Consider the following 71,351-nt stretch of genomic DNA (forward strand, 5'->3'; position numbering starts at 1 on the left):
ATGAATAGCTGTGCTTAGGATATCAAATTCTTAAGTTTTGAGTTCTCAAAAGATATCTCAGAATTCTTTTAATTAGAGTTAAATATAATTCCTTTAGATTAGCTTGAAATCTAGCACACAAGCAAACACTAAAAATGATATATGGTCTGCAAGTAGATAAGTAAAGTACTGATCTAATTATTCCTCTAAATTTCTTTTGATCAACTTATTTTTCCTTAGAGTCCTTATTTAACTACATTGAGGAACTCATTAATTTAATTACTGGTTTAGCACTATCCATTTTATATTTCTTGAGGATATCCTTAATATACTTTGACTGACTAAGAAATATTCCATCTTTATTTTGCTTTATATTAAAACTAAGAAAGAACCCAAGTCTCTGTCAAATTCATTTTAAATTCACTACTCATTATTTTTGAAAAATCTTCACAAAAATTTTTATTTGTGGATCAAAATAAGATTTCATCAACTTATATTTAAACAATGAGTATATCATCTCCTACCCTTTTTAAGAAAAGAGTGATGTCCACACTTCCTTTAAAAAATGATCTTTCTAATAGGAACTTTCTTAATCTCTTATACCAAGTCCTAAGTGCCTATTTTAGTCCATATAATGTCTTTTTTAATTTAAACACATGATTAAGGAATTTTAAATTTTCAAAACCTAGAGGTTGCTTAACATAAATATCCTCTTGAATCACCCCATTAAGAAAGGCACTCTTAATATCCATTTGAAACAATTTAAAACCTTTAAAATAGACAAAATCTAGTAATACCCTTATCACTTTAAGTCTTCTAATAGAATCAAAAGTTTCTTCAAAATAAATTCCTTTTATTTAAGTATACCCCATGGCTATCAATCTTGCCTTATTATTAACCAAAACCCCTGAATCATTCATTTTGTTTTTGAATATCCACTTAGTTCCAATAATACTTTAATCCTTAGGTCTTTCAATCAATTCACAAATATCATTTCTAACAAATTGATTCAATTCTTCTTGCATGGCCAAAATTAAAAATTCATCAAAAAGTGCTCTATTTATATTAGTGGGTTCAATCATCGATATAAAAGCTGAGTGGTTCACTTCTTTGCTAAGATCATGCCTAATTGAAACTCCCTCACTTTGTTCACCTAAAATCAATTCTTTAGGAAGACTCTTAGAAAATTTTCATTCTCTGGGCAAAGTATTTTATTTTCCAACATTCTCTTCTAAATTTATCTTTTCAATTCCTTGAGAAATATCTTCAATATGTTCTTCCTCCAATATTATCTCTTCTAAAATATCATATTCATGTAAAATTGTATATGTGGTCCTCAACTATCAAAGTTTTCTTATTAAAAACCCTATAGGATTTTCCAACACTAGAATATCTTAAAACAATTCCTTCAACATATTTAGGATTAAATTTTTCTAAAGGAGTTTTATCTTTATTATGAATGAACGCCTTATATCCAAAAATATGCAAATATGAAAGATTAGGGGTTCTACTCTTAAGAAGTTCATAGGGTGTCTTGTTCAAATTGGGTCTAATATTCACCCTATTTAGAATACAATAAGTCATACTAACTACTTTAGCCAAAAAATATTTTGGAAGTTAATATTTAGCCAACATGACTCTAGTAGCTTCTATCAAAGTTTTGTTCTTTCTTTCAATAATCCCATTCTACTGAGGGCTCCTAGGGGCTGAAAAGTTATGATCAATTCCTTTTTCTCTATAAAAAAATTCAAATTTTTATTTTCAAACTCTCCTCTATGGTCACTTTGAATTGATAAAATTTAACACCTTAGTTTCCTCTGAATCCAAGTTGAAAAATTTTTAAATTCATCAAATGATTCACTCTTATGAGATAAGAATTTGACCCAAGTGAATCTTAAAAAATCATCAATGATTACATATCCAAAAACATTACCTCCTAGACTTATAGTACTAACCAATTCAAAAAGATCAATATAAGTGATTTCTAGAGGTTTGCTAATTCTAAGATCTCTAATTAAATGAAAGGAGGACTTCACTTATTTTCCTAATTGACATGCATCCACACAGGCGATCCTTAGTGAAGTAACCAATTCTTTTTAAGTAATCTTCCTAAGATTTTCCATGTTTGCGTGATAAATTCTTATATGTCATAACCATGATTCATTAGTGATTTTTTTAGACAAAAAGAATTATAAGATTTAACAAAATTTAAATTAAGCATGCATACATTATTTACCCTATTTCCATGCAACAAATTAATTCCATTTTGGCTTATTATTTAGCTTGTAGGAAAAAATTTAACACTATAACCCTTATAACAAAGTTAACTAATACTCAATAAGTTATGCTTTAAGCTTTCAACCAATAACACATTCTAAATAAAGAAATTATTCTTGTTGACAAACATAATTGTACCTACGACTTTCTTTATGGTATTGTCTCCAAGTATCACTTTACCTCCAATTCTGGCTTCCAGCGATATGAATTGTGTTGTGTCTCCAGATAGATACTTCAAACATTCGCTGTTGAGGTACCAAATACTCTCATGAGACTTATATGAGAGCATTCTATAAAATTACCAAATGTTAGACTTCAGAACCCAAATAAATTTGGGTTTACCACTTGGAAATGATAATCTATATGCATATTTCATATGTTATGTTTTATGCATCTTAGGTCTCCACACTATATGTATTTTACTATAAATTTTACAAGTGTGAGAGACATGACCAATCATTCCACATGAAAAAATTTTTACTCCAAGAAAAAAATTTACGAATCTATGTGAGTTATACTGACATTTCTTAGGTTTTGAAATTTTATGCTTCTGATTTGGATTAGAAAATTGTTCAAGTATTGGGGGTGTCTTATTTTCCTCAAGAGCTTTTAGTTTATCTTTAAGATATGATTTTGCACTATCTAAAATAACATTTTCAACCCTTAAGTCATATTCTCTTTAATTTATTTCATTTATAAGCAACTTACTTTCATTTTCAATATCAGTATAAGATGCTTTTAATAAATCATGTTTCTTATTCAAATCATCAAATTCATCCAAAAATGTCATATGATTGTTATTAATAGATGTGTGATCATTCCTAAAGATTTCATACTCTTTTTATAAATTTAAATATCTTATGTTCAGTTTGGAAAACAATTTTTTTTGTTTTCTATATGTAGTATGGATTTTCATAGAAACTTCAAATAACTCATCATAGGATAAATCACATACCTCCTCCTGATTCGATTGATCAAGCTTGTCTTCCATCAAGTTTGTGACTTTCTCTTCTACTTCTATTTCATAGGAATCTGAAGCTGAGTCCTCCCAGAATGCTCTATACTGTCTTTTCTTGCCCTTCCTAACATTGGTTTTCTCCTCTCCTTATTAGAATTAGCTTTGAGATTTAGGCAATCAGATTTAATATGTTCAAACTTCTTATATTCATAATAAATTACATTATTAGAAACCCTTGCATTTTTGTGGAACTTACCCTTATTCCACTGTTTATGTCTCTGTTGCTTTCTTCTTTGGAAACTTTTAAATTATCTCATCATTAGTGTAATATCATCTTCACTCTTAGGTTGTGACTGATTACTTTCCAAGTAATTCACTTTCAATGTAATATTTTTCTCCTTCCACTTATCACCTGCATTAATCTATCTTTTAGTCACTCCTTGCTCGTAAGCAATTAGTGATCCAAGCATATTATCAATAGAATAAATAGTTAGGTCTTTTGACTCAATTATGGTAGTTATTTTAACATCATAAGAAATAAATAAACAACATAGAATTTTATTAATTTTTTTAAAATTCATCTGTTCCCTAACTAAAGCCTGTATTGAGGGAACTATCTATGTAAATGAGAATACATATCAGTGATTGATTCATTTAGTTTCATACAAAATCAAAAAAAAAAAAATCATTAAAATTTCAAAGTTACAAACCCAACAACTTTTCCTATCACACCCTACTCCCCCTTTTGTCATCACAAAAAGAGGGTACAGATAACAAAAGACAACACCACAACAGAGAGAAAAAAAATCAAACTACATAAAATAGGAAACAAATAACAGAAAACACAGACTAAAGAAACGAGGGACCCTGATCATCTGATGGAGGTGGTGGAGGTGGCTGCTGAAAGTAGCTGGCAAGTGATGTGAACTGAGCATTGAACCAGGCGATGTCCTGGTCATGCTGCAGCTGCTGGTGAGTAATGAAGTTATCAAATCGGGCTAAATTCTCAGTGCGGTGCTGCTCGTAGTGGGCAATATCCTCAGTGTGTTGCTGCTCCTATGCAGCAACGTAGGCGTCAAAGCGGGTCTCCCAATGATAAAACCTCTCTATCAACTGATCAACCGATGAGTGCTGGTGTAGAGGAACAGGATCAGGAACGGGAGAGAGAGCGGGAGCCTCCTCCTCTCCAGCCCCCCGAGGTTCCTCATCCCCAGGGTGGAGACGAGTACTGTGAAGGGTACTGAAGGAACTGTTTGAGTAGAAGGGAGTTGGGAGGTTAGGTGGAATAGGATATCGAAGTTGGTATTTGGTTTCAAGGACATAGGCTATGATGTGTCATAAGGCTAGATTGGATTTCCTCTTATGACCTGGATCACAGATTGTGGTTAAGTGATCAGTGTATCGAAAGATTAAGTCCGCAGTATTGAATTCTCTATGAGCCATGATGTAGAAAGTAGTGAGTGAAAGTAGAGGGGTGATGTGGATTCGGTCCCCGGCTTTTGGAATTATGGAGGTGTAAAGGACATGTTGGATTGTCCTAGCATCTTTGACTAAAGATCTAGTCTCTCCAACATGGAAAGGTGCATTGGTCTGGCGAAGGAAGTGATTCGTCGTGGACCAGTCAAGGTCAGGATCTGAAGTGATTAATTGCAGCTTATCCCCGGTGGTGGATAGCTGTAAAAGATCAACACAATCCTGATATGTGATTTCGACAGGGCGTCGATTCACATAGGAGGTCAAGGCTGTGAAGGTAGAGTTAATGCGAAGGTTTGCAAAAAATTCTCAAAGAAACTCTGTATTGAAGGGGAAAGCAAGAGACAGGATGAAACAAAGGGAGATCTGAGCAAAAAGATCCATTACCGGGTATGAGATGTGGGCAGGATTGATGATTCTGGAGACGGTTATTCCACACTCTTTGTAGCGATGATAGGCAGCTTCATCTTTTGCCTCCCTGAAATGAGGGTCAATTCTAGCCCTCGAAGAACTCCCAGAAGCCTGTCGAACACGTTTTCCACCAGCCATAGAGAAGAGTCAGCAAGAAAACACAAGAGGAGAAAGGATGAAGTGGAAAATTATGGCTGGATCGGCCAGAATTTAAAGAAACGGCCATATCGGCCAGGCCGATCGCAGAATCATCCAGGACGATATGGCTCAATAATTGTGTACAGGCCGATTGGTCAAAAAGGAGGTCCGATCGTCCAGGCCGATCAGATATCGGCCAAGACAATTAGACACAGGTGATCATTCCGAGGAGTCAGGCCGGACGACCGTTAAAAAAGCAGATCGTCCGGGCCGATTAGGTGTATCGTCCAGGATGATGCACAATAATTGATCGTACCGGCCAAAGTTAAAACGTTTTAAATCTGTTCCACGTGTATCGTCTAGGATGATCAGTGGATCGGCTAGGACGATTGTCCAATAATGGATCGTTCGGGGCCGATTTTAAAGATTCGAACGTGCTGACACGTGGATCGTCCAGGACAATCTAGTGTATCGGCTAGGACGATGCACATAAAATGCATCGGCCAGACAAAATATTCTATCGGCCAGGACTATCATCATGATTGCAACAGAGTTCGATCAGATCATCCAGGACGATATGGTATTGTCCAGGATGATGACTTACAGCAAGCACAGAAAAGACCAGCAGATGGAATTTGAAGAGATTTTGTCCTATCGTCCAGAATGATAAAAGTATCGGCCAGGACGATGTGACTAGAAAATAAAACCAAAGAAAAGATGATGATGATCAAGGCCCTCAAAAAAAATAAAACAAAAGAAAAACAGACAAAAACACAGTAAAAGAAAGCAAAAACACAACGAGGAAAAAAAACAAATATTTTTTAATTTTAATTTTTCTATTTTTTTATTTTATTTTATGGAGGTATCATATGAGAAGTTTTAAATTTTAGAGTTCCACAAGATCAAGGAGTTTAGCCAATCCCAATCAGACAAAGGTAAAATATCCGATTATGTTAACCCTAGATCAGACGTTCCATTTTGGCTTATTATTTAGCTTGTAGGAAACAATTTAACACTATAATCCTTATAACAAAGTTAATTAATACTCAATAAGTTATGCTTTAAGCTTTCAACCAATAACACATTCTAAATAAGGAAATTATTCTTGTTGACAATCATAATTGTACCTACGACTTTCCTTATGGTATTGTCTCCAAGTATCACTTTATCTCCAATTCTAGCTTCCAGCGATATGAATTGTGTTGTGTCTCCAGATAGATACTTCAAACATTCGTTGTTGAGGTACCAAATTCTCTCATGAGTACTTATATGAGAGCATTTCTACAAAATTACCAAATGTTAGACTTTAGAACCCAAACAAATTTGGGTTTTCCCCTTGGAAATGATAATCTAGATGCATATTTCATATGTTATGTTTTATGCATCTTAGGCCTCCACACTATATGTATTTTACTATAAATTGTACAAGTGTGAGAGACATGACCAATCATTCCACATGAAAAAAATTTTACTCCAAGAAAAAGATTTACGAATCTATGTGAGTTATACTGACATTTTTTAGGTTTTGAAATTTTATGCTTCTAATTAGGATTATAAAATTGTTCAAGTATTGGGGGTGTCTTATTTTCCTCAAGAGCTTTTAGTTTATCTTTAAGATATTATTTTGTACTATCTAAAATAACATTTTCAACCCTTAAGTCATATTCTCTTTAATTTATTTCATCTATAAACAACTTACTTTCATTTTCAATATCAGTATAAGATGTTTTTAATAAATCATGTTTCTTATTCAAATCATCAAATTCATCCAAAAATGTCATGTGATTGTTATTAATAGATGTGTGATCATTCCTAAAGATTTCATACTCTTTTTATAAATTTAAATATCTTATGTTCAATTTGGAAAGCAATTTTTTTAGTTTTCTATATGTAGTATGGATTTTCATAGAAACTTCAAATAACTCATCATAGGATAAATCACATACCTCCTCCTAATTCGATTGATCAAGCTTGTCTTCCATCAAGTTTGTGACTTTCTCTTTTACTTCTATTTCATAGGAATCTGAAGCTAAGTCCTCCATAATGCTATATACTGTCTTTTCTTGCCCTTCCTAACATTGGTTTTCTCCTCTCCTTGTTATAATTAGCTTTGAGATTTAGGTAATCAGATTTAATATGTCCAAACTTCTTATATTCATAATAAATTACATTATTAGAAACCCTTGCATTTTTGTGGAACTTACCCTTATTCCACTTTTTATGTCTCTGTTGCTTTCTTCTTTGGAAACTTTTAAATTATCTCATCATTAGTGTAATATCATCTTCACTCTTAGGTTGTGACTGATCACTTTCCAAGTAATTCACTTTCAATGTAATATTTTTTTCCTTCACTTATCACCTGCATCAATCTATCTTTTAGTCACTCCTTGCTTGTAAGCAATTAGTGATCCAAGCATATTATCAATAGAATAAATAGTTAGGTCTTTTGACTCAATTATAATAGTTATTTTTACATAAGCAATAAATAAACAACATAGAATTTTATTAATTTTTTTAAAATTCATCTGTTCCCTAACTAAAGCCTGTATTGAGGGAACTATCTATGTAAATGAGAATACATATCAGTGATTGATTCATTTAGTTTCATACAAAAAAGTCCATAGTCGTATAGAAGAATGTTCAATATAAACTGTTTAACCTCATTAGTTCCTTCATATGTTATGCAAAGTTTATCCCATTTTTTTTTTCAATTTTACATGTTGAAACATGCATATAGTCCTCAAATTTTAGGGCACAGAAAAATATGTTTAAGCATTCAACATTTAATTGAGCTAGTTCTTTTTCCTCTACTGTCCAATTAATAAATGGTGTTTTATTCCTAATTTCATCAATAAGTCTAGTGGGTCTAGTGTAACCTTCTTGTACTAAAATTCACATGTGATAGTCAAGTGATTGAAGAAAAGTGAATATACGAGTTTTCTAAAAGTTGAAAGGAATATTATCAAATAGTAGTGGTCTAGTGATCAAATATCTTTTAGGAGTATTATGATTTTTAAAAGTAGCAATGATCATTTTCAAAATATTATCTAAACCTTAATTTTTGAAAATAGGTTCTAATACCACTTAAAAGTCTAAGTAGGTTGTTAGACCTAACAGAACTATCCCAAGGATAACTAAGAGGGGGTGAATTGGTAAATTAAAAAATTATCTTAGAAATTTAGAAAACTGATTTAATATATTTGGTACAATAATATATTCTCACAAAAGATTTTTCAATGATAGAAAAATAAAAGTGCATAAAATAAAAATATTATAAAAAGTAAATAACAAATGTACACCAAATTTTATAATGGTTCGATCCAACTAGATCAAAGTCCACTCCCTAAAGACTCCTTCAGATATTGCGCTAAATTAAAGTGACTCTTATTTTACTCTCATGGTAAGGTGGAGAAGCCCTTACAACAACCTGTCTTTAACTAACCAGGTGTGGTAGAGTACCGATGTCCTTTCTCACCCTCCTTGTGATGGCTGAGTACCGACATCCTTTCTCATCCTCCTGATGATGGCAGAGTACCAATATCCTTTCTCACCCTCCTGGTGTTGACAGAGTATCAACAACCTTTCTCACCCTCCAGTGATGACAGAGAATCGATGTCTTTTTTTACCCTCCTAGTGATGACAGAGTACCAACATCCTTTCACACCCTCTTGGTAATGATATAATACTGGTGTCCTTTCTCACCCTCCTAATGATGGCAGAGTACTGGATCTACTCCAAAGATCTTCTCTCACGAGTCTTCAAAGAAGTAGGGTAGAGATTTGAAGAACACATAAAGAGATCATCACCTCTGAGCAACCTTGTGAACCCTTTACAAATTTCACTTACAACATCTCTCAAACTTCACTCCCACAAGAAAATTCATAGCAAGAAGATAGACTATTAATTTTTCAGGACACTTATATATGAAAGACAAGAAAAATCATCAATAAAATTAAAATTTCCAAGTTAAATGTACTTAGATAGTATAGTATGATCGTACTTTATATGTACGAACATTTCAAAAATCTATGTACGATCCTGTATGAACCTGCTTTCATACTCTATCATTCGTATGTACAAACTGACATCGTATAGTATGAACAGTTCAAAATTGAACAAGTTTGTTTGGTACGATTTTGTATAAACTCAATTCATACATTATGAATTATCTATATGAAACAAATATTATACATAATAAACTATTTAAACAAATTATATTTTATTTTGTACGAATGTGGATGATCCCATTTTGTGTACTATGGGATTCATTTTTGTGAACAAAAAATAATATAGTACGATCACTTCAAAAACTGAAGAGCTCATTTGGGAAAATTGGTATGCACCCATTTTGTACTCTAGGAGATGTTTGTACAAACCCCATTTCGTATAGTACGTTTAGTTCAAAAAATGGTGAGTTCATTTGGGATAAATTAGTACATACCATTTTGTACTATGTCAGTCATAAGTACGAAAACATTATCATACAATACGAATAGTACAAAATTTTCTTGGACATTATTTGCTTAACTTCGTTCAGGAGTAACTACCATGACAAATCATCCAGTACGATTTAAAAAATCATACAGTACGATTAGTTTTAAAAATTAAAGTTTTGACTCACGCCCTCAGTGTGTGCACGGTTACCCAATTACAATCATACTCACTTAGACTCAAGAAAAATAAAATAATTACAGACTCCATAAAATGAAATCATTAATCTAATATGTCTTGAAGTCTTCAGCAATCTTGAGTATGATTTTCCTAAAATAATAGTACATGCATACAACAAATATATATATATATATCCAATGTATGTTAGGAGAAATATTAATCACAACATTAATATTTTCGTATCATCAAAAACTAACATGATATAAAAAACATAGTCTCAAAATCTAAGTTGCAACATCCACTAAATTATTAACATTCAATGTAGGATTTAAGGAAGGATTAATAAAATTAGAAATAATATACTTAGCAACATTGACATTCCCATTAAACTTAGTAATGGTAGTACAATTATTATGAGCAATCTCTAGGCTAGAGGCCAAGAGATGACAATCACTCCTCAAATGACCAATGCATTTACAGTGCACACAAAATTGAGGAGATACTTCCATCTCAATAGGTTGATCATAACCAAACTTTTTTGGACCAATCCACACTATATTAGGAAAGTTTTTAGTGATGTCAAGTTCTATAGCACACACGCTACAGGAGGACACGAACCAGTGGAAGTAGCGTTATCGACTATCAATGGGTTGCTAAACAAGGATCCTACACCATGGGGAATATGTGGGGAAAAGAGACGTGGCCTTAAGTTTGGGAAAGAGATCCAAATCGGGATAACAAGTGATTCCACACCAATATTGATAAAAGGAGATAATTTTGTAAGCTTCATGTAACAATTACTAACAAAATAAGATTTGTGATAGAAGACCCTACTACAATCAAGATCATTCACCAATTTAATCAGCACATGGGATGAATCCAATAGTGTAACCGAAAAATCACCATACAACTAAAGGTTGAAAAAAATTCTCCTAATGGAGTTAAGGCTAACACTATATTATACACATCATGAAAGATTTTAGGCCATCCTAATTCAAACATTAATTTAAATATCTTTTTTAGCTAAATAATAATTAATGGCTTCCATTACCTTAAGTTTTTATTAATGGGGATTCATCCAACTCAAATTCAACACATTTATTATGCTAATCAAAATACTAAATCAAAAAGTCCTATATCATAATTGTGACAGTTTTGTACTAACCTTTTCAAATTAGATTCTTTTCAAATCATAAATTTACACCCCCAAAAAGAATTATATATGTAAGTTTAGATTTAAAATTAAAAAAAAATCATTCATATCAAGCATCAAAATTAAACACCAAAACTATTAAAAATAATAAAAATGACACTTTATCCCATAACGTAATCAAAATCAAATTTTGAGTTTCAAAACTCCAATCTAAAGTCAACATTATCAACGATATCTATAAATCATTGATTTCTTTCATCATCAAAGATTAGGCTTTGTTTGGGGAACTTTTATTACATCCAGTGAACGTACGCTCCTCTACGTTCGGTTTTAGACCAAAACAGCACAATACCGAGTACCGAGTGCCGAGTTGTACCGAGTTTTTTCAAAAAACTCGGTATTGCGCTGTTTTGGTCTAAAACCGAATGTAGAGGAGTGTACGTTCACCGGATAAAATAAAAGTTCTTGTTTGGGACAGCTTTTTTGCTACTTTCTTAAATAACTTTTTAGCGCAAATAATTTTTGAACTAGAAATTTTAGTACTATAAAATTGCTTTAGAAATCAGTAAGAAAACTGTCCCAAATAAAGCCTTAATCTCTTCTTTAAACTCTCTATTTTTTCAACAACAATAACATTAAACCTTTATCCCACTACAAGGGATCCGCTACATGAATCCTTTTTCTTCATTGTATACAGTTAAGAGTTAAATTCTCACTTAAATCTAATAAGAAAATATCATTTCTAATATTTTCTAAACAAATCTTTTTAATCCAATGAAGATTTAAAAATATTAACATGTAAAATGGAGCATGTTAAACTCCATAGCTAGCTTAGAACTTAAGAATTGTGTATTTTTCATTGATTATATCAATCTTGAATACAGATGTGGACAATTATGTAGAGGAATATGGCATAAACTGGTCACTTGGCATCAAATAACATGCTTGGTAAACAATTATAATACAGAACTCATGTGCTATCAATAGAGCACATTTTAAAAAAAATTAAATTGAACAGTGCACATGCAAGGAACTCATTTCTAAAGGTATGTCGAAAACTACTGAACATTAAAAAAAAAATTAAAAAATTTAAAAAATCAAGAATGATTTGCTTGTCAACCTAAAATGTTACATGAATATTTAAAAATCTTAGAAGAGAAACAAATCAGGTCGAGCCAACACCCAAGATATTTAATAAATAGAATTAGAGTTCCAACATTCATAATTACAGGGTCATGATATAAGATTTTTTTTTTAAGCATTTAGGGCAATTATGGTAAACTCTCATAGGCAACACATACACAAGACTCGAACTCAAGATATCTTAATTGGTAGCTAAAATTTTCAGCCAATATATCAAGATGAGTTGATATGATATAAGATATTACTATAGTACCTCGAATCACTCACAATCCTGGAATTATATATGAATATGGTACACAAAATCATTAAATTGGTTGGAAGGATTAGAGTATAAAAAGTGATAGATTGGCATTCACATTGTACAAATTTAAATATTTTTTTTCTAAATTTATCATAAAGAACATTTTAATATTCTGTTTCATCAGAAAAATTTGGCAAGCATATTTAATCACATTGCATATCTGAATAATTTAGTTAATTGTAGAAATAGACATGCAAACAAAATCAAGATACTCTTTCACATCGAAACGCTTGGATTAAAAAGTTGAATTTGTGAAATAACTTAATTAAACAGAATTCCTAATTTATAAAATAAAAGTTACAATTTTAGGCCTAAAACCCACAATCAAAAGCTTCAATTGCATCAACTAAGCTATCCCAAATGAGAATCAATAACTATTCCTAGCAAATTGAACAATAGTTCAATAATCAATGAAATAAAAATTTATTACTTTGGAAGAAGCTGCAGGAACTGCAAACCTTCATCAACAATGACCTTCCATGAAAATAAGTTTAACATATTTATATTAAACCACAGGAACTGTCAAAAAAGAGAATTTATTGAATTCTTCATTGCACTATCCCTTTATATCCTAAAGGCTTGTTTTAGCTATCTACATAGGTTTGTCCCAAAAATTTTGCTCTTCTGACAGAAGAAAATCTCAGAGCGTAGAAAATAAAGTAAAACAATTGTGTATATACTTAAAAGTAAAGGCAGGTAGTCTTTTGACTAAACCGACCTTACAACTATTAATACTATCCTATTAAACAACTATCATAAAGCAAACACAGACACAACTCTCCTTGGCCTATTGGTTGAGAGCTTTGGCTTCCAACTAAGTGATTCAGGATTCGAGTCTATGTGTATGCCTTGAGTGTGTGTGTTTGCCTTAAATGGCCTAAATGTCCAAAAAAAAAAAAAAAAAAAAAAAAGCAAACACAGTTGTCACCAAGTTCCTTTCATTTATCAATTTCATGCCTATTTTCTTCAAACTTCATATAAGACCCTGCAAAAGGTGACACAGTTTACTTAAATCCTTTCTTGAACCTTTCCCTCCACAAATGAATCATTAAAGATTAAGGGATTTATATACATATCATTAAATTATTACCTATTTAGATATCAAATACCTAAATTTTTATATTTATTTTAATGACAGCTCAATCACGCCAAAACTTATGGCTAATATTTTCAATTTAGAAGAGTAAATAGTAGCCAAGCCAAAAAATTCTTATAGTGATTCTCCAATTTAATTTTTTAAAAACTTCCCTCAACTCTTTTTATCCGGACTTGGGACTGACACTGACAGTTTTAATTTTTTTTTTTTGTTATATTTATTATAGGAAAAATATGAAATATTAAAATAAGATAAAAAATACTTATAATTTATAGCATATATTCTTCATATTCTAAAAGAATTGAATAATAACAACATTATCAATTAAATAAAATATTTATTCTCAATATAGTCAACTAAAGTATTATTCATCCACTGATGTTCAATTATATTTTATAGTAAAATTTTTATGATAGTTATTGCAGAAAATGTCCTTTAAACTAATGTTGTTTCAAAGGATAACACTAATGCTAGTTTTAATAATCGAAATAAGATGATATAAAATAATATTCCATCTCTATATTATTTTTTCATCAAGGCCTCCAAAATCTTTTAATAATAAAAATTATGCATCAAATTGCATATCAATGATATGAGTTTTCAACTGATTATTCGGAATTGTCATATCAACATGACTAAAATCACATGATAAAGATGTATCATTCAAATTAATCCGACTTTATTAAATACATACAATGAATTATTTTGATTGAAACAAACAATAGACAGAAGTAACTCAGTATTTGTCTATGTAATATGATTTTTCAACTCTTGAAATTATATATCAATAATTTTGAATATTTCAAATCGAAAATACCAAGTATATTTGGAATGTCTATATCGAGAATGTCTTTTTTTTTTCCCTCACAAAAAGAAGTTTTTTTGATTGATAAAGTTTTCCCATTTACTATCTCTAATATCTTGTATTCTAATTTTGTATTTTTGAACCAAACATTTAAAATTTATATTATCTTATTCTCTTCTCTATAAATCTTGTAATGACTCAATAGTAATACCAAGTATATCTTTCATCAAAAATAAGAAAAAAAAAATTCAAAAGATTAAATTGATTATAATAATGTGAATGTCTCACCTTTTTGTTCATAACTTAAACCTTCTTCCAAAATAATTTCGAAATTATAACCTGATCGCCTTAGAATTATTTCTTGATGCAATCATTTGTCCTGTTACAAGTTCTCTATTTCATAATTCTATTAAAGACTTTTCTCGTTGTTTATCTCAAAGATGGCCACGTCGTTTGCATGAAACACCAATGATACTCATCACATTAAAAATTATTGTTAAAAAGAAGGCAATTTGAATTATATTTTTTGTAATAGATACTAAGACTAATTATATTTGGTGTAAGAAACAATGAATATAATGTGTCAATTTATTCTCATTCAGGAATAGCACCTTTAACTCATTAAACTCTCATGTCATATTGCTTGCTTCATAACATTGGTCATACATTTTTGCTGTACTTAGACAATAAGTTGAAAGTAGTTCAATAAATCTTTTGAGACATTTAGCTATTAAGTCCAAGTATTATTCTTATTCCAAATGTAATAGTTAAATATATTCATGAATGAGAATAAATCAACTTATTACATTAGTTATTTCTCACACCAAGTCCAGCCTTAATCAGTTACAAAAAAAATTATGTTCAAATTAATGAGAGAAGTGACACCAATGTGATAAGTTATGTAAATGTTATGATTACAGCCTTAGTATCAGTTACACCAATGATACTCATCACATAACTTGAAGAAGATATCTTTTTATTCACAATAATTTCAAATGCAATTAAAATTGTTGGCATTTCATGTAAATGTCAAGACCAGTTTCTAGATAAATAATGAGAGAAGACTTTAATAGAATTACAAAATGAAAAATATGTAACAATTGTAAGATTTTGGAAATTGTAAGATTTTAGAAAATGATGAACTTGTAACAGGATTAAATCAATAAATAATTTTAAGGCAATCAAGTGATATATGATGGAGTTCAAACTACGAATCAATTTTAAGATTGATTATAATATTTTTTTAAATAATTGATATTTTAAAATTTTATTTTAGAAGTTGATACAAATTCTGAACAAAAAAGAGAGACATTTGCATTATTAGAATCAATGTAATCTTTCAAATTTTCTTTTTGCTTACTTTTAATAAAAAATATATTTTGTATAAAGTTGTCACAAGCTTCATTGAAAAGATAAAAAGACATTGTAAATGATAGATCTTCTATTTGGATATATAAAATAAGACTATAAGATATAATAGATGGTAGATGGTAAATGAAAAAACTTTTTTGAGCGACATAAAAATAGACATTCCCCATATAAATGTTAATGGGTTGCTCTAGAACGGCTTCATTGTAAAGCTCAGGATATGACAAATATACATTATTTTTTAGTTGACACATTCTATGCAGTCATTGATATACAATTTCAAAAGTGGAATAGTTATTTTACATAAACAAATACAAAATTCATTGTCTATTGCCTATCGGAATCCATATCTTTCCTTTTATGTATTTAATAAAGACACATTTGTTGACCTCATTATTCGAGGTCAATTTCCCCGGACTCAATTCTAGCACCTAGGTCTTCGTAGCCTAGAAAAGACGTCACCATAGGATTTCCCTTAGGTGGATACCTATTGACGTAGCATCGACTCGAACCTATCACTCAACTCAAATCAGGCTCAATTTTTGATTCGTCGATGTCGATCGACTCAATCTAATTTATTTTCGATCAAATTGATACATTATTGGGCTCAAATCAATTCACCAATCGAATCAAAATCAAATCAAATTAACTCAAATTGAATTCGATTTCAATGGCTCCGATTAACCCGTTTTGACTCGTCACAAGTATATATATAATAATAATTGATATGTCATCAAAAATTATCTTAATCGGGCACGAATCTCGATGCAAAATCAAGTTTGGAAACTTCAAAAATTAATTCGGAGACCATCTGAACTCCGATTTCAGCAAACTTATAGTCGAACTGAGCGTCTCAGGAATACAAACCCAACGACACCAAGATCAACCCAATCCGAGCCCAAATGAGTCCAAATCAAGGGCTCAAAGCGCTGTTTGAAGATTCAAACCACAATTTGAGTTACCAAACGGTCTCCGATTTTGACGAGCTTATACTCGAATCGAACGGCTCGACGAGACGAATCCAATGAGCCCAAGATCAGCAAATTCCGAAATCATTAAGGCATTCAAATGTCCAACGAGCGACCACGGTCAAAGAGTTCAGCAAAAACCCATAACCACCACTCTCCTCTCCCTCAACCCATAACCACCACTCTCCCTCTCCCTCAAACCAAAAAACGTTTCAAGCTCCCTCCTCTCATACAATGACATATCAAGCCTCCCTCCTCATACATGACACATCCAAGCCTCCCTCCTCTCATACAAGACATATCACAGCTCCCTACTCTCTGTGACGAACCTAAGCCGAAGCCACTACCTCCTCTCGACGAGCAGCAGTAGTCGCACGTCGTCGCCTCTTCTGCCTTAGCCGACGCAGACATCATAATCTTAGGTAATTTCCTCTACATCCTCTCCATCTTCTTCTTCTCTTATTCTTATTTGATTTAATCCAAATGTCAAGGAGTTCAAGTTTGATCTTTTTATCAAAATCTGAGACCAAATTTATTTTTGTTTTCCTTCTCTTGGGTATTTGGAGAAGTGATGAAGGTGTTACTTTGTTTAATCTCCTTTTCATTTTTTTTTATCAATGGTTGTATATTTTGAACTTTAGATATGTATAGGAAATTTTCTGATGTAAGTAAACAATATTCCTAATTGTTTTAGTGTAGTTAATGATCAATCGAAAAGTTTGTATGCAATGGGTTATATATTTGCAATGGTCAAAGATTTGAGAAATTGTTTGAAAGATCATATACATAATTGAATCATAATATTGCTATTTGGCATGCTAGAGTTTGTAGTCATGATAAAAAGACATGGATGCTTGAGAGAAGTAAAAAAAAAATTTATGTCTATTTTCCTTGCTCATTTAACATTCTACATTGGTGTTGTAGTTTGTTTAGCAATGAATGAGAGAGCTTTTGTAGAATTCATTCTCTACATTTGTATTATAACTAATTGCAATGAAAATATAAGGTGGCATACATTGTTCGTGTGTGTGGATATTGGAAAGCATCCATGAATTTTTCTTTTATTGAAAGCATTTGCAAGTCCTTTATAAAGCATTTTTTTTTTAAAAGAGTTAGAAGATTTTCATGTGCTTCAAACATGAGTATGGTATAAATCTAAAAGTGTTTTTGCTTTGTGTTCATTAGAGAGTTTTTCTTGAATTTTTGGAAAGAATAAAATATGTGTCTTTTGAAAAGTTTTGGAGCGTAAAATGTATCCATATGTTGAAAATAAAATAGTAGAGGTAAACTTGTTCGTATTGTGGAAAGGTAAAGTGAATTTTATATGTTTGGAAGATAAAATTGTGTAGGTGTAAAAATAAGATGTGTGTGTGTGCCTTTTGAAAAGTGAAAATGTATGTTTATATTGAAAGATGAAATGTATAAAAAAAATGGAACTTGTGTATGTTTGGAAGATAGAGATTTGGAGTTTGTGTAAAGGTGAAAATTATGTGTGTTTTAAGAGATGTTTGTGTGTTTTGAAAAGGATAACGTAGTGACTAGTGTGTGTAAAAAGAGAAGTAAATTGTGTATCTTTGGAAAGTTTTTGGGAAGTAGATTTTGTGTCTATGTTGAAAGATGATATATAAATGTGAAAAATATGTATGTAAAAGGTATCTTGCATTATTTATGTTATGTTTTGAGAAAGGAAATGTTGAAGCTTTGTTTTTCTTTCATGATAAGAAACAAGTCGTCGTTAGAAGATGGGAAAGAGGATTTTAGGGGAAAAAGTAAAAGTGTAGTTTGAAAAATGGATTTTATGGTTTTGAAAAGATAAAAGACGTATGTTTTTGAAAGGTGATTGTGAATGTGAGTACTAAAGATGAAGTGTATGTGTGTGAGCTTTAATTAGTGAAGTATATGGATTGTAGAAAATATGTGTGAAAGGGTGAAAAGCGAAAGTTAAATTGTAAGGGTGGTGATAGTATTTGAACTTGTGTAAAATGGAGATGCATTTTGAATTTTTGTGTGAAAAGTGGAATTTGAATGAAGTTTGGAAAGAGAGTAGAGTAGTGGTGGTTAAAGAATGAGTTAGTTCAAATTTATTAGAAGATGAAAGTGTTGAAGAAATGTGTTTTTTTAGAAAATGAAAGGTTCCAAAAAAGCAAAATCAATCGAACTGGTGTTCAAGCCGAAGAAAGGTACGTCTTTATTTTCAGTAAATTCAATTATTTTCATTTTTAATTATTAAAATGCTTTCTAATCCCTATTTTTCCATTTTCCTGTTTATTTGCATGAACTACGAAGAATGGAACCGGGTCGAGGGAAACACAAAGGACAAGAGCTAATGACTTCAGTCATCTATCCAACCGGGTAGAGGTTGCTACGGGCGGAACCACCGGGTCGTAGCCCCCGTGACTGTGAGTATTTCAAACTTAGAAAACCTCTAGGGACCCTTGATGTGGTGTGCGAACCTTCCCTTTAGGTCCCTGTAGTAACTTCAATTTATTAGGATTATTTTTTTGCTCTTAGATCCCTAAACCCTTTATACATATACGAAAAGTCCTAAGGGTTAGTAAAACAAAGATTTTCACCTATATAACAGTAGCGATACTTAAGGAAAAAATTAAGGACCGGTCTTAGAAAACTTAGACTTAGGATGCATGTACACCTTAGATAGAGCATATAACATAGAAAATTAGTGACCATTATCAATTATTATTATTATTATTATTATTTTATTTTTTTACTTATTTAACAAAATTAAAATTAATTAACTAAAAATTTTATTTTAAATAATAATCGATTTAGGACATATCAAAACCACATAACCTATTGCATGCACTTAGATTTGTCTGCTAGGACAACCGACTTAGCTTTAGGTAGGCCGGGTGTTTTATTTCCTTACTGCACGTGACGGGCTTTTTCTCGAGTTTTATTGCATGCTGGTTGGTAATTATGGTGTGTTTTTTTACTTACTTTTACCGCACTCTGTGATATGATTCAATTACATTAGATTACCCATAGGTTAGGAGCGATCTGGTTGTTAACAGAATTTTCTGCGGTGGCCACACCTCGTGCAGGGCAAAAAAAAGGGGGGCTAATTAATCAAAAATCATATAAATGTTACAGATGCTTCAGCTGCTTAGCCCCCAAATGAAGAGAGTGTGGTCATGTGTGGCTTAATAATTTAATTCAAATGATATATATTATATATATATTATAATATATATATATTATTATATATATTTTATATATATAACTGCGTGAGATGATTTTTATTATAAATTGTTAGGATACCCTGCATGTGGATTAGATTTTTCTTTCCTTTTCTGTAGAATGAAATTGAATGTAAATGTAAATGTATTTGAAAATTATCATAAATGTGAAAGTGATTTGAAAGTGGGATATCACATCTAATTTGGAATCTAAAGAAAAAGAGATATACGTTAAAGGATTATTCTCTTTTATTGGAAAAGCCAAATTAGGATGATTCATATCTAAATAAAAAGAAAATACCCCTCTCAGGGATGAGTTTCTTTTCTTTGGAATCCAGAACCGGCGGATCCAAGAAGTTCGTAGAAGAGAGAGGATGAAATGGAGAAATAGAAGAAAGAAACAAAGAACTGAAGATACAAGAAATAATATATCCCATTTTAAAAATCACTTGCGTCATTCTTAGGATTAGAACCGGTTTGTGGAAAGTGGTGCCGGTCACTTTAACTTTTCTGCAAATTCTGGGGTGTAATATGGACATTGGACATTATATTTGGATTATTAAAAATTTGTTTGTTTACATTGTTTGTGCAGTAGATTTTTTTAGGACTCTTTCATGCCGTGTTTTGTTTTAGTCTGGATACGAATCGGAGTGCTTTTTTTGTAAGGTACGCTTTAAAAATTCTTCTACTTGTATTTAAATAAAAAATTTTTAAGCTCACCATAGTAATTCCACGATCTAAGAAGTAAGCTCGGACCGAGATCAGCATAACATATTAATACTTTCTCTTCCTTGTTAGGCACTCCCCGCCTGCGGGTTCTGGCAGACCACTTGACTAATGAGGGTGCAGTTCGTCAGGGGAAGTTGTGCAATCTCTAGGAAAAAAATCTATTTTCTAAGCCTAAATTTTCAAATTGCTTCATTATCATTTTATGCATTCGAGTCAATTAGCATGCATTGCATTAGATACAAATTAAAAAGAGTCTAAAATAATATTACATTCTAGACATTTTTCACCCTACATAAGTCAATGGGCAATTAGGAACTTTCTTAAATGTCGGCCCCCAATTCCTTAAAACTTAAGCAACGTCCCTACCCATCTTCATAAGAGACTGGATACATGGTTTTAAAGCGCCTAGTGGTTAGTGTGGCTCCCCAATCCAGCCGGGGTAAGTCCAGATTTGCACTTCATTAGTTAGGTTCGGGTCACTATTTTATAGTAACCCAAATTAGATTTAAGTTCTGAGGCAGATTCTTTTTAGATCTTAAGTTCCTCACCCTCCGGATTATAATCCCAAATTTCCATAAAATGCAACTTAAATATTAAAATTTTCTCCTAAAATGTAAAGCCCAACATAGGATATTTGAGGTGTCTCTGTTCTTCTCAGAATCCGACACCTCCTATTTTCTTCCTTTGGACCAGCTAATAAATGTTCAATATTGAGCTTCTCCTTGAAAAATTTCACTTCTGTTTCCTTATCTTTTACTTTGTACTCAAAAGGGTATGAAATCACTGCTTTAATCGAGAGTTTTCTTAGGAGCAATCCTCCTAGCGATTAATTAACTATAGGAGCTTGCTCTTATAGGGATTTGAGAACCCCATACTAAAATAAACCTTGTTTATTCGTATAAAAACAAGGAAGAATCTTTGGGAACATAGATTTTTTTTTAAAACCTTATTTCTAATTTTGAATAGACTTGTAGAATATTAATTATTATCTTCTCAGATAATATAATATATACTTGTATATTTCAACTTTAATAAGAAATAATGATATATAAAACTCATTCTCGCTTTTGGATATCTGAAGAATATTATGTTCGTCTTTTAAGATGATATAATATTTTTCTTGTCATATCTAAATAAAAGATGAATAAATTTTTCAAAAAGCTTTTCTATTTTAAACATATTCTTAAGAATTTCATGTTCATCTTTTGAGATGATATGTTATTCTTTGAAATTATGATTTGATTAAAGAAATATCAAATTTTCAAAACCCTATTTTGATACTTGAATCCATTGTAGAATATTATGTCGCCTCTCGAGACCGTACTTTATTCTCAATGCAGTATTCGATTACAAAATAGGAGAAATCAAAATCTGTGTGGTTGACATAATTTTTCCCACACATTTAATTTGAATGACATATCTTTATCTATGTAATTTTAGTCCAATTGATTTGGACAATTCATGATAATCAATTGCAAAAACTAATAATCATTTATATTGATTGATGCACATTTTATTGTAAAATAATAATATCTTACTGGGAACATATATAGTGAAAGAAAAAAATAATTTATATATCTTTAATTATGGGCTATAAATAAAATTGCTTTTAAGTTATGACTTGTTACAACAGCATGAGTTTAAAATTAACATTTAATAAGATGATTAAAAAAAAAATCGACTACGAAGTAGGAATTGAAAATCATGTGATGAATAACTTAATTATTAGAATATTAAAAACTTAATAGTCTTAATATAACATTATCTATTCAATTCTTTCAAAATATGAAGTGCAGACAAATGCTATTTGATTATAAGTGATCTATATCTAAAAAAAATTTGTTGGTGGGCACGAATCTTGACGAAAATCAGTTTGGAAACTTCAAAATTTCAATAGAGATGCATCTGAACTTATTTTAGTATTTAAACTTATTGTCGAAGCTGAACGTCTCGAAGTTGACATAACGACACAATTTTGACTCAATCCGAAACCCAAATGGCTCCAAAATCAAGGGCCCGACTGTGCTGCTCGAGATGCAAACCACAAATTTGGATACCAAACGGTTTCCAAAATAACATACTTGAATCGAGCCAGATTAAAGAGAAGAATCCGAACGAGCCTAGAGATCACAAAATTATACATCATTAAATCTCATATGTCTAGCAAGTAATCCAAATCAAAGGGATTACATCAGTTGTCCATCCAAAACATCCCCTATTTACTATTGATTTCTCACTATATACGCCATGTCACTGCCATTGAATCTATAAATAACAGCCTCCCTTCCTCTGTGAAAGGGGGCTCCAAGCAAGAGAGCAAGAAAGAGATCAAAGATCGCTCTACCTGCTTCGGCTCCTCCTTCACCACCGCCTGGAGTTTCGCTTGACCATCCACTGAGCCTGGAGTTCCGTCGAGACACCACTTGAGGCCCTAGGCTTGGTTGGACCACAACTGTGAGGCCGCATGAGTTTCCGTCATACCACCACTTGAGGCTCTCAAAGCTCCACCAAGACCACTACTTGAGCAAGAGTGTGAGATCTCATTCCCTTACGTATTCCTCTCGATGGATTTCCTCCCAGGATCGGCCAGGACTGATGTTGAGATCGTCCAGCCTGATCAGTGCATTGAAAATGGCTAATTTTTGGAGCTGTTTTCTGGAATGATTGTCTGGATGGGAATCGTCCAAGACGATTTTGACGTCCTGGGACGATCAGTCATGGCAACAATTTCACGATGAGCAAAAACCGAAAATTTATCATCCTGTACTCGTCCTGCCAAATCGTCCAAGTACATTGGAAATTGGTCACATCGTCGGGAACGAATGTCGCGATCACCAGGACATCAGGACTAAGGTATAAGGAAATCAGCTTCGTTTTGAGGAGAGAGGAAATTATTTTATTAAAATCAGAAATATCTGAGGAGAGAGAGAAGAGAAGAAAGTAAAGGAAATCTTGGGTTCGGGAGGCCGCGGAGCGCTTTTCGTCTGGACGCCGGTTGGAGAAAGTGTAGATCTCTGGTAAGGACTCCGAATCCTATTCTATTTTCACTGAGGGATGTTGATTTTTGGTCGAGTTGTGACCTGTTTTGTGTTTTCGTAGTCGAATTTCTGGACATGATTGTGATTTGACACACTCTTCACCGCCACAATTTTTAGAAAATGTTATAGATATGAATATCTGTACACCGATTTGAGATATTTCTACGATTATTTTACGCGGAATGTGAATCTACGCGATTTTAATTTAATAGAAAAATATCAAGATGTTTATTGTATGTGGATTCAGTAGAAGAATAGTCATATTGTTGTCGTGAACATTCTGTTGTAATTTGGTGAATTGTGATTTGTAGGATTTTTGTGTAAATTTGATAGACTGCCGTTTACTCTGCCCGATTTTCGTATGATTTCTGATTTGTCTGAGATTGATAGATTGAATAGGATATGAATGTAAAAAATGATATGAGTTGTTAATATTGATTATTGAATTGAATATTGATGACTATTGAATATGGATAACACCAAGTGAAACCAGGTTGAACGTGGTTGGAGATTGACTTGACCTGTACAGGATGGCTGGGCGACGGACTTTCCTTTAATATAGATTCTACAACAGCAATATAGATGGAGTCATAAGGGGTTTATAGATATGCCGGACGGATAGAGTGACGACTCTTTTATAGAAACCAACGTATGGATATCCTTACAACAGCAAATATGGATTCTACAACAGCAACATAGCCAGTTGATTGTATGTCCAGTATTATCGTATTGACTGCATGTTTACTGTATTGACTTATGGATTTATTGCTTTATCATTTCTGCTTTATTGATTTGATCGATTTACTGTATCGTAGCGATTTCATCAATTTCATCTATTGATTGCTGAGCATTGATACTATTGGAGCATTGATTGAGATCATGGATTGGTATGATCATTGTATGGATTCATTGATATTATAGATTGAATGATATATAGATTTATTGGATACTGCCTTTATAGACTCATTGATACTAATTTATTCTGCATTGTATTGTACTTGGCTTGCATTATGATTTATGTGATAGTATTGGGTAGATTGGAGATTTATCAGTATTGCTTTTCAATTTGATTTTATTGTACTAGATAGCATAGATAATATTGATTTGATTGAATTGATTCGATATCGACTGATTTGACGATTGATTGACTTTCTTCTGGGTACGGATTCTTATGATTTGAACTGATCGACGATTCTTCTGAGATTTGACGTACTGATTATTGAAGTTTGATTTATCGGTTCTTCTATCGCGTGTACCGACTATTGATCGTTCATCGACTATTGATTACATTGACTTTGATTTCATTGACTATGGATTTCCGTATTGCATAGACTCATTGACCATTGACTATTATGGATTTGATTGACTGACATGCATATTGATAGCGTCGCCGTGCTTTGATTTCAGTTGTAGGCTTTGGTGACCTGCTGGGCTATTTAAGCTCATTATATGTGGTTAACAATTTCAGGTCCGAGCAAGGCAACTGGAATGGAGTTCGATCAGAATGTCAGACGAATCCTTTCACTATGGATGCCTGGGGCGTCACAAAGAGTTCTGTCGGACCACTACTTGAGGGCAAGACTTCTACCAAGCACCACCTGAGGCCCGAACTTATTTCGAACCACCACCTGAGGCCCAAACTTCTTCAGACCATCACTTGATGCCCAAAGTTCTACCAGAGTACCACCCTACTACTATGGCCTTCCTGACCCCTATCTCCTAACAACTATGTCCTTCTGACCTCTGTCGCCTACTACGATACTTCTGACCTCTATTGCCAGACAATAATTTTTCTGACCATGATCTTCTACCGACTCCGATTCTTCTGACCTTCCTCGCTAGACAACAGACTTTCTGACCCCGATCTCTTACCTATTAGGGTCCTTCCAACCTCCATCACCAACTACAATCTTTCCAACTTCTATCCTATCGACTATGGTCCTGCCGACCAAATAAATATGTCAATGTTGATTATTGCAACTCCCACCATGTAACGTACTCTATATGATGTACATTTATGACATCAAGCCAAGGCCTTCTCCCAAGGAAGGGCCTCATTTATAATCCACTGCAAATACTAGTGGATTCATTCAAACTGGGCCAGACCCCATGGTTTTCCCCCTTTTCAGGGGTTTCCATGTAAAAATTATGGTATCTCTTATGAATGATATGCTTTCTCTTTCATCTGCTTGTGTGCTGGATCTTCGTACAATGCTAAGACGTTAATTTATATATTTGTCTACCTCTATGAATATTTCAAGATGTAACAGTTTGGCGTCGTCTATGAGAACATCATTCCTGACTGGGGATAACTATTGCTCCCAATCTCAAAAGATCGTTCATGTCAACATCCTGATATTAGCCATTGCTACATTAATTCCATATGAACCAGATGAAGACTAGGGGACAACTTTGTGTCTAATCGTGGTAAAAAATATCCTTAAATACTTTTAACATTAAGAATATATTTTAGGCAAATCCTAGCAAATTTAAGGATGCTCCCAATCAATTATAAATTTTATATAATCCCCTGTTAGACTTTTACTCTTTGGGCAAGGTCTTAATTTCGACCTCAAAAAGGGAGTAATGATCTAAAGATATACTATTATTCACCTCTTATTCAGGATAACACGGCATTCGTCCCCTCCTAATCAAGGAAAAATCAATCCCATAGGGATTAAATTTATCCTCTTCCACATAAGTTATGTCATCGAGCAGGTCTCTAACATACAACTTCGGATAGGTCAAACATACTAGGAGGATGTCAATCAAATCTTAAATCTTTGATTCGAGAAATATGCTATATTTATTGTGTCTCAATAACTAGATGATCAATCCTAGGGGGATTCAATTTTAACCTCTTCCACACAGGTTAACATCATCGAGTATGGCTCTGACATACAACTTTGAATAGGTTAAACATCCTAAGAGGATGTCAATTAAATCCAAAATCCTTGATTTGAGAAATACATAATTTTTATTATGTCTCAATAACTGGATTATCAATCCCAAGGGGATTTGATATCTACATCTTCCACGCAAGTTTACATCATTAGTAGGGCTCTGACATACAACTCTGGATAGGTCATACATTCTTATTGGATCCTCTCAACCTTTTTCATATAAGTTAACATCATCGATCAATGTTATACATTCTTGGTGGATTCTCTCGACCTCTTTCATATAGGTTAACATCATCAAGCAACACTCTTACATATAACCTCAGATAGGTCATGCATCCTTGATGGATCCTCTTGACCTCTTCCATATAAGTTAATGTCATCGAGCAATGCTCTGACATACAATATCGAATAAGTCATACATTCTTGGTAGATCCTCTCAACCTCTTTCATATAGGTTAACATCATCGAACATCACTCTGACATATAATCTCTGATTGGTCATTCATCCTTGGTGGATCCTATCGACCTCTTCCATATAAGTTAATGTCATCGAGCAGGGTTTTGACATATAACCTTAGATAGGTTATACATCCTTGATGGATCCTATCAACCTCTTTCATATAAGTTAATGTCATTGAGCAGGGCTCTGACATACAACCTCATATAGGTCATATATTCTTCATAGATCCTCTTAACCTCTTTAATATAGGTTAACGAAGTCATTTCCACCGGTCGTCGGACTATTACCCAACATCGAACTTTTTCCTATCATCAGATTTCTTCCTGATGTTGAACTTCCTACCATCACTGGACTTCTACACGTTGCTGGACTTTCGTCAGGATTCTACCCGACTCGGAACTTCTTCCGTCGTTGGACTTCTACCGGTCATGGGACTTTCGTCAAAATTCTACCTGACGCTGAACTTCTTCTCGTCGCTGGACAACTACCCACCATCGAACTTTCATTGGACTTCCACCTGACGCCAAAATTCCACCCATCGATGGACTTTTGCTTGTCACTGGACTTTCATCAGGCTTCTATTCGACATTGAATTACTACCCATCGTCGAACTACTACCCATCTCCGAACATTCATCGGACTTCTCCCTGATGTTGAATTTCTGCCCGTCGTCGATCTACTATCTGACACCGAATTTCACTAGTTGTCAGACTCGTGACGGACTTCTACCCGATGCCAAATTTCCACCCATCGATGAACTTCTGCCCATCATCAGACTTTCATCGGGCTTTTACCATACGTTGAATTACTACCCGTCACCGGACTACTACCCATCATCATACTTTCATTGGGCTTTCTCACTGACATTGAATTTCTACCTATCATTAGACTACTATCTTTCGTCGAACTCTCATTGGACTTCTACTCGACACTTAATTTCTACCCATCGTCATACTACTATTCGTTGTTGGACTCTCATCAGACTTCATCTCAATGCCAAATTTATACCCGTCACCATACTTCTACCCAACCTCAAACTTTTGTTTGATCCTAGACTTCCACCGATTAATGTCGAACCTTTGCAGAATCTCTCGAAGGAGGAGGAAACTCTTACTCAGTGAGAAGCCCTAGACCTGGATAGGGGATACAACCTGAACAAGACTAGAGGATTTCCCCAGCATGAGACAGAGAAGGAGAAGGGGGAGGAGTCTCCTTCTTGCATAGAGGGGCCCTGGGCCTAGACAAGGGATGCCGCCTATGTAGGGCCAGGGTAAGGCCTCAAATGAAAGAAGAGAGAAGGGGGAGCTGCAAAGTTTCATACCCCTTAAGGGGATATTTATAGGTGTGAGGGAGAAATTATGAAAGTTAAAAAAATATATTTTTTGGGAGGTTTCTTAAACCTCCCACTAAAAAAAAGTTAAGAGCCGCCTAAGGCGCCTCTATTTAAAAAAAAAAACTCTTAAGAAAATAAGGAAAGCGAGTCCTGCATAAAAAATGAAAAATTGAAATTACGGGTGGCACTGTAATCTCAACCCGCCTAATTATTAAAAAAAAATCAAAAAATCAAATCAAAATGGCGACTTTATTTGTAAAGCAAGTCGGCAGCCAATCGGCTTAAAAAGCTATAAAGTATATTTTCAGACTTTCAGAGCTTCGACATCTAAAAATAGGAGGGCAACTGATATATTATCAAAAAATTATATTGATCGGGCATGAATCTTGAGGGATAATCAAGTTGGATACTTCAAAAATTCAATCGAAGATCATCTGAACTCTATTTTCAGCAAACTTATTATCGAACTAAATGTCTATGAAGTATGAACCTAATGACACCAAATTCAACTCAATCCGAGCTCAAATGGGTCCAAATCAAGGACCTGAAGTTTTGTTGAAGGGTTCAAACCACAATTTGGATTGCCAATGGTTTTCAAACATAATATTCTTATAGTAGAATCAAGCGGCTCGACGAGACGAATCTAACGAGCCCAAGATCACAAAATTCCAACATCATTAAGACCTTCAAATGTCTAGTGAATGATCCATGATCAAGGGATTCAACATCAATTGTCCATCCAATCCACTCCCAATAATCCCTTGATCTTCCTCCTATTTACGGGTCATGCCACTCCATGAAATCTATAAATAGAACCTCCCTTCCTATTGAAAGGGGGGCACAAGAAAGAGAGCAAGAGAGAGAGATCGGAGATTGCTCTTGCCTCCTCGCTCCTCGACCACCGCCTGGAGTTGCGTCGGACCACCACTTGAGGCTCTGAGTTCTGTCGAACCAGCACCTGAGGCCCGGACTTCTATCGGACCACCACCTAAGATATGAACTTCTATCAGACCACCACCTGATGCCTAGAGTTCTACCGGCGTACCTCCATATTACTATGGTCTTTCTAACCCATGTTTCCTGACAAATATGGCCCTTCCGACTTCCATAGTCTACTACGGTCCTTCTAACTTCCATCGCCGAATAACGATCTTTCTGACCTCGATCTTCTGCCAACTATGATCCTTCCGACCTTCCTCGCTAGACAACGGTGTTTCTAACCCCTGTCTTCTACCGATTAGGGTCCTTCCGACCTTCGTTGCCTACTACGATCTTTCTGACTTCTGACCTATCGACTATGGTCCTGCCGACTAAAGAAACATGCCTATATTGATTATTGTAACTCTCACCACATAATGCGCTCTATATGATGTACATTTATAACATCAAGCTAAGATCTTCTCCCAAGGGCCTCATTTTTAATCGACTGCAAATACTAGTGGATTCATTCAAATTGGACCACCCCATGATTTTTCCCACTTTTCAAGGGTTTCCACGTAAAAACTCATGTCTCTAACAAATGCTACGTCATCTCTTTTATCTATTTGTGTACTGGATATTCGTACAATGCTAAGACATTAAACTATATATTTCTCTACCGCCACAAATATTCCAAGATGCAACAATAAGTGATTTTCATCTTACTTTAATATTTTATCATTTTAAAATAATATATTCAACAGAAAAAAAAATAAAATTGCCAATGACAATTCAAAGCCCGAGTGAAAAACCTTAAGGGAAGTTCAAAATAATTAAATTAAGTCACCGCTATAAGAAATTTCTGGCTTTGTCATTATAGAGAAATTAGGGCTGGCTGACCAATTTATTAAAATATACATGTATATATTTGGTGGGAGATCAAGCGCGAGGCCTACTCAAGTTTTGGAGGGGCAAAGCCCCCATGGGCCCCTCAATCCACCCCTCCGAGTATACATAAATAATATTTTTAATGTGATTTAAAGATTATGATGCCACCTAAATTTAAAAATATAAATGATAGTAAATATGTAAGAATTTAATGATATGTATAATCCCTCAACATTAACTAGAAGCACATTTGCATTTATCTCAAACATATCACACTCAGTTCATTAAAATTAAATAATAATAATAATAATAGAGAGAGAGAGAGAATCCCATCCTTTCCCATGCATGCACCAATGTTTACTTCCATCGTGCAGTTCAAACCAGCTATGTTACAAGTTAGCAGACAGAAACACAAAAGCAACAGAAAAACACTGTACTTGCAACCCTTCAACATTACAAGTTCAGAGCAAGATCAACCTGATTATCCAGTTTAAGGGACTAGGAAATACCCGAGTCTTTATCATCATCTTCTCCAATATCAGCCTCTTTCACTTCTTGAATCATCTTCAGGACTTGCCATGTGGTCGGTCTGCTTTCCGGTGAAGAACGAACACAAGCTGCAGCAACATCGACAATCATCCTCAAGCGTTCATCATCAGCCCCTTCGTCATCCCTTACCGAGCGAACCCAGGTCGGCAAATCAGTGGCAACAAGGAAATGGTGCTGCAATGGAGGCTTCCCTGTGAGGAGCTCCAGTAGAAGCACGCCGAAAGCATAAATGTCCGACCTGGGTGTCAGATGCCGATTTGATTTCCGGGTTTCAGGAGCTCTGTATCCCGAATCATTTTCAGGATCAATTGGATCAACAAGAAATGAGAGACAATTATCAGTGAGGCAGGCTTCAAAGTCCGAGCCCAGGAGCACGTTTGATGATCTGATGTTTCCATGTACTAATCTGGAGGCTTGGTGGATGTATGCAAGACCCTGAGCAACATCTTCTGCGATCTTCAAGCATGATGTCCAGTGAAGGGGCTTAGCTCTAGTGGATCTTGAACCTTCAAAGTTAAAGATACAAGAAAATGCTCATTTCTGATATTATGACTCTGAAGCCAATTTTAAAATTTACTGCAACAAATTAGACTCGGGCACCTAACACTCAAACTCTATGGACTGATCCATCTTTCGGATGCCCTCTGTTGAAAGGTCGCCCGTTTATGGAAGAAGGAATCTGTTACAGTTAAATGATATTGCATTAAATAAATCCTAATATTCTTTATGGATATGACAGTTCCCATAGTGGCATTTAACTTAAAGGGTAGAATCACATGACTGCGTCTAGGCGAACTTGGATGAAAACAATATCATCCTACTACGAGAGAATAATATTCATTGACATATTTTTCATAACGTAATCACTTACCACTTTCAATTTGATGTTCAGGTAAGTAAAAGCACTGGTAGAGAAAATATTAAGTGAAATGATCCTTAATTGACTACTTCGACTATCTAACTCTACATTATTATAAAAGTTATTATCTTCATCAAATACTAATATTCTCACATAATAGAAATGTTGACATTGATGATATGATGCTCGGTATATTTTCTTAGCATTTTTTGTTTACTTTTCATATGTTCCACGTCCACATAACTTGATCATGTTTGTAATGCTGGAAAATTGTTATATATGTTGGCTTAGTAAAAAATTGATATTATCTTCCATAAGAAATCCACTATGACCTTTTTCGACGTGAAACAAATATTTTCAACATGAGAAATCCATAAAAATCTTCTAACAAGAAAGTTTCGTGAGGCTTTCCATTATAAAATATTCAAAAAGCATATAGTATAATTTTTTGAGGAATTTTTCTAACAAAATATAACTCATAAAACCCTCCAACATAAAACAAGCCATAGAATTTTTGACATAGGAATCACAAAGCTTTTCAACATAAAACAACCCATAAGGATTTTCAATATAAAACAACTTATAACATTTTTTTTTTATCCCAAAGATAACTCATGAAGTTTTCCAATACAAAGCCATTCATGAAACTTTTCAGCATAAAATAGCTCGTAGGTCTTTCTAATCATAAAGTAAATCATGAATCTATCCGACATGAGACAAGTCATAACTCTTTTCAACATAAAACAAACCAAAGATCTTTCAAACATAAATCAAGTCACAAATCGTCTTAAAGCTCAAAGAAAACTATATAACGAAAGATATGCAACATTGTAATTGAAATATAAAATAGATGAAGTCATCTATATGATTATAAGTCTTTTCCTCAAGTGATGTCAAATATGCTTCTATGTATTTCTCATAAAATAATAATATAATGCTAACAAATGACTTTCAACATAAACAATTTCTCCCCCATCAAACTTATTTCTCATATCAAAATACGACTTTTACTCGAAGCCTTAACGCTTATATGAAATATAAATTCTCTCTCATAACATCATTCACTAAAATAGAATTTGCATGATCTTTGAAACATTAATGTTTATATGAATTTTACATCATAAAGTCACAATTCATTTGAATATTAAGCCATAGATATTCACACAAACTTCTTAATTATTCATAAATCAAAGAAATCGTGAAGATGATAGTACTAAATAGACAAAAGACAAGAGAATAATCACATTATGTCACACCGACTTTATCAAGCTATGAGAAATTCCATTTCATGTTTGTAATGTCTAGTGCAACTTTATTTTCCAAGCAGAATGGCTACTATCTTTCTCTAAAGAAAAAATCAGCAATAGAAAAATTGGGATTAAGGAGATGTCTTACTGATTTCATCCAGTGTTAATAACCATATCATTCTACATTATTGTAATAACTTTTTTTTATTTTTTATGTCATAGGTCTTGATGAATTTTCTAAATTATATCTTACTGGTTCATTTCATAGCTGTCAATGGCACAAAATAGCGCGCGCCATGGCGCACGGCGCGGCGCGGCGCACCTACGGCGCCATGTTCATGGCGAGGCGCATGTGTTTAAAATAGCGCGCGCTATTTGCGCCACATGTGAGCCATGGCGCATTGCGCACGACGCAAAATAGCGCGCCAAATTGTTTTTAAATTTTGGTATACTTATGAATATTTTTTATACCGCTCGGTATCACTAGTTACATGCTATGTACCGCTCGGTGTAACTAGGTACACGCTCGGTATCGCTAAGTACATGCATGATACCGCTCGGTACCGCTCGGTACATGCTTTGTACCACTCAGTACAGCTCGGTACAACTAGGTACACGCTCGGTATTGCTAAGTACATGAATGATACCGCTCGGTACTGCTATATAAATGCTCGGTATCGCTCGGTACATGCTCGATACTGCTAGTTATATGCTTTATATCACTCGGTATAGCTCGGCACCGCTCCCTAATTTCCATACAAACAAACCCCGCCAGGGGGCAGCGCCCCCTTGGACCCCCGGCAGCCCCCATATTATGTTTCTTGGACAATATTATGTTTCTTTTATCTAAATTTATTTGCTTTTAGGTGATCATAAAATGTCAGATTCAGTTCTTATAGGATTATGAAGTAGCGGTACCGAGGGTGATGAAGAGGATTATGAAGTAGGAGACAATGTTGAAGAAGATAATGAAGCTTTTTTAACATTTGCTGATGATGATGATCCCCAAGAAGAGTAAATTAAATTCTTATTTGATCTTTTAAAAAAAAGATTGTAGTATTTGAATTATGAGATATTTGAATGTTACTTAGTCAAACTTATATATGTTATGATAGTCTTTTATTATTATGATAGATTGTCTTTCATTTTTAATAATATTTTATATTCATACTTATTATTTTATAATTTTTATATAGCTTGCGCCATGTTCAAAATAGCGCGCGCCGCGCCGTGCGCTATGCGCCATGGCTCCAAATGGACCTTTGCGCCATGGTGCGCCATTCGCCGTTAACAGGTATGGTTCATTTACAAACTCTGACCCACTATTTTATTATTCTCCCTCACATTGTTTTGTGAGTGGGTTAATTTTTTTCTTGAAAATGATGAGCATGTTGGCTTAATCTCAAACGAATATATTCTTTCATAATTTAATATTCCTATAAAACTTTCAAGTTGTTTCAGAGCTTCAATGTTATTCGTAAATTTTCTTATTTTAATGCACTACAATTTATCCTTGGCCAATTATTCTATCATGATATTCATAATGTTATTCAAATTGTTGCAAATGTTCTTCACAAGAAAAAGAAAACGCAAGTATAATTTCTAAAGCTAAGGATTTATAAAACAACTAACTGAATTAAATGGTCTGTAATTAATAGAAACTCACATAGCCCTCCATCGGCGGAAGCATTTACTAAAAATCATGCTGGAGAGAAAAGAAGGCTAATCACGTAGAATAAGGTAAAGATAGCACCAAGGCGAATTTTTAAACCTAGTGCAAAAAGAGATTTGTATGAAAAGAGATAAAGCTCAGTTGAGTATAATAGAGTCAGTAAAAAAATATCAAAATTGTACTAAAAATCGATCAAACCCAAAGAGCAAATGAGACGAGATAAGTTAGGTCTCAATTAATATATAGAGGACCTGGTCAAATCTCTTGGAGCATAGAAAGGTTAGCCAAAGTGAGCTGCAGATATGCAATACAAAAAGAGATATTTTGCAACAAACTTTGATATGGTAGAATTTTTTTTATAAGATGTTTCCATATGCCCATGCATGACCAATGAACTTTTATTTGTAGGCAAGGATTAAGTTTAGTGTTATAGATATGGCTATATGACATAATTACATAGAAAATACATAAACGGAACACAATGTAACTAGTTGTCCATGAATGTCTAGTGATCAATTATACACACGAATTTGGAATGAGTACCAGATGCAAGTTGAGTACTTTTGGCAAGTTCATCTGACAATAATGTCTTAATTAGGACCATGAACGAGCCGATCCAAAGGGGACTTGAAATTGGATTGAAAAGGGTTGAGGATGGATCGAAAATCAAATCGTGGCTCATTTTTGTTTAATCCAAACTTGGTTCAAAATTCAATTGATCTCGAACAGGCACATTTTGATTTCAAGCTAGCTCAAACTGCATTTACTCAAATCTTAAGAATATATATTACATATTCACATGGCAACCCTTAAAATCACAGCCATTAAAACTCAATCAAACAGCTTTATAAAATAACAAAAAGATGATTTAAAGTGAAGAGGCTTCGAACTCAAGTCAAGGAGATATCAAATACCTTACAATCAACTACTCAATGAAATAAATGATATTAAAATACACTTAAACTTCTTTATATGTAAATCAAAAATTATATTTTAAAAACATATATATAATTTTTCAATCAAATTTTGAGTCTAACCAATAAAATCCAACTATGGCTCAAACTCAGATTAAAAATTAGTTTGATCTGAACTTTCAACTCATAGCTCAACTTGATTGCTTCGGGCTGCGTTCGATTCAAGTTGAAAATAGAGTTGATGTTCAAGTGATCAACGATCTTTGAGTTAAAATCTCACCCCTACCCCTAATCCGCTAGCTAGTGCTCAAGGCACAAGTTTCTAAGTTCTTAGAGTGAATACCCTTAGCTAATGAGGCACTTGGGAAAGTTTAATATCTCAGAACTAAGGACCGAGTTTGGGTTGATTTTTTAACAAGTTGACATCATTCAATTTTTGGCCACTCAAGACTTTGGATTGTTTCATACTAGGTATGTTTTGAGTTATAGACAATTCAAGCCAATTAGTAATTGAAAACATATAGCATCTGATTCATGTTCTCATAGCATTTTGATTAACCTAACAAAGAACAACATAGGTGTACATCCATTCACTGATTCTCAACGCTTTTGAGAGGTAGATGAGAACAAGAGAATAAAAATTTCAACATATACAATTTGACCTCGATGACATGATTGATTTGGAGTGTTGGCTCTACAAATAGTATGAATCATAAATCCTTGGTAAATAATAAATTTGAAGTTCATGGTTAAGTTTTAGAACCTATTTGCTTGCATTTCTGTTATTTTGCAACTATTTAAGAACTCTCATTATGTGACAAATTTAAAGTTCTAATTCTCATGGAGAGCAAGAAGTCCGAACACATTCCAAACTTGATAGCTGATGAACTTTAAAAATAACTTTTGTAAGGCCACCAAGCAAAGATATTCAATCTACTTTCGCAGAGATAGTACCTGAGGACAATTCAAATCAAAGGCAGGGATCAATTTCTCGAACACACCCACCCATGTAAGGAACAAAGAGAGTAATAGAGAGCAAGATTTTGAGGAATTCATTGCAGAAGGTGAAGTTACTGGCAAGGAATTACGTGAGGTACGACTTGCATACTAGTGAAGAAGAGACTAGTGATGATGATGAGGGGTCTGCTAACAAGGAATTTAAAGCTCATATAAAAAGAGAGAGTCTAGGTTGATATTTCCAGAGGTTAAATTTCCAGAGCTGCTTAACAAGATAAGAGTACCTAAAAAGCGCAATAACATTCAAGTCAGCAACAAGGCTAAGAAGGCAATGGCAGCCATTTTGCAAGGTTGATAGAGAGTGCTTTAATGAGATGAAGGCCAAGCATGATTGTATTACCATAAGTCACCCCATTGAACTGCCCAGGAGATTTTCCCAAGATGTTTACCAAAAAATCAATGAGGATATGGAAAAAGTTATAGTCATAAGGAAGTTTTTTAAAACTTTCAAAATAAGCCAATTTACAATTGAGACTGAATTTGTCCCTTGCTAGCTGATCCTCGGTGGAGATCTTCAACATAAGGTTGCTTTTGAGTTTTGACCCTCAATGTTATCATGTTCTAGCAAGAGCTTTGATGTCTATATAATGAGTATAAGTTTTATTTTTAATGAAATGAAAGTTAATTTTCCTTTGAATTTTCTTGTTATCATTAGATAAGTTTAGATCCTCTAACCATTTTATTTAATATGCACCACCTTGCATTCGTGAAGTCGAACCACATTATATTATAGACCTTCAGTATGAAGTCAACCATATTGAAGGCAATCCTTTATTTTGAAGTTGTAGCTTTGTTAATAATTCTAGGATGCACGAACAAGGACATGATACGATACGGATACGGAGTAGTATATTATTAAAAATATATGACACATACACAAATTGAACATGACATTATACTTTTTTATATTTTTAAAATTAAAAATAATATATATATATATATATATATATTAAACGAAATAAATACAATAAACTTATAGAAGTGCTAATTATTTTTTACTGCACATTGTACAATATATATATAAAGATACATACAAAATATCAAACAGCACAACTTAACCAAATAACAAACAAAATCATAGCATGAAAACTAGAACTATATATTTTTTAAAAATTCTTTTATTAATGTTATTTCGTTCTATAATAAACTTATAGAGTTATACTTAAAGATTATTTATTTAAAGAATTCATCTTTATTCCCTTTGATTATATAGTATTAATTTGAAGAAACTCAGGATTGGCACCGAGAGAAGAGAATGTCAATCATTGCCTTATTGGGGCTTTAGCGTCAAGACGGGAAAGGATTTTAGTCGTTGTACCTTGGAGTTGAGCTTTGGCGTCGAGAGGGGAGATGAAGTTGAGAGACAAACATGCGAGAGTCGAGCTTTGGAAGCCAGTGGTTAGATGCATACATCCGGAAATGTCAATCAAAACCCCTATCAAGCATGTGAGTAAGAAAAGTTCGAATACGAAGATTTGCAAAAGAAATGTTGGAGAGGGGAATGAAAAATAGAAAAAGCAAGTTTCTTTACATAATTTGAATTAAGATTTTATGGCATGAGTGTTAAACATGCGCGTTTGATTATTATTATTATTTTTAATTGGATATGTGACTGCTATGTTCAACAAGCATCGAACATTACATACCCACTTAACATGAAATGTTGGTGCATCATATTAAGAAGTCCTACTTTTATTCAAAAGTCGATTTTATACAATGAAATTGACCTTTAATGATAAGGTTAACATTTGATCATTAAGTCAACCTTTGGTTATGAAACCAATCTTCTCTAATAACTTGACCTTTAATTATGACACCAGCATTTTAACAAGTCAAAATGGTTCATCACTTGAAATCTTATGTTGATATGTAATAATGATAGATCTTGCTCAGATTTGACTGTCAAATCGACAGCCATATTAAAAAGATCTAGTGGAATGAGTGCTCCAATATGATATGGAGGCTTAACTGTTAATGTTTCCATTCTTTTCTTTTCCTATAAATAGGGATTATCCATGAGGCTTTAGCATATTTATGAGATTTAAGAGTTCTTGCTTTTGTTGTCTTCTTTGGGTTCTCTTATTCATTGCTACTTTCTCTATTATTCTTGCTATATTACCTTTGATTCAATGATGCGGTTATAATCAATAATCTGGAGAGCTAAGCAAAGTCCAACTGGAGATCTACTTTCTCAATCAAGGAGAAGAATATTAGATTTCTTCTACTAGAGTTGTGGCTTCTCGAAGTCTACATAATTAGGGCATCAAAGATAGTGAAATTCCCCTATTCTTTTTCTAACACAGCTGTATTTCTACAAGGATCAATTCAAGCCAAGGCCGTGATTCTCCTTTATGTCACTGATAATCAAACTTCTTCAATCTAGTGTGGCTCAAAAAGAAGCTAAACCCCTTTGTCGGCATTTTATCCTTCATAGTACTCTTTCTCAAAGAACAAATGGCAAAGTGGAATTTGAATATCTTCATAAATCTGTTCCCAATGAAAAGATTCTAAGAGGATTTGGTCATTTATTGAGATTGATGGATAAAAGAACAAAGTGAAGGATTGGACGAATAAATATTTTTTTCATCAACTCGACCAAAGAGAGGCTGACTAAGAACTTGATCCCACCAAGTCTTTTTATTAAGGGGTACAAACAGTTTATGGAACCTGAAGATTGTGCACTCGACTGCAAGGTCCACTTATCAAAGTATGATCCATATAATACTCACGCTCAACCTAAATTAGTTAGTAAGATTTTTTTGTTTACTTTACATTTGATTTTTTTTACCTTTCTTTATTAGATTTAAATGAGAATTTAACTATTAACATGGCACAATAGAGAAAAATGATTCATGTAATTGACCCCACATTGTGGGATAGGCTTGATGTTGTTGATGCTGTTGTATCTAAATGGATTAAGTTGGCGCATCTTGAAAACATTGAGATTCATGGTGACTTGCATATAACCATGGAGAGGGGCTGAGGTGTTGATGTCGATTGCCAGAAGCCTTAACAATGCAAATGAGAAAAGAAATTTCATTTCTAACGGGAGGAATCCTCTGAAAGGTGACAGGCAAATCTTGAAGCCCATAAAGCAAGGCTAGATGTAGAGGAATTGATGTGAAACATGTAAGCAAACAAGGATTGCTTTTGAAAATTAACAATACTTTGAACTTTAACTTTGCTAATTATAACTTATGCTTCACCAAGTTAGATTTCTTAGAACTTCCCGTTAAAAGATCAATTAATAGCAAGTAATTACAATTGAGATTAACAAGATACTTGCAAGTAGTAACAAAATAAAAGTAAAACTAATGGCAAAGAACAAAAATCCACGGCGTAACAACAAAACATGTTCACCTCGAGTTCCTTCACACTCGCTCTTGAAGTGAGGTTTAGCGGAGAAAAGGTAGAAGCAACCCTAGTGATGCCACCACAAGACAAGTGACGCGTAAGGTTTTATTTGCCGGAAGAGGAGACATTGTGGGTCGACTGACGATTTTTCGATGTCCCGTGGATTATTGCTCATCAATCGTATCGGCAAGATGGTAGAGTATGCGGTTGACGTAGCTCTCCACTGAATCCTCATATGTCCAGTCTGGATCGAAGAAAGGGGATAGCAAGATGTCGATTTCCCCTTGAGCGTTGTATGCGAATTCGTGGTAGACCTCAGGGTCGGCCATGCACCAATGGTAGAATATAGACCTGTCAATTTCGGGTTACGGGTCGGGTTCGGGTCGAACCCGAAACTGTCCCGGCACTATTCGGGTTCGGGTTGACCCAACCCGATTTTGCAAACGGGTCGATTTTCTGGACCCGAACCCGACCCGCTTCGGGTTCGGGTCAACCCGACCCGACCCGCGGATACGAAAATGCGGACGTCGGCGACGCGGAAATGACTTGGGCCGCCCGCCGCCTGGCCTCGCCTCCTCGGGCGCAACGCGGCAACGCGCGCGGAAGTGCAGAACTGGCCTGAGATGCCTGGCCTGGCCGCCTCGGGACGCAATGCGTCAAGCCTTAGCCGGCATTCGGCAACGCACGCGCCACGCGGAACTGGCCACTGGCCAGTCTGGCCTGGCCTTGGGACGGCGCGGAACTGGCTTGGCCAGTTGGCGGCGGGGCGGGACGGCGCGGAACTGGCTTGGCCAGTTGGCGTCGGGACCCAATGTGTCGCGACTCGCGTCCAGGAAGCGCGCGGGTCATTCCGGGTAGCGGTAGACGGGAAGCGCGCGGGTCATTCCGGGTAGGGGCAGCCGGGAAGCGGGTCATTTCGGGTTATTCGCGGGTTTCCGAGTCAACTCGAACCCGACCCGATTTTTTAAACGGGTCTGTTTTCAGGACCCGAACCCGACCCGTTTCGGGTTCGGGTCAACCCAAACCCGAAATTTTCGGGTCGGGTTTTCGGGTCGGATCCAATATTGACAGGTCTAGTAGAATAGAAGAGGGAATTTGTCTTCTCTTCTTCTCTCCAAAGCTCATGAGAGATTTTGGGTTTCAAAGAGAAACAAGGGGAGAGGGGGTTGGGCTACCAAGGAGAGAGAGGGCAGATTTGGAATATCTGAGGTTTAGGTTTGGGACAGAGAAACTCCAAAAAAATATGAAATTAATTTCAGGTTTCAAGTGATTTTGGAGGGAATTGCATTTGAAATTGATTTCAAACTCAAATAGGGTTTTAAAGAGGAAATTCAAGATGGGTGGAGAATAAAGGGGGGCCGGCGACATTAAGAGAGAGAGAGAGAGGTTCGGGAAGAAAATTAAGAGCTTCCTAATAGAGCTCTCTAATTTTGGAAAAGAATAATTCAATCAAATCCCATTTAAAATTAAATTGGACTTAGGATAAAAACTTTCCTAATATGGCTTTGTTAATTTAGGAAATTATTTGAAATTCATATTGAGAAAATTTATTTCCCAAATTATTTAGGCTATTTTAGGTAAGTAGTAATGATGATTCAATTCATCATTCAAGGAGAGAGGGACTTGTGGCCGATGGTGGGGCTTGAGAAAGAAGTAGTGGCCGGCATTGGGGATGGCGGGGGGGGGGGGGGGGGGGGGGGGGGGGGGGGGGCGCGGAAGGCTATGGGTCAAATGGTTTGAGGAAGGTGGAGAGGTGGCCAGCGATTGCTGTCAGCCGGTGGCTTGAGGAGGTGTATGGGGCGGCCAGTTCGGGAGGAAGAATGAGAGAAAAGAAAAGAAAATAGACCACAAGCCACGTACTCTTCCAATGACTGGTGGGTATTACGCTCGCCCTCACCTAGGGCTCTCTCTTCTCTCTAGTGCACACACAAGAAAAAGAAGACAAATATCAAAATTTCATTCAATCATTCATTAAGCTCTCACAAAGCACAAAACCACTATATATAGGTCTCAATCATAAAGAAAAGAAAAGGACTCAAATACCCTCAGGGCTACAATGAAAACTCACTACCCAAAGGGGTAAACTAGGAAAACTGAAAATGCAAAAAATAAATAAAACAAAATATACATCAAAAGTAAAGACTTAGTATCGTAGCCGTCGATCTATAATTCCGTCGTTGGTACACAAGTCAGAATCTCTGAGCGATGTTCTCGTCTGGAATTTAGAGGATTTTCTCGTCCAGAGACTCCAGCACATGCACTAGTTCCTATGATTTTAGAGCCATCTTCTTCTTCAACTCATTAAGTGGCAACTATCATATCTCTTGCATTGAAGTTGAACCCAAAGACAACCTCTACAGCAACAGGTTCAAAAGGGTTGTGCATAGGTCGAGCTCCATGATGGAGGTGCCATCATGAGGCAAGGAGATTGTTATCCCCACTAAAGTCAATGCCAAATCGAGAGTTAGGTCATCAACTTTAATGAGGGCAAAAAATATCTTCTAACCTATAATATGACCCCAAATAAGAGGTTGAAGGCATGCAAGACCAAGAAGGAAAAGGAGCCCATAATCCACAAATATAATGGCTTTAATCTCTCTAACAAGATGAAGAAGGAAAGGTAACATTCAATTGAGAGGTTTATGGGCTATGATAGGGGTATGATCAACTTCAACATTGATACCCTAGAGGTAAGGTGGAGTTGAATTTGGCTACATATCAAATTTAGACCTATGATCATTTCAAATAGGCTCCACAATAAACTGAAGGTGCTCATAAGAAATACACATATGGTTGTTATGTGTTGGCAATCAGATTTCATCATGGTAAGAAACTATCAGAGATTGTTAGCCAAGTAAGAAGGTAAAGTTGATGTATCAATATTGTAAAGAAAAGAATAACAAAAGGATATAAAAGTTACCTTCAGCATGGACATATCTATCTTCTGAGTGACTATCGCGATAAAGAAGTTTGAGCAATATAAATCCTTAGATGTCGCCACATTTTTGAAAGAGCAAGTATCCAAGAAGTTGACTTCTCTTGCGATGATAGCTAATTAAATGGAGTTGAAGGAAGAATTTGAAGAAGATGCCAGAAGCTTATGAAAGGCTAAGTTCCAAGAACCAACAAACCCATGAGACAATATGCAAATAATAATCAAATTTTGTAGTTGCAGAGTATTATAAATAATTTGGGCTCACCCCTAACAACAAATACACAAGTTAAATAAAAAGAATCCCAGTTATGAATTGAAGAATTCTATGGCTTGACTAACAAATACACAAGTTATATGGAATAAAGGTCGATTAAAAGAAGTATGCCCTACTATTTAGAGCGTCAAGGTGAAGTCCAAGTTGAATGAGCTTCTAAGCAAGGCCAATTGATCAACAACATCATTAAGTCGCAAGATTACTTGAATTTTATCTCAAAGAAATATGAATAAGGAATCATCCTTTTCTTAATGATTTTGGTCAAGCAGGATGTTATATGTTTTAAGAGAGCTAATATTGCTAACTCCACCATAATATAATAAGCATGATGAAGATGATGACAAATTAGATGGAAGATGAGCAAGCGAATAAGAATATAATGTTTTTTTTTTTTTATATTTCTTTGTAAAAAGTCCTACAAGATGAACTCAGAAAGCAACTTGTAAACAATAAATTGGTAAAATACGATTTATAGTTTTACTAAACTTCATTTTATAAAATGTATCTATGAATATATTTCTTAAGTGATAGAGACTAAGATTATTCTTGTTGGGATGAATTTCTTGATAAGCCCGTCATTGTTCCAAGTCTTCTAGGCCATTAATCCAAAGTATATCATTCACAAGTCATTATCTTTTTGTATGGATCTCACCTTATGCCAGAGCTTTCAACTTCAAAGGAGTAATAAATTAATAATCTCTAAGACTGAACATTATAGTGGACTTCTCTTTTGCACCAAGGGAGTCGGACATATAAGGCTTAACCTTTTAGTTCTTCAACATTTTTAGTATTTAGCGTGATACATATTATGCAACTTTAATGAATACATATGAATATTAATATTGAAATCATTAGTCAACTAGTACATAATAAAGAGTAGCATATAAAAAATTGTATATGAGCGAATTGATCATTACAAATGATAAATTGAAGCGACTCCTATATAAGGTAGTAAAGAATTACGACTTGTAGATAAAAATGACTTATATAACAGAGATTAATTTTAATTCACATTAGAGATTTCAAATAATGATAAATATGATATTGTTATGAGGTTCGTCAGCATTTTGCTTTGGGTAAAACTCATTCTTAGAGTTAAGGTTAGAGAAACTTCATCAAATCTAAATCATCCATCTACTTGTCGACTACAACTTGTTTACAGGATTAGTCTTAAAACTTTAAAGTTGTCCTTAAAAAATGACTCAAGTCGCCTACCAAGATTACTCTAAATCTTGGTTAACTAATAGAGTATGCATTAAAAAAATATTTTTATCTGATTTTGGCCTAAGTCACCAACATCTCAATTATCTTGGCATGAAGTGTAGTCTACTTCAAGAAAAAAATTAATTGACTTAATGATCGAACCCATTAATGGTTCCACAAATGCATTGAGATGTTGAGTAAAATACTTTGATTTTAGCTCTTCAAAGAAGAGTTCTTTGAGATCTAAGGAAAGTAATGTAGCACAAAGAGCAAATGATAATAGGGACTACTGCAACAACAAAAGTAGGTCAACTAAACCTATTCTTAGCCAAGAGCTTCTGATGTGGACACCAACCGTCCATGCCTATCCGAGGAGCTGAAGATCGATGGTTGTCATCGTCCCATGTTATCTTATATTTTATTTGTAATTTTAATTTTTTTTATTATAAATTTTCCGTTTTTACCCTCACTTAAGAGGGTTGTCCTATGTAAGCCATAGGGGCATATGTGTCTTGTTTTAGTTTCTTAGGCCTATATATAGAGGCCCTTTTTTATGTAATGGGAGGATGAATTATTGAAGGAAAAGTTTATTCTACTTGTGTGATCTCTTAGTGAGTTCATGAGAATAGAAGGATCTCATTGTGAGTTCCGAGATTCCAAAGATCTCTTAGTGAGTTCTTGAGGAAGTGATCTCTTTGTGAGTTCTGAGATTCCCAAGATCTCTTTGTGAGTTCTTGAGGAAATACTTGAGGTTTGTAGCTCCCTAGATTTTTGAATTTTTTTCTCTTATTTCTCCTGGCATTTATTTTCCCCTTCCCCATCTCCCTACACCCGCCGGCTCCACCTCCCCAAATTCCCACCGCCGGCACCCAAACTTCCCCACCCGCCGTCCCCTAGGCACCACCACAATCAACGGCCCCTTTCCCCCCATAGCTCCCAAAATCTGAATTCAATTCCATCATAAAATCTTTCCTAATTTAGCCCATCAATTTAGGAGGAGATTTAAATTCAAAATTTATAGATTTGAATTTAAATCATCTCTTAAATGATTCCCCTCTAATTTAGGAGAGGTTCTCAATCAACATAAATCTGAAATTAATTTTCAGATTTATGTAACCAATCACCTTAATTACTTGGGCCCACCTCTTTAATGCCTAACCCCTCTCTCTCTCTCCTTTGTCATTAAATGCTCCCAATTAAGACTCCTTAATCACCTCCCTCTTGCCCCCATTCCATTATGATAATTTCAATTATCATAACTCCCTTCCTAATTAACTCCAAGAGAAAAGGAAAGTAATTACCTCAATATGAAATTTGAAATTCAAATTTCAAAAACTTTCCTTATTTGCAAATCTTAATTAGGAAAGTGCATAAATTCAAGTCTATTTGAAATTCAAATTAAATTGGATTTCATGATAGCTTTCCTAATTCCCATGAGTTATTTTGGAATCTCTTAAATCCCTCCACAAAATCCTCCTCCCTCTCTTAATGCCGCCGGCCCCATGATTGGGTTCCACCTTGAATTTCCCTCTTAAGCCCAACTCCCATTTGAACCCTCCACAAAATCCTCCTCCCTCTCTTAATGCCGCCGGCCCCATGATTGGGTTCCACCTTGAATTTCCCTCTTAAGCCCAACTCCCATCTGAATTTGAAATCAAATTCAAATTCTTTCTCTCTCCACTCTCCACCTAAGCATCAACTAATCCCTCCCTCCTGCCTTGGACTCGCCACCTGCTTCCCCTATCTCTTCCCTTCCTCCACGGAACATCCATTTGTTAAAAGGTTCAGGTTTTCCCTGCTGTCACAGAATTCCAGCCAAGGAACATCTGATTCTGGCCACCTAAAATCACCAAACTGTGGGCTGCTCTCTCACAACCTGCTGTCCAACTGTTTAGGCCCAATCCTTGCTGTCCTGAGGAGTTTCCAAGGTCAAAAATTGCTATCCAAGGAAACTGGATTGCTGTCCGCTGATTTCTGCAGGCTTCCCAAAACCGTATCTTTCATCCGAAAGACTCCAACTGCTGTCCACTTCTTCCCCAACACCAAAGTGACTACGCCGGAGCTCCGTATTTGTCTTTCGCTTTGGAATATTAAGCGTTCAAATTTCCTTTAAGAAACTCATCCATGCAATTATGTTTCACATCACTTTGGTATCAGAGCATGGTTACCTGGGGTGCGGACTAGACGGAGTCAAGCTCTTTTTCACCCCGGGAGAATGATGTGGACATCCAACCATCCATGCCTATCCGAGGAGCTGAAGATCGATGGCTGTCATTGTCCCACATTATCTTATATTTTATTTGTAATTTTTAATTTTTTAAATTATAAATTTTCCATTTTTACCCTCACTTAAGAGGGTTATCCTATGTAAGCCATTGGGGCATATGTGTCTTGTTGTAGTTTTTTAGGCCTATATATAGAGGCCCTTTTTATGTAATGGGAGGATGAATTATTGAAGGAGAGTTTATTCTACTTATGTGATCTCTTAGTGAGTTCATGAGAGGAGAAGGATCTCTTTGTGAGTTCCAAGATTCCCAAGATCTCTTAGTGAGTTCTTGAGGAGGAAGTGATCTCTTTGTGAGTTCCGAGATTCCCAAGATCTCTTTGTAAGTTCTTGAGGAAATACTTGAGGTTTGTAGCTCCCTAGATTTTTCAAATTTTTTTCTCTTATTTCTTCTGGCATTTGTTCTCCCCTTCCCCATCTCCCTACACCCGCCGGCTCCACCTCCCCAAATTCCCCACCCGCCGTCACCCAAACTCCCCCACCCGCCGTCCCCTAGGAACCACCACAATCACCGGCCCCTTTCCCCCCATAGCTCCCAAAATCTGAATTCAATTCCATCATAAAATCTTTCCTAATTTAGCCCATCAATTTATGAGGAGATTTAAAATTCAAAATTCAAAGATTTTAATTTAAATCCTCTCTTAAATGATTCCCCTCTAATTTAGGAGAGGTTCTCAATCAATATAAATTTTAAATTAATTTTCAGATTTATGTCACCAATCACCATAATTGCTTGAGCCCACCTCCTTAAAGCCTAACCCCTCTCTCTCTCCCCTTTATCATTAAATGCTCCCAATTAAGACTCCTTAATCACCTCCCTCTTGCCCCCGTTCCATTATGATGATTTCAATTATCATAACTCCCTTCCTAAATTAACTCCAAGAGAAAAGGAAAGTAATTATCTCAATAAGAAATTTGAAATTCAAATTTCAAAAACATTCCTTATTTGCAAATCTTAATTAGAAAAGTGCATAAATTCAAGTCTATTTGAAATTCAAATTAAATTGGATTTCATGATAGCTTTTCTAATTCCCATGAGTTATTTTGGAAGCTCTTAAATCCCTCGACAAAATCCTCCTCCCTCTCTTAATGCCGCCGGCCCCATGATTGGGTTCCACCTTGGATTCCCTCTTAAGCCCAACTCCCATTTGAATTTGAAATCAAATTCAAATTCTTTCTCTCTCCACTCTCCACCTAAGCATCAATTAATCCCTCCCTCCTGCCTTGGACCTGCCACCCGCTTCCCCTATCTCTTCCCTTCCTCCACGGAACATCCATTTGTTAAAAGGTTCAGTTTTTCCCTACTGTCCCAGAATTCCATCCAAGGAAAATCTGGATTCTGGCCGCCTAAAATCTCCAAATTGTGGGCTGCTCTCTCACAACCTGCTGTCCAACTGTTTAGGCCCAATCCTTGCTGTCCTGAGGAGTTTCCAAGGTCAAAAATTGCTATCCAAGGAAACTAGATTGCTGTCCGCTGATTTCTGCAGGCTTCCCAAAACCGTATCTTTCATCCGAAAGACTCCAACTGCTGTCCACTTCTTCCCCAACACCAAAGTGACTACGCCGGAGTTCCGTATTTGTCTTTCGCTTTGGAATATTAAGCGTTCAAATTTTCTTTAAGAAACTCATCCATGCAATTATGTTTCACATCACTTTGGTATCAGAGCATGGTTACCTGGGGTGCGGACTCGATAGAGTCGAGCTCTTTTTCACCCAGGGAGAGTGATGTGGACATCCAACCGTCCATGCCTATCCGAGGAGCTGATGATCGATGGCTGTCATCGTCCCACATTATCTTATATTTTATTTGTAATTTTTAAATTTTTTAATTATAAATTTTCTGTTTTTACACTTACTTAAGAGGGTTGTCCTATGTAAGCCATAGGGACATATGTGTCTTGTTGTAGTTTCTTAGGCCTATATATAGAGGCCCTTTTTATGTAATGGGAGGATGAATTATTGAAGGAAAGTTTATTCTACTTGTGTGATCTCTTAGTGAGTTCATGAGAGGAGAAGGATCTCTTTGTGAGTTCCAAGATTCCCAAGATCTCTTAGTGAGTTCTTGAGGAGGAAGTGATCTCTTTGTGAGTTCCGAGATTCCCAAGATCTCTTTGTAAGTTCTTGAGGAAATACTTGAGGTTTGTAGCTCCCTAGATTTTTGAATTTTCTTCTCTTATTTCTCCTGGCATTTGTTCTCCCCTTCCCCATCTCCCGACACCCGCCGCTCCACCTCCCAAATTCCCACCCGCCGTCACACCAAATTCCCACGCGCCGTCCCTAGGCAAACCAACAATCACGCGCCCTTTCCCCAATAGCTCCCAAAATCTGAATTCAATTCCATCATAAAATCTTTCCTAATTTAGCCAGCTCAATTTATGAGAAGATTTAAATTTCAAAATTAAAGATTTTAATTTAAATCTCTCTTAATGATTCCTCTAATTAGGAGAGGTTCTCAATCAATAATAAATTGAAATTAATTTTCAGATTTATGTCACCAAATCACCTTAATTGCTTGCGCCACCTCCTTAATGCTAACCCTCTCTCTCTTTATCATTAAATGCTCCCATTAAGACTCCTTAATACACTCCCTCTTGCCCCCATTCCATTTATGATGTTCAAATTCATAACTCCCTTCTCAAATTAACTCCAAGAGAAAAGGAAAGTAATTACCTCAATAAGAAATTAATTCAAATTTCAAAAACTTTCCTTATTTGCCAATTTCTAATTTAGGAAAAAAAGGGGGGGTTGGGCCCGCATAATTTCAAGTCTATTTGAAATTCAAATTAAATTGGATTTCATGATAGCTTTCCTAATTCCCATGAGTTATTTTGGAAGCTCTTAAATCTCTCCACAAAATCCTCCTCCCTCTCTTAATGCCGCCGGCCCCATGATTCTCCACCTTGGATTTCCCTCTTAAGCCCAACTCCCATTTGAATTTGAAATCAAATTCAAATTCTTTCTCTCTCCACTCTCCACCTAAGCATCAATTAATCCCTCCCTCCTGCCTTGGACCCGCCACCCGCTTCCCCTATCTCTTCCCTTCCTCCACGGAACATCCATTTGTCAAAAGGTTCAGTTTTCCCTTCTGTCCCAGAATTCCAGCCAAAGAAAATCTGGATTCCGGCCGTCTAAAATCTCCAAACCGTGGGCTGCTCTCTCACAACCTGCTGTCCAACTGTTTAGGCCCAATCCTTGCTGTCCTGAGGAGTTTCCAAGGTCAAAAACTGCTGTCCAAGGAAACTGGATTGCTGTCCGCTGATTTCTGCAGGCTTCCCAACACCGTATCTTTCATCCGAAAGACTCCAACTGCTGTCCACTTCTTCCCCAACACCAAAGTGACTACGCCGGAGCTCCGTATTTGTCTTTCCTTTTGGAATATTAAGCGTGCAAATTTCCTTTAAGCAACTCATCCATGCAATTATGTTTCACATCAGCTTCTCTTTGGCCTTGTAAATAAAAATTAAAGGTTTAGGGGCTTAGGAAATGATATGGAAGTGTTTAGAAAAAAATTAAAAGGTTATCATAGTAAGAAAATGATATGATTTATGGAAGCACTTTTGCTATTCACCATAAGCAATATTTGGAAGATGCCACCAAGGAAATTCCATATGTGAGAATTTGACTAACAAGCTCATCCCAAGAGCAATTAACAATTTAAATTTTATCCAAACATTATTAATATCTTCATGATTTTAGCACGGTTTAAAAAAGAAAAAAACAAAAAAGAATAATAGGAGAGAGACATGGGCCGACCCTAATTAAAAGATTGCAAGGGGGTTGAAGCATCCCTTGGAAAAGGGGAGTAACTCCTCATTACACTAGTCATGTAGTCAGCTACTCTAAAAGCTAGTTGCATGGCTATTTTCATTTCCGTGTAAGTACTTCACATTTGAATTCAAGCACCCAATCCTTCATTGAATTTACTCAACAATTTGAAATTTAAATTTTAAAAATTTTAAATTCAAATCTAGAAAATGCCATATAATATAACAATACTTAGTCTAACACAAAAAACACATATAAGCAAATAAATTAAGTGTCCTATTTGGGCTATTGTGATTGGCCTTTGTCTGGCTATAACTTTCTTTCTAGTTTGAGTTCTTATGGTTGGTACAATCCCATCTCCCATCTGCTCCTTATGATATATCATGGGATCGAGAGAAGAGGCATTGTACCTTCAATTGGTTGAATGTTTGGACACATATGTCGATCCAACGAAATCGTTTAGTGTTCATTACTATTTTGAAAAAATGATGAGCATTTGTCTCCACATTTTGAGATGAAGCAACTAAAACTCACAATTCATCATATAAGTAATAGTAATTCTTTTTATTTTCTTGAGTTGTTAAGGTCCTTTTTTATTCCGTAGGAGAGAGAAGAAAGCCTAGAAACATCCTTGAACCTACTCCAAATATGTAGATTAAGGTGCATGTTATACTTCCTAAGTGTAATGAAAGTATCTAGAAGATATGCAATATGGTGAGCTAAGTTCTTAGTTTTCACAAGTTGTCAGCATAAGCTCCAATGTTCAAGCCACTTTTTATCATTATATACATTGTCTTTCACGCACTGATAAGTCACTTAAGCTTTCTTTAATCTAAACAACATAACATTCTAAAGGTTCATCATGAAGGCGATAGAAAAACCATGATAATACCTCCATAAGGGTGGTGAAGAGAAGATGAGACTTAAATTATTCATAAAAAAAGAGAGGGAGATTGTTGACTTGAAATGAGAACATAGTCCATTAGGTTTAACTTCCCTTTGTAAGAATCTAGCATTGACATCATGAACTTTGGTAGCAACTAGACCTTTGTGGTTTGAACGGAGAATTTATAGACGGAGCCTAATGCTTTTTGGATGACAAGGGAGATCAATTTTGCGGTACTTCCCTTAAAAATGTAAGGTTCATCATCTCCTGAAATAGCTACAGCAATAAATTTGCATTGAGATGGTGTCAGTGCCTAAGAGAAATGACATATCCATGCTCTTAGGGAGCGTAAGAAAGATAAAAAAATTTGTGCAAAGCATTCAAGCATCCGCCAGATCATCCTCCAGGGAGGATCCTCTATATTCTACACAAGTTAAAAATTAAAGTAATAATTATGTTGCTCAATTTGGAAGGACCTATCTCAATCTTCAAGTTGATCCTAGATCTAGTTTTTAGTCTAGATATTTTTCATGCTCACCACATCAAAGAAAATGTTGAATCTCAATGTTGTTAACATAAAGATACTAAAACATTCTAAGAGATATTGATCAAAACAAAAAGTAAAAAGGATGAGAGAAACAATGTCTCAATTAGTCTCTTAATGAATTGATCTATAAAGGATCCAATCGAACCCATTTGAGCAAAGAATGATTATTCAAACTAAGCTACAGAGAAAATTTTAAAGAGATATTTTGAGAAGAATCATAGAGAGAGAATATATCAAATATTGAGGTGACTGAGTTTTTTGATATGATTTTTATGTGCCAAAGAAAAATTAGCAACCCATTTTTAATAAGTGAGATTTCAGTTAAGCATTAAAAAATTAGCTACAAGAAACAATTCCATATATTGAAAATTTGGTGTATCTAATTGTACAGCCAGCGAGTTGGACTTGGAATCAATTACAAGTCAAAAAGCACAGGCGGGTTAAGGATTAAGACTGACTATAGGTGTGTAAGAGAGCCAAGTCAGCTCGAACTAGACTCAGTAACGAGCTCACGAATCGAGCTTCGAGATTGAGCTCCAACCCGAGCTCGTATATTAAACGAGCTCAAGTTCCAGCTTGATGAGACTAGACTCGTCGGCTCGCGAGCTCAGCTCGTTTAATCTGATATTAAAAAAAATAAAATACTTATATTATTTAAAAATAAATATTTTGCTTCTAATGCAACCAAAAATACATAACATTAATTACATTTAATGATATTAATGCAAGGTGCAACTCCTAGAAGTTTTTTTTTTTTTTTTTTGAAAGCTGGCAACAGGTTATTTCAAGAAAATTATTAATTATATTTTAAAAAACATGCTCCTCTCTTCTTCCAATAAAAAAAGCATATTCTTTCATCTTCAACCTCTTCTTCTCCACTGGTAAGCTCGTCCATGGATCTCAAGTTCAACTCCCAATATTCTCCGACAAGCCAAGCCCATTGTAACTCTGGCGACTAGACAACTTCTCCGGTTAGGCAAGCTCACAACTCAAGCTAGAGGCAAATCAGGAAAGCCGAGTTCGAACTCACCATATAAGTTTGAGCTTGTCTCCGAATTGATGAGCTGCCACGAACTAGCCCAAACTCGAGCTCAACTCGACTCGTTTACACCCCTAACTAACTACTCTTTGCAAGTTCTTCTGCAAGAACTCCTAGTTAAATTGGTTAGTATTTTTGCAAGTTGTCAAGCTCTTTGGACAAATAGCCTTGGCTGATGGATGACTTTATGAGTCCCTCAAGAAAATTAATGTTTGCGACTTAAAGCATGGATAGTTCTAAACTATAAGAAATTCAAGCCAATAAAATCAATAATTTTTAAACCTAATTTAGGTTTGAATAGCGCTTTGATAGACCTAAACCATGCAAACTCGTGTACATAAATAGTTTACAAACTTGTTAAATTTGAGTTGATTAAATATTCTCAAAAAATATATCTAAATAATTATATTTAATTATTTTATAATATTTAGACCTTAATAATCTTAAATTTCACAAAAAAACAACAGCAACATCAAGTCTTTATCCAAAAAAATGCATTCAAATTATCACTAAGTGAATACAATATTTTACAATCATTTTTTTCATTTTCAGAATATTACGACAAGCACAAACATGCATAAGTGGCCTTTTGAATTTACAAGTCCACCAAAACTAGAACTAAATGCAAAAAAATAAGCCACAAAATAATAAACTAATTAATTCCATAAAGTTTTCACCTTCTGTATTAATCTTCTCATAACTGAAAAAGGTATCTTTTTTTAACTAAGCTGTTATCTTAATAGAAAGGACATTTCTTAAGGTTTTCTTTGGAGAGGCTCCCAATTAGAGTTGCTCTAACTAAGAAGTGGTAAACTAACTTTAATGTCAAATTATCTATGACAACTTAGTACACTATTCAGCATTGAAGTTTATGTATAAGGGAGGAGGTATGCCCATTAAATTGTCTGGCACTCACACTTAAGCCAACTTAAAACCGTCACTATTTAATCAAAGTGCTAAAATTATAAACACATTTTAAGCCTTGGTAGTTGTCACTCTTCATTAAGCTAAAAGCTTATGTGCATCAAACAATGGAAATCAAATCTGGACAGAATCACACACGAAAATATAGATATGTCAGTAGAAAATTCATCCAATTAAGCACAAATCTTGATACAGTATATGAATAAAAATTGTCCAAAATCAGTATCGAGATCATCCAAACTTCGTGAAGCTTTGCTTGCATATGAACTTAAAATGATCTATAATCAAAGAATCAACATGGACTATCTAATTAAGTGTTTGATAACTTCAGCAAAAATAAATAAAAATATCACTACAAAAATCTATAACCAAGTTCATGTTCTTCACATGACAGGGATCCAGAGTTTGAGAAAGCACATAGAATTAAAGAATCATGAAGCTTTGCCTGCAATAGGATCATCATTGTATGACCATCATTGACCATCGTCAACGCATGCCAACACTAACAAAGATGATGCACACAGCCAACAACAACGTCGACGCATGTAATCACCCAAAAAGATAACGCATGTCATCAACACCATCATCGATACATAATATCATTGATAAGGCCAATGCATGTTATCGAAAACAGCATTGACATCCACCATCACCAATAGGTCGATGCATGCATTGTTACACGCTATTGTTAATAATAGTTGAAGCACGTCATTGAAAGTAGGGTTGGTAGTGGACATCAATGCAAAGCTTATCGCCCTTCATCGACAATAATGTCAATGCCCACTACCTCCATCAAGGACAATGCAAATCATAAACACCAACATCAACGCATGCCATTGATAAGGCCAATGGTTATTTTATTATTTTCTTTCTTTTTAACTTTTAAAGTCTACTAATTTAGAGTTATTCATTTATAGATTATTTCTTCCAGCTTTCTCTTATAATATTCTTGCAAACTCTATTTTTTTTATTTTAAAATAAACTAATTCATGTTATTTATTTACTATTTTTCTAACATGTTATTTCCTCTACTATAATTCTTGTTAGCAAAGGGCTTTCTTTTTTTTTTATAAATGATTTCCTTCAACATGTCTACTTCCTTCTATTCTTATTCTTGTTGGCACTTTTTTCTTTTTTCTTTTTTTTTTGAGTGCGTTGAAACTTACAAGACATTTGCACATTTCCTACAAAAAACTTCTAAACAAATTCATGATGTTATAAGAGTTTTTAAAGAATTTTTTGAACAAAAACAAGTTGTCCATAAGAACATCATCCATTATTAATCAAACTTAGTAATCATCATAGAAATTTATACACTAATAATGAAAACATTTAATAGAATCAATGAGTTGAACTATTAATAGGAGAAATGATGAATAAAGGTAGGAAAAAGCCTTAGAAAGAGCCAAGGCATTATTCTTCAAAATTTATAAAATGTATTGTAAAGTGTTTTATGTACAAATGTTATTTTTTGGCATGTTTAATCTGTTCATATAATTATTTTTTGGATCTAATCATATTTGTTCTTGTAATCCATCAAGTGTGAGAATAAAACAAAAAAAGTTGCCCTATGATTTCCTATTATTGAGGTTTTATCAATTATAAGTTAATTATCAAGGGTCTCCCAAAAAACTAGTTCCCAAGAGGTTTTATGGTAATTATTCAGATAATTATTATAAGTTCACAATGTGATAACTAATAGTATAATATCATTTTTTTTTTTAACAAAAACCTTAATAAAAAATTTTTAGTTTAATAAAATTTTGGGCAAGATTCAAGTTATTAAGTCACCGTTTTTTGCTTCTTGCATCTTAAAAGTTATAACTTTGGCATAATTATAGATCCATAAGGTCATATATATTGAGACGTTATGAAAATGATCAACGTTCACTTAATCATAATTTTATTGAATTTAAAGGGATTGAGAAATTAAAATCATAAAAAGATCCAAATCTTAGGAAAATAATTGAAAAATAATTATTTAGATTTATATTCTAGCGTGGAATGAATTATCTAGACCTTTGGAACTTCATTGCCATCATGATTTAGTTGGTATGTTAAGGAGAGTCAGTCAATCACCTAACTGCATGTGCTAGGTAAGGCTACCTGAACTACCTCGCACACATTTCAAGAGGGCATCATTACTAAGACATGCCTAGGGGAGCTTCTTTCTCAAGGCATTTGGATGTGAGGTGAGCACCTTACCTTAATTAGAGAGATAAGTGATAGCCCCAAACATGAAAATAAGTTATATTTTTATGATGATAATTTAACATGAGGTGATGCAAGCGTGAGGAAAAAGGATGTGTACTTCAAAATAAGATTGACAAAACATCAAGATCTAGAGTAATAAATCTTGAGAATAAAGAAAATGAGTGTTAGGAGATAAAGGAAGAGATTGAGGGTAAGAAATCCAGTAATAGAAAAAAGAACAATATAATGACAAAAATGGTAAAGATAATATTGAATATCATATTATCCTTAGTTTATGCATGCTACAAACATATATTTAACTATTCTTCTGGAAATAATTTATTTAAATGTTGAAATTGAAATATATTAGAACTACCAAATTCAAAATATATCTTGCTTACTTTAATATGATGATTACCACTTTATACTCTTAAAAAATATTCATTATACTAAGAATAGTTTATACGTAATGTAGTCGTTACTTTTTTAATGCCTCATTTTATTCGGGAAAATGGCTAGTGTGGCACATAAAGCCTAACCACTACACAACCAAATATTTTGAGAGTGCCTAGCACTGTTGTAACATTGAATTTAGTCACTTTTGAAGTATATATTTTTGGTAGGTGATAAAAGAGTATGCTTTTAGCAAGTAATAAGAGTGCATATTGTTAGATTGATATAAATATGAACATTTCTTGGATGAAAGAGTTGGATTGCTAATGCTTTACTTTTGTATTGAAAGATAATGAATTGTTATTAGATGAAAGAGTATGAAAGTTAAACTTTACTACTGTATTGAAAGATGATGGATTGTGTAGACATAATATAAATTTTACACATTACAATGTTAAAATTAATAAATATTTCAATATATGAGTAGATGAAAGGATTGTGGCCTCCCTAGCCAAGGACAGTGGCCGCCTTGATCTAACAATGCATGAGTCACACAATTTTATAAACAAAAGGATGGTGGCCTCCCCAACTGCTCTAAAGGCTTGTTGACATCATTCTAGCTATACTACGAGCAAATTTCTTTGCACCATTAACTGTGTGGTATGATCTTATTATCATGAAGACAAAGCATTAAATGACCATATTACGAGGACCACACCAACCATACCATTACATCCTATTAATAGTTAGGCATCATGCAATGACTTGAACCAAATCAAATTTGGCATTTGTTCAACAAATTAAATGTAGTTTTTGGCATATTTAATAATTGTTTCAAGTGAAAGTATAACTAAATCCTTCTATTTAAAATATAATCAGCCATTTGAATGTTTATGTGCTATTGTCAAACGCCATTTGAATGTTTATCATGCGATGACTTGCCAAATCTTTTGGCAAGCACTTCTGCATTAAGTTTGTTTTAGGCACGCATAAATTTAATTGATTTGTTAAGTTTGATTCTACAATGGCTAATTTTCAAGCAATAATATAGCCAAAAGATTTAAATTGCAACACATTAATTTTCAGGTCAAATGAGTGTATAAAAAAATTAGGTTTAAGAAGTTGGCGACATTATGTTTTTTAATTATTAAAGTTATTATGATCACAAGAGTAATTGCCTTTACAATAGTAAATGGACATTCAAACCAATTAAGATAATTCACGAAATTTTTCTTCTTTTCAAAATATCAGCAAATATGAATTTCTTTTTTACTTAGGTTAGAATCATTAATACAGCTACTCATGGAAAATGCTTGTTAATTTAAAGTAAGCTAAAATTTGTACTAGCATCCTAAAATGCCTCACACAAAGCATCATCAATAAAAAGGAACCCTAGGGGCTATTTGGTATCTGATTTGCGCCTGGATTTAAGCAGGATTTACTGAAAATCCAGCAAACGATTTTCGGAGATCATCTAAATCCCAAGTTTGCGTAAATCCGGGATTTACGAATTTACAACGCAAATCCGCATAAATCTAAATCCCATCAAGAGTTGGATTTACGGATTTGAGATCTATTTCCAAACAATTTCTTAGGATTTAACATTTATCATACCAAACAGTTTTCAGGATTTAACAACCTCAGGATTTACTAAATCCCCCTAAATTAAATTAAATCCAATGCAATACCAAAAAGCCCCTCAATGTAATCCAAATATCTCTACCTATGAAATGTGATTCAAAATAACTCAAATACCAAAACTTTCAACCAGATAGGATTTGCTAAAGGACAATGTAGGTTAAAAATTGCTAAGTGAATCAAAGGCAATTAGAAAAATAATCATGCCGTCCATTATTATGCAGTGAACTTCTGAGACAAAAAGTAATAAATAGGCAAAACATACGATCATCAACACGAGAACAAAAGGCATCATTGAGTAAATGTAAGAATAGAAAAAGAGGCATAAAAAGAAGAATTAGTCAACGAATCATACCATGAATGAGAGAATGGAGACTTCCGTTCGGCTGGTAATCATAAACAAGCAACCTCTCCTCCTTTGCATGGAAGAAGGCACGAAGAGGCACCAGATTGGGATGCCGAAGCCTCCCCACTGCCTCCATATGCCGCTCAAATCCCTCTTTTCCAGCCATACCAATCTTTGCTGCATCCAACCTCTTCACACACAAAATCAACCTATTATCCAACACTGCCTTGTACGTCGAACCCACACTTCCTCTTCCCAGCATTTCTGCAGATGCACGCATCAACTGCTCCATAGTGTATACCTGAGCCTCCCCTGCACAGAACACCAAGCACCCACTCTTCCCCAATCTCTTCATCTTCTCCTCCGTCATTGCCGCTGCCGCCACGAGCTCATTGCATCTATCTTCAACCTCTTCTGCAGTGCTCTCCACATGCACCTCCATCTCACCATCCCCTACACCCACATCACTGATGACATTCTTTCCCATGCCTCTTCTCTTCTTCTTCCGAACCGCTAAAGAAACACCAAGTAGAAGTATTAACAAAATGGCAGCACAGACAAAGAACCCGGCTGCCATCACGCCCTTCCTGTGGGTTCTCCGATGAGGGGAGGTGGCAGAAGCAGAGCCAGGAAGTAGGAAGCCTTGCCGTGGTTTAGCAGGTGATGGAGCTGCAGCGCTGAATTGGAAAAAGGGTAAATGGGAGCCACACTCGCGTCGGACGACGGCACCACAGAGGCGGACATTTCCGGAGAAGGCAGCGGCTCCAAAGGCAGAAAGTGCGGCGGTTACAGGCACTGGGCCAGCGAGGTCGTTTGCAGAAACATTGAAGATTTTGAGGGAGGACTGGTTGAGGGATGGGACAGGGCCGGAGAGAAGGTTGGAGTCGAGGCGGAGAAAGTAGAGACGGTCAAGGAAGGTGAGACCGGAGGGAATGGGGCCAGAAAGGAAGTTGTGGGAGAGGTCGAGGGTGCGGAGCCGGTGGAGCGTTACTAGAGAGGAAGGAAAAGGGCCTGAGAGGAGGTTGTTGCCCAGAAAGAGGGCTTTGAGGTTTAGAAGGGCAGATAGGTCAGGTATAGGGCCGGAGAGTGAGTTGGACTTAAGGCTAAGCACGCGGAGCTGGTCGAGGCGGCCAAGGGTGGAGTTAGGTAAGGTGCCGTTTAGGCCGAGACTTTCAAGAACGAGGCGGACAACTCTGCCATCGGCGAAGCAGGATACGCCGGGCCACCTGCATTGCTCAGATGTTGAATGGTTTCCGGTGGAAAAAAAACTTAGGCGGCTACCTCCGGGGTCGGCTGCAGATTTGAAGGATAGCAGCGCAAATGCGTCGGAGATCGGCGACGGCGGGAGTGCGGCGGTGAACGGTACTTCAGGTGGTGGAAGCATGATCAGCAATAGTGCATATAGAAGCAGCATTTGGTGAGGCATTCTCAGAGAAACTGGTCGGGAGGTATTAGCATCTATCGTATTCTCACTGGCTGCTGCGGAGAGAACGATAGTGACAACGTGGAGGATGAAGTAGTGTTGGGTTGGCAAGACGGGACAAAAGGAAGCAGAGACGCTTAGCAACAAGAAAGGCAGAGCGGTCGCATGGTCACGTGAAGGACAGTTCTTGAAAAGCGCAATTTATAGTTGGGGCTGGATGGGTGGATAAAAATCTTATTTAGGCTTTGGTTGCCTGAAAAATAAATGCAATGTAAAGTAATACTTTAAAACTGTTTGGTTGTCTTCAAAATAAATGCAGGAGAACTATTTTTCTTGTTTGGTTAGGTAGATTCAGAGTAAAGTAAAAGATGTTTTTTTAAATAATTTGAAAGAAATTATGGAAACTAATGCGCCATTTTTTAGTATTTTCATCATAACCTCTCACATCGTCATTTTCAATTTTAAATATTTTATGTTACATTCATAAGACTTGAATTGAAGGCCTTTTAGGCTTTGATTGAGATAAAATATTACTTTATAAAACTGATTTTTAAAACATTTTTTTTTTCAAAAAATCTTTATGCTAAAAAATTGATTTATAAAAAAATACAAAAAAATGTCCCAAACAAAATCTTAATTGATAACCAAAACTATTAATATGAATAAATTACATTGATTTTACTACATTTTGGAGTGAAAAATGAGATTTTCGGTTCGAGATGCTCTTATAACAAGGTCGAACAAAAAAGAAAATACATGTGGAATAGTCAACTACATGCATGAGATTCTTGCAAGGTCATTCTCTAGATTAAAAAAAAAAACTCTGATCCAAAGTAAATGAGAAAGCTAAATGCAGCTTTATTCAACTGCTTCTCCTGGAAGCCAGCACACATGAATTATTTCTGCATTAACTAGCTTGGCATTCAATATAGGATTCTTCTTCTAAAGGTTTCTCTTTTGCAAGGCAAATACTCCAGCAACTAAATGGTAATGATTTCCAGCAATAAACCTAAGAACTATATCTACGTGCTAGACAATAACAACTTGCCAACAAATAATATTCATTGTAGGTTTTTACTCTCATAGATTAGATGATCAAACAAACATCCAAACCATATAATAATATTATATATATATATATATTATAATATATATATATATGAAGCCAAAGAATCACTATAATCAAGAGTTCTCATACTAAAAAAGTACCAAATGGCTAATTCTCATCTTAAGATGCCTACTTAGACAAAACAAAATTTTAAGGAAAAGATGCCTTTGTTCTGATATAAAAGGTTTGCGCAAAAAGTCACAATGGATGGATCAGCAATCACCAAGAACGTACATCAGTGCATAAATCTAGTGAAATGACAAAGTAAACATGGGCTAAATGAAAAATATGATAAAATGACTCCAATCATTAACCAATATTGATCTAGGCCTTTGTTGGTTGTTGTGGGTGCTATAGAAGCTATATAATGAAGATATCAAATATCCTTGTTCCTGGCCAATAAATTGCAGCTTTCTTCTGCCAATAAAGGAAACCATGTCACCGCACCCTGGCCTTCAAATCTAGTTAAGTTTCGATCATCCCCATCTCATGACTAGCCACATATGGCCAACAAGAAAGTTTCGTATAACAATAGTAGAGCTCTTTGTCACGAACCCGACCGAGACAGATCCCGCCGCACCGGGCCGCGACCAGCTTAACAAAACAGAACCAGCCAGGATCTGGCTTTGGAATTTTGCTTCGGAACTGATTCTTCAAATAATTTCAACTCAAAACAGACAAACACCAGAGCTACTATGAAACATAATGCAGCGGAATAAAATCATCTATATTTTTTCTTTTCTCTAATACAATCATCTACAAATTACAAGTACTAAGTTGGCTATTGATCATGTAGACTTACAAAAGTTAGATAGAAATTTCACCATGAACTTTATCACACACAAAATATCAACAAAGTTACAAAATATTAACTCTATAACTGGGATATGATAGGATCTTTCCATAGAAATTTCCTCTGAACTCACAGACTTACTTCACTTTCCAACCTACTTTTCCTCTTATGTAGCTTAATAACTCACACTACCGGCATTATACAAAACAAGGGGTTGAGCACTCCAAGCAAACTCAGACCAAAGCATTCAATTTATCCTAAACGCTCTTCCAAAATCAATTATACACGTTCGTACACAGAATCACTGATCAACTCATCAAACCACTCATCATTCAACTTTGACCACAAATTTCCGGTACTAAATTAAGGGTTCAGAAGCAGAATCAGACAGATATCAAATTTAGGTGCATCGAGATCAATGGGCCACAAAAAGATCAAGAGATACATGATACAGTTAGTAAGACAGTAATCAGCTCTCACACCACAACAATATTAATTCATTTTACTTGACAAACATAGTAGGTGGTGGATATCCTATTGTATTAGGTCAATATATCAAATAATTAGAATAATTCGAGCTAGGTTATGATTATTTCTATTATTGGTTATATTAATTAGCTAAATTTTCCTGACAGCATCTAAATTACTTATCCACACCAATTTAGATTTCCATTCTTTTCAAAGTCAGGGGTGTGGAGATATAAATGGTCCCAAAATTCCATAAATTATACTTTAATGATTAAAATTCATTCCTAAGTTTTCTTCCGATTTGATTGTCTTCTAAGGGATTTCGATAGATATTATCGTGACTAGATAAATATTCCTGTCTCAGGTTATTTGTTCTGTCACATATATATTGTCTCTACAGGTTGGAGCGCAGAGGGTCCTATATCATTCATGTGCTTATAGCAGCCCTCAAAAGGAGAAGCACACTTGATTCTCATCAGGTCCTCGGGATATCACAGTTAATAAAATGGAATTTCATATCTTCCAAAGAATTTCGATTTTGTATAATTGATGACAGACAGATAATCAGGATTTTATGCTGCATCTGAGGCTCATATTTTCAGATTTCTTCATTAGCACACTCTTAAAACTTGTGAATTCTTTAAGATCCAAGAAAGTCACTTCTTTTCAAGATACATCCCTTCTAGTATAAATCATAGGTACAGATAGGCTATAAAATAATTCTCAGATACAGATATCTCAAATTATTTATATTTCTCAGGACTGATTATTTTGGTTTATACAAATCATGTTAACAAAAATCGGGCAGCACAACGGTCTGTGCATGAAAGTCTATATTTACACAATTTTTTACACTGATTGTACAAATAATCTCTACTCAGAATGAAGTCTTCTATTCTCACAAATTCGCAACTAACTTAGAATCACTAGAATAACCCAACATTTTGCAACATTCTTTATATTCTATTCCTAAGTCTTTTCCTTATATGACCATACATGTAAGTGTTCAGGAAAACTTCAAAATTAATTCATAATAGTAAGTCACAATACCATCTTCTTGATCTGATTACTATAATATAATCTAATCAACACACATTATCTAGAAAAACCAAACACAGAGCGACATAAGAGCATCCTGGACACTCGTTAATTCATATATATCACAACGTGCGTCAGATGGAGTGAGCTACCAAAAATCTCCAGAAGGATAACCAAATCAGTGGCTGCACCACACAAATACGGTCATTTCTACTAGGAATAACCGTTGACAACTTACGCGGTAGCATCAAACTGAACCACCGTTCGGAAAATACGGATACGAAACTCTAGTATACTAATTAACCACAACTCTCAAGACATAATACAAGCTTCGTCTCAAATTGCAAGAGTCATCCGTTCTAAGATTGAGAAAAGGCCGGAACTCGCCTTGACTTACCATGACCTTTGCGTACAACTCTTTACTCGTATTATAATCATCATTAAAACCTTGCCAATTTATGGTTAACTACCTTCTAATTTACCAACTCACTTGTTCACGGACAGGACGAAAATGGCGCTCTGTTTCTGGTCTCGTTCCCTCTTTTACGGTTCCATACTGAGGTCTTCAATTATAAATGCAAACGTCTATCCAATAATTATGAATCCTCTCAATTCTGCACATTCAGCTTCCGGTCTTCTTCTGGAAGGTGCTGTATTCACTCTAAGATATTTATTTTGATCTCTCTTGCTCACCTTTCTCCTCCCTCATCATATATGATCAACTGATTTAAGTCTTTATACTAATCTCACACTCCAGTAGTCGTCTCTTCAGCACTAAGCAATCATTCTTTCTTTGCTTACTCTCTCTGCCTCATAGCAATGAGGTGACCAGAAGATTATAACGATATCAAGTTCACCTGGACCGATCAGACCATATTTTCCACACGGATCGTCTTGGACGATTTTTCCTCTTCGCAGTGTGTACGTTAAAACTGGAGGTGATAATAATTTATAATTGGTCCAATAAATTCTACCATCATTCCATTGCTCTCCTGACTATGGTGCTCTACATCACACACTGATCGTCCAGGACGATGCCTCACGAGAATCTATAACTCAGATTCTCTCCAGCTATAGTTAATTCTTGGACCGATTCACGACTAAAACACCCATCAGTAGCCCTGTGCCGCGCGAATAATCTCCGTCGAAGGACGATCCTCAGGAGACGATTAATTGACTCAATTTGTGTGTTAATTCTCCGCAATATAGTCCTGTTACTCCTGTAACTTTTTGCACTGGATACCAAGCTGATCGGCCTGGAGACAATTAAGATTTTCAATGCCTGGTTCATTTCTAAAAAACAACTTCATAAGATCTGGTAACAAAGATATTGAGTATTGATTTGCTAACCTCATTAGTCCTTCATAAGTTACAAAATTCCTATCCCATATGGTCCTTTCCCTATCGGACCTGGCCGATTCCTGGGAGAACCTGGAGCAATCTGGGCAAATTTCTGGAGCAAATTTCAACTAAGTCCTGGACGATCCTGGAGCAGAAACAGAACTTCCCACCAATCTCGCCCAAACTTTGAAAAAATAATATCCCTCTACATTGTCCAAATCCAAAACAAGCGTCAAAATAAGTACCTGTGTGTTACGTCATGAAACCACATGGTTAGTCTTTCAGGAATTTGTCTCTATATCAGACATCCACCTTCTTCAACACCAAAGTCAGTCTATCCGTTGCAGACCACCGTTGACGCATTGTCATAAGTTGTTAATTCACCTTCTCACTTTTATAGGCAGCACTTTTACCATAACGACGATTGCGGTTCTACCCTTTAAAATCCCATATATACTAACTACGCTATAGTTGTTTTGGATCTGTCGAACCATCCTTCGCCGAGAAACTAATCAACTCTGGGATGCCTCACATTCTTTGTAAACTGCACCACAGATCTCTTATCGTCATAAGAATCTCAACTTCGTGCAGCTATACAGCTTCTGTCACGACCCTGACCCGAAATCGAGCTACTTGGATCAACTGCATAGTTACGACCTTACCGGGTCGTGACTGGACCATTGAACATTAACTGACTGCCTTAGAAATAACATGAAGACTTGTTATTATTGGAGAGTAGGACAGTAGTATTTTCTACTGGGTGAAAAATTTACGTGAGGTAACCAACACTCATTTCAGCAACGTGTCAAACACTTTGACAGTTCCGAATTGGTACCCATTCTCGTTAAAATGCAAAAAGTAGTCATCACAAGAGCAACTTTCTTTTTTTACAATCTAATTCAATGAAACATCAAATGCAAAACTTGTTTTGAGACGGGTACACCAAAGGTGAAGTACACATCTATAGGTGTTTTTGTCTTGGTTTTTCACTCCAAAACCATTATCATCTACAATCTTACAAACTCATAGGCTGCACGACAGAGACGAGAAGAGGTAAAAACATTAGAGTGACTAGAAGAGTCATTGTCTGTTACAATCAATTTATTAGTACCAACACTATCACATTACTGCATACGGGTCAGGGTTGATAGAACATCTGAGTGATTAATAGTGATTCCATGGAAAATTCTCTTCCTTCCCTTTCCCATATACCTGAATCATTCTATTCCTAAGAAATAAATAATTAGATAGTGTATTTTCCTCACAAAGCTCAGGCAAAGATGCGACATATCCTCCTAATTCTATATAAACTATTAAACAGAAGGTCAACAATTAATACACATCCCAAGGAAACACAAAAATCACAAAGTCCAGAACATAACAGTTGTACAACCACAAGAAAATGATAATTTTGATAAGTGATCGACTGAAGGGTATATATAACAAGAACATAAGATAACCTCGCGTGACATAAATATCCACACTCTTAGAACCCCTCAGAGGAGGTCCACGTACGCGCATTACTAAGGTATCAATACAATATAATACCCAATTAATCGAGTATTACAGGTTTCTTCACCTTATTGCACATCAACAGCAACCTCAACAATCAGGATAACAGCGAAGAGTAGAGAGTCTCTATTAATTCATATCAGCTTCCACTACCGGTGCGAATAGAACAGAGGAGCTGATACACGAGATATCGTCTTATTCGCTCACTTACCATATCTATAAGTTGTTTAGGCGGGAAAGATCAGAGTCATCGTATTCCACATCGTACTTGGTAACAATTCAAGAATCTCAGATTTGTCTTCACAGAGGGAACAAGATAGTACGGAAATTAAGGGAGATCATAAGGTGCCACACTTTATCAGGTATCAGATATTATTTACATTCTATAGACACTCTCATCTAAGTTAATGTGGGCCCTCGAGAAAGACATACCCATTACGGGCTGAGGATCATCTAACTGGATTCCGTGTGGCATTAGTGCCGGTTCCCTTCCCAGACACTGACAGAATCATCACGTCGCGCACTTGTCTTGCGCGCCTATGCCTTCATCTATCTTGTGCCTCCACGCGCGATGTCGGAAGAACAGAGGCTGTGCTTAGCGGACCAAGACCACAGGATGTTCACTTCTCGGGATACCTGGAATCTATGACTACGCAATAATCAGCTATTTCAGAATAGAGAGACGGGACATTTGATACCTTAGATATTCCTCAGACCACATACACTACCGAAAGAATCAGTAATTAGGTATCCACGTTTGCCCCTTATACTCCCTTTGTATAGCATATACAGATAGCATACATTCATTATTAGACCAAGAAGAATCCAGTCACGAATTTCCACGCACAGTATGGGTGATGACAAAAATCGGGCAGCACCACTTACCTGGCTTTGGATGCTCTCTTACTTAACAAAACTTTCTCACCATATATGACCTTTCTCCCTTCATTAGAAATCACAATAAATAGACACAATGGCAGAATTGTGAGAAGAGTTCGCACCTAATTACAGGTTAATTATCAAATAAAGCAATAAGAACATATTGCACACCAGACTTTAAATTTCTCAATTCTTCATGCACTCTACCAGGTAGCAGAAAATTAATCTCGAGTCACACGCACAAAATGGATATTAGGCAAAATGTATAACAGGACACCGCCGATTCAAAAATACCACAAGACTCCTTGGCACAGAACAAAAATCTTTTAATTAGAACAATTAACCTAAAATATAGCACACTCAGGTTCCGAGCAGAAATTCGACACCTATTTTGGATCGATGATAGAAAATATACCGTCAGTATTAATTAACTTCTTGACATGCACGTGCAAGGTCATATACGGACGAAAATAGTTTAACAAAAATGAAATCCGGACAGAAAAGTCGTTGCAATTTGCAAGCTGTTCTGAAAATTGAGAACCAGTGGACGGACAATAGTGCCTTTTCGATCCTCCTTGCGTATAAGCCGAATTATCTCTTGATACACAAGTCTCTCGGGTCGTGATTCTGAAATGCGAGGAGACACGCCGTCGCTCACGAGGAAAATCTTAATTCTGTTTAACCCTCAAGTACAATACAACCCATACTGATTGTTCCTCTCCTGCCTCACAAATGGTTAACACTATATTTTCGTTAATTTGATTTTTCCTCACTCTCTCCTACAAAAAATGGACTGACTCTTCGAGGAGGCATTATATATTATGCCAGATTGGCCCGGCCGATCGCAATATCGTCCTGGGACGATCCTGAAAACAAAAATCCATCGGCCTGGACGGTTTCCCAAGAGGCGATGCTCAAGACAGAAATGATGCCTGAACCGATCGCCTGGACGATGTCCGCTATCGGCCGGCCGATACCTACATGGAAAATCACCTGGAGGCAATCTTGGACACATTCTGGAACAAAACTTCAACTGATCGTCCGCAAGGACGATCCCAGATCGTCTGGACGATCCTGGAGCAAAATCAGCACTTTAAACATCTCCCCAACTTCAGAAAAATGTCGTCCTCGACATTGTCCAAATCAACAAGAGTCAAAATAAGTCGGGTACGACTGTCTCATGTCAGACTGCCTTCTTCCCAAGTCGCTTCCCTTGCAGGTTCGGATGCTTCCACTGGATTTAGGAACCATCGGAATCCTGTTACTTCGTAGCTTTCGGAATGTCGTACGCCAAAATCAACTCTAGCTCTTCTTTTGTATGCCAGAATTCTTCTGAATCTCAACCTCATCAGCAGACAACTTCTTCCCAGAAATTTTGATACCCACTTCCTCCAAAGTGATACGTGAAACACGTTATGCACAGTCAAGGCATTGAATCAGAAAAGCAAAACAAGTCGGTAAGCAGTTTTTTCCAATCCTTTTCCAGGGATTTCCAAAGTCCAAACGTACCTTGGACCTAAGCTTACTCACCTGGCCAAATTGCTCACATTCCCTCATCGGAGCTGACTTTGACATACCACAAAGTCACCAACTTGAAACTCAAACAAAACATGTGCTTCTGATTATAATACTTATGCTGTCAATGCCTGAGCCGCTTCATCTTTCTTTTAAATCAAACTGATCTTCTTAACCGTTTCCTGCAAGAAAAAGTGGCACCTAAGTTCCTGTCTCTCCGACCTCAGTCAGAGTCAAAGGAGTAAACGGCAGCTTCCCTGTCATTGCAAGAGCCTCCGTACGGTGCCATGCCAATACTGGACTGAAAACTGTTGTTATAAGCAAACTCAATCAAAAGGGATATGATCTTTCCCAGCTTCCTCCAAAATTCAAGAAACAAAGCTCAAGCAGATCTTTCAAGCACCTGAATAAGTCCTCTCAGACTTGTCCTCTGTCCTTGAGGATGAAAAGGCTGTACTGAAATGTCAGTTTTATACCCAGCCTTTGCTAAAATGCCCTTCCAAAGTCTGGAGTAAATCATCCGTCTTTGATCAGAAAACTATCACTTGGGCACACCGTGCAAATCTGACTATCTCCTTCAATATATCTGTGCCAAACGATCCGCCGGATTGGTCCTTTCTGATCGGAAGAAAATGGGCGGACCCTTTGTTCAGTAGATCTACAACACGCCAATAGCGTCGTGCCCTTGTCTAAGATCTAGGAAAACTCATCGCAAGTCCCATCGTTACCTCCTCGCCACTTCCAACTCAGGGATAGGCAACGATTACAAAAGTCCACCTAGTCGCTGATGCGTCTGCTTCAAACCACCTGACAGGCCTTCGCATTCGACACAAACTAAACCACATCCTTCTTGCATTCCAGGCCACCAGAAACAAAAGTTTTCATGTCCAGCATACATCTTACTTACTGCTGGAATGAACAGTTGTAGCCTGAATGGTGAGATTCGTACATAATCTCCTGCCTCAAAATCTCAAACACAGGTACCACAAAACTTTCTCACAGAAAATAGCACCAGAATCAGAAAATTTCGAAGTTCAAGGAGTCTTTACCGAATCCAATATGAAGCATCAACTTCCGAATAATCAAGATCTGACTTCTGGGCTTATCCTGAATTCCCTTGCTTCCAAAGAAGAGACTAAATACTCATCTGAGGCCAAAATCCAAATCACTGGAGGAAATCACTCTCAACTGCAAACGCTCCAGTATCACGGAATCAGGAAATCATCAAAATGAGCTGGCAAACCTGATAGTCCATAAGATTTTTTCTACTCAAAGCATCGGCTACCACATTAGCCTTGCCAGGCTGATACTGAAAGTCAGATCATAATCCTTAATCAACCAACTCGAGCTATCTTCCTCTGCCTCAAGTTCAGATCCTACTGAGTGAAAAATATACTTCAGGCTCTAATGATCAGTGAAATCTCAACATCTAACGCCATACAGGTAATGACGGCCCAAATCTTCAAAGAAAAACAACAGCAGCTAACTCCAAATCATGTGTCGGATAAATTTTCTCCATAGTGGTTTCAACTATCTAGAAGGCAATATAGCAATTACCCTATCCATTTCTGCATAAGCACACATCCCCAAACCTTTCAGTGAAGCATCACTGAACATCTGAAATCTTCCATACCTGACGGAAGTGCTAACAGCCTGGAGCTGAAGTCAGACAATCCTTCAAAATCCTCTGAAAAATAGCTTCACATTCTGGTGTCCAAGAACAAAAGGTACTTGACTTCTGAGTTCAGTCTCGTCAAGCGTCGAAATAATGTTGAAAAATCCCTTCACAAATTTCCTGTAATATCAGGCCATGCCCAGAAACTACGTACCTCAAATACCGTAGTCGACCTTGGCCAATCCAGCAACCGCTTGAATATTCTGGGGATCAACAAGAAAATAACCATTCTTCGCTCACGGACACAGCCCCAGAAAAGAGTGTTTCCTTACCAGCCAGAATTACACTTGGAAGAACTTGACCATACATAGCTGATTGCCTACTCAAGTCTCCAAACAATCCTCAAATGTCCTGCAATGATCAATCTTCAGAAGCAGAAATATACCAGAAATATCGTCGATGAAGACGATCACAAATTGATCCAAAATACTCCAATGAATACTCAGTTCATCAGATTCATGAAAATCAGCAGGCGCATTGGTTTACCGCAAAAGGCATAACCAAGAATCGTAGTGCCCGAACGAGTACTGAAAGGTGTTTTTCATAGCATCAAGCTTCCTTCACTTCACCTGATAGTATCGGATCGCAAAGTCAATCTTCAAAAAAAATATCGAAAGATCCAGAATGTTGATCAAACAAGTCGTCAATCCGAAGGCAAAGGATTACTTGGTTCATTGATCGTGACTTTGTTCAAATCTCTGTAATCCCCACACACATACGAAGATGTCCCCGTCCTTCTTTTCACAACAAAAGGTGCTCCAGGGCGAACATTAGGACAGACAAAAAGCCTCTGTCTACCAACTCCTGAAGTGAATTTTCAAACTCAGAAAGTTCTTTTCGGTGCCATACTGTGCAGAGCTTTTGGATATCGGATTGTACCCGAAAATATCAATAAGAGAAACTCCCAACATCTCTATGCCGAGGTAAACCAACCAACTTCCTCTAGAAAAACATCAAGCAAACTCCCGTACCACTGGGATCTCAAGAAAACAGAACCAACCTACAGGTTCAGATCCCCTGCAACCGAAGCTAAAAACACTCGACCATCCTTCTTCCACATTCCGCTCACCCTCCAACATAGAAAATCAAGACTGGAGAGAACAGCCTCGTAATGCCCTGAAATACACCATCGCTCTCCAGCCATAAGCAAACTCACTGTCTTCTCAGACAGTCAATCTGAGCCTCAATATAAACTCAAAGCCAATCCATGCCCCAAATCACGTCATACGAAGAAATCGGCAATTAGAAATCAGAGTTGATTTTCCACTTTTTAGCCAAGAAAATCTCATCTTCAAACACAAACAAAACTTAACAGGGCAAATCGATTACTTCCAGCCGGCAAAATCACAGAAAGAGAAACCGGCAACAAAATCGAGACCAGATGGCATAGGCATCAAACAACGCTCCGGACAA

The 71,351-nt window shown here is 35.6% G+C and overlaps 1 protein-coding gene across 1 annotated transcript; it reads right to left on the minus strand.

Annotated features, from left to right (window-relative positions):
- Positions 1-30,397: 30,397 nt before the first annotated feature.
- Positions 30,398-59,769, minus strand: LOC110095648 (probable inactive receptor kinase At5g67200). Its single transcript, XM_020821268.2, has 2 exons — positions 58,196-59,769; positions 30,398-31,202 (listed from the first exon to the last, which is right to left on the minus strand). The coding sequence occupies exons 1-2, from the start codon at positions 59,610-59,612 to the stop codon at positions 30,646-30,648; spliced, it is 1,974 nt and encodes a 657-aa protein (XP_020676927.1). The 5' UTR covers positions 59,613-59,769; the 3' UTR covers positions 30,398-30,645.
- Between the last annotated feature and the right edge of the window lie 11,582 nt (positions 59,770-71,351).

Source organism: Dendrobium catenatum, unplaced genomic scaffold, assembly GCF_001605985.2.
Source record: "Dendrobium catenatum unplaced genomic scaffold, ASM160598v2 original_scaffold_66676, whole genome shotgun sequence".
Taxonomy (NCBI): domain Eukaryota; kingdom Viridiplantae; phylum Streptophyta; class Magnoliopsida; order Asparagales; family Orchidaceae; genus Dendrobium; species Dendrobium catenatum.

Bases quoted from the DNA above. Each gene is read 5' to 3' on its own strand.
- LOC110095648 (XM_020821268.2), bottom strand. From the start codon at position 59,612: ATGCCTCACCAAATGCTGCTTCTATATGCACTATTGCTGATCATGCTT. The intron at 31,203-58,195 runs GTATGATTCGTT...TTAACTTTGAAG, and splicing joins TCTCCATTCTCTCATTCATG to GTTCAAGATCCACTAGAGCT.